The 72,089-nt window shown below is 36.3% G+C and overlaps 1 protein-coding gene and 1 pseudogene across 1 annotated transcript; both read left to right on the top strand.

The window, feature by feature from the left end:
* The first annotated feature begins 22,769 nt into the window (after positions 1-22,769).
* LOC100966410 (cytochrome P450 1A4-like) lies at positions 22,770-41,142 on the top strand. The gene is made up of 7 exons (XM_012813682.2): positions 22,770-22,923; positions 26,258-27,096; positions 28,315-28,438; positions 33,875-33,964; positions 34,043-34,163; positions 38,114-38,200; positions 40,693-41,142. Exons 2-7 carry the CDS (start codon positions 26,275-26,277, stop codon positions 40,991-40,993), a joined length of 1,545 nt encoding a protein of 514 aa, XP_012669136.1. The 5' UTR covers positions 22,770-22,923; positions 26,258-26,274; the 3' UTR covers positions 40,994-41,142.
* Positions 41,143-71,797: 30,655 nt separating this feature from the next.
* The window catches only part of LOC100966087, a 522-nt pseudogene continuing 230 nt past the window's right edge, over positions 71,798-72,089 (top strand).

The following is a 72,089-nucleotide window of genomic DNA, read 5'->3' as shown; positions in this document are numbered from 1 at the left end:
GCCATATCTAAATTGATAGAATCACTAAACTTTCACTTTAAGCCCATTGTTAAATAAAATAGCACCAGAACTGTGATACTGCCACAGTCTGTCTGGTAACAGAGACAGCTACTAAGTGATGAGCAGCCAGTAGATGGCTACTAAGTGGTGAGCGGAGGCATAGATACAGTCCTGTATCTACAGGATCCACAATAGTGTATCCAGCCTGAGCAAAGGGGTGATTCACATTCTGGGTGGGGCACAGTGGGATGGCACAAAATTTCGAGATACTGAAAATGGCATGCAATTGAAAACTTGCAAATTTTTTTATTTCTAGAATTTTCCATAGAATATTTGCAGACCATGGTTGACCATGGATAATCTGCAGTCAAAGGGGGGAGACTATGGCATATACTCTGTAGTATTGTTCTTGCAATAATTTTCCTTTTCTTGTGTAGTGGGCTGACCCGGGAAACGTCTAGAAAGTTCTTTGCTTCCTCCTTCTCACTCCCCTTCTTCTTTTGGATTTCCTTTTTATCAGAGGCTACATTGCATGCCTACTGACCCTTTTTTTATTTAGGATATATGGAGGCATTATTTGATGTCTAAAAATCTCCCTATGCACCCATAAAATAGCAAAATGACTCCAATGTGTAAACAGAGCTGCAAATTTATGGTGTAAAGCAAGAAATTCAGTATAAAATTTTTAGGCAAAAGCATAAATACTACAGTTACCTTTTCCAATCCCCCTAGAAATATTTAGGGGCATGGAAGATAGAATTTTCCAGGGACAAAGAAAAGGATTAAAAGCAATCCTGAAAGCTAGAAAGCTCCTCTATTCCTGAGATGCTTTTAGGTCTGAGTGTTTTTTCCTCAGGATCTACATTTCAGATATCCTCTCTTCTAGGTAATGACACACGTGCTAATATTTGCACACCTGTAAAGAAGCTATAAATAATTGTTCAGTTAATACAATCTCATTACAAGTGTGTGGCACTTGAAATTTAAGGCTACTTACATTCAGCGCCACCTTCTGCAGGCAAGAGGCTCAGAGTTTTGCCTCTGCTCAGCCTTGACCTGGATACCAACCACTCCACATGCACAATCTCAGATAAGATCAAAACTCCTCTCCCAGAAATATGCACTGAACAGAGTCTTCCAGAAACCTTCATAACTTGCGCCTCACTGATCCCAGAGGGGTTTTGGTGAATCAGCAGTTGCTTTCCACTTCTAATAGTAAATGCAAGCTTTTGCAACTCCGGATCACTGATCCCATCTAATGTTAGTATGAAACCGCCAACCACGCATCTGATACAGATCTTTCCTTATCACAGTCCTCAGGCTGCAACTCATACTTCCCTTCCCCTCATAAACCCTTTTGTATGTCTCACCTGAGGCTACAGCCGATAACTGATGCTTGTGGATCTGCTTTTCTGAGATTCAGTTGTTTTTCTCCTTACACTGGTTAAGATATAAATAATCTCGGCAAAATTACTTCAGTGATTTTTTTTTTTTTACTACACTTGATGTTAGCCAAAAGGCCAAGAAGCAATTTAAATGATTTTTTTTGAAGATTATGCATTTGAGGGAGATTGTTGAGGGTAAAGACGCTTTCATTTCTTATCTGTGATTATAATGGTGAGCACAGTCCAAAGATGCCATGCATTCTTTTCAAAAAGCAAAGAATTGTATTTATCTGACTTTGTAACTGAATGTGACTTTTCAACTAGAACAAAAAAAAAAAATGATGAACAAAGTGATCATTCTTGGAATTCTGATGACATGTTGGCCAAAATTCTCCAGCCCAGACAGAGACACCAGGCGCAGAAACAGGCAAAAAGCCTCTGTGTGGACACCTTTACATGCACCTTCACTGGGAAGACTGAGTCTGAGAAATAGGGAAGCAACTTCTGAAAAGTCAGGAGACATTTGGCCCCTGTACGGCCTCGGTGCTGCAGAAGCATGGCCAGGGTATTCAGCTAGGGAGCATAACCAACATCAGAGAGTCCCAAAGCAAATGACTTCTATAACCAAGGAAAAACAAGACTCTTCTGTATTGATATCTTAATATACAAAAACAGGATATCATTCGAACCACAAAAGAGATCAAATGAGATGAGCACCATTGCCTTTTTAGTAATGACACCATCAGCTGTGTTCCATGCCTCCCTACTGACTAGAGAATCATAATTAAGTTGCCCTTTCAAAGAATTATCCTCACTTTCTGACAGAAGCAGTCGTCCAGAGCCAAAGCCCTGCTTCCTTGAACTTTCCCCCAAATTACAAAATATATGTCCAAGGTCTCTAAGTCCTTTTTTGCACTCTCTTGTACTCTGATGCTCCAATGGGTTCCACCTGTAGATGGCCTCCCTCACTGCAGTGAGTCAATAAAAGCAATTGTGTTCTACTACATGAGTGTTCCTTGTTTCTGGAGATCTTTGGCTTGAGAGACTTAACAGTGTAGGGCATGAGCATTTGGAATCCAAGGAAAAGCATGAAAACTGACCAGAAAAGACAGACATTGTAAAGGACAGATAGGTGAGTTAGATAACAGTAATCAAAATTCTTTCCAGCACACAAAGAAAACGGGATATGAAAAAAGGAAGAGAGAAACATTGTCAGAAACAATTTATAAACAGAAGACTTGGGAAAACAGTCATTGGTCACACAGATCACAATGGGATGTTGGGGGCTAGCGGAGGTGGGAGCAGGGATAATCACTCATGTATTCACTTATTCAATGTGTCAGTAAGATTTTACACGTTATTTTTGTTTGTTTGTTTTGTGACAGAATCTCTCTGTTGCCCAGACTAGAGTTCATGGCATCAGCCTCACTCACAGCAAGCTCAAACTCCTGTGCTTAAGCAATCCTCTTGCCTCAGCCTCCTCAGTAGCTGGGACTACAGGACCCCATCATACCACCTAGCTAATCTTTCTATTTTTCATACAGATGAGTTCTTGTTCATGCTCAGGCTAGTCTCCAACTCCTGAGCTTAAGCAATCCTCCCAACTCAGCCTCCCTGAGTGCTAGGATTATGGGCGTGAACCACCAAACCCAGCCAAATTGTATACATACTTTTTCTTCAGCAAGACTTTAGAATACCAACTATGTGCTGAGTCCTGGATCCTGAAGATCCAATGATAAACAAAAGACAAAAACTGTTCCTTCCTTCATGGAGCTACAGTTTCATGGTAAAAGCTGGAGGGAATGAACTTTAATCAAACAATTGCAAAGTTGAGAATTTAACTGTGACTGATGCGCTGAAGGAAATGTTCATGAGGGTATGAGGGAATGTACTAAGGAAGTAATGAGACAAAGGAAGAGCATCCCAGGTAGCAAGAAGGACATTTGTGAGACCCTATGGTGAGAAAGAATAAGATGAGGAGAAACGCATGAAGTAGGAGTCATAGGAATGGCAGTGGCAGTAGCAACGGGGATATTCTGTACAAGAGCATGAAAAGGTAAATAAGGCTATGATATGTAGAAAAATACAGGATAGAGGTCAGCAAACTGTTAGCCCATAAGTCAAAGCTGGCATGTCACGTGGACTTACATATAATGTTTTATTTGAACAGAGTCACCTGTTTGTTTATATGTTGCCTCTGGCTATGCTATAGCTCTGTTGAACAGTTGCATCAGAGACCATGTGGCTCATGAATATATAACTTAATTCTTTTGCATGTGGATATAATTTAATTAGTAATGAGCAGAAGAATATATATTAATAACCCAATTACATATTATATATATAATTGGGCCCCTTTCTATCTTCTTTGAAGAAATACATATAAAGTCTTCTGCTCATTATTAATTGGGTTATTTGGCATTTTATTATTTGTAGGAGCTTTTTATGTATTCTGGATATTAACCCTTTATCAAATGTACGATTGGCAAATACTTTCTCCTGTCTTGTAGCTTGCATTTGTACTCTGTTGATTATGTCCTTGGATGGATGCATAGTAGTTGTTAAGAGTGATGCAGTTCAATTTATCTGTGTTTTCCTTAGATTCCGAGATTTTGGTGTCATATGCAAGCAGTCTTTGTCAAATATAGTCTCAGGAAGTTTTCCCTCTATGTTTTCTTCTAAAATTTTTATAGTTTTAGCTCTATGTTTATTGATCCATTTTGAGTAATTTTTTTCTATATGATGTCCAACTTAACTCTTTTGCATGTGGATATCCAATTTTCCCAGCTCCATTTGTTGAAAAGACTATCCCTTCCTCATTAAATGATGTTGGCATGCTCACCTAAAGTCATTTGAATATATATGCAAGAATTTATTTCTGGAATCTCTATTCTACTCCGTTGGACTATATGTCTGTCTTATGCCAATACTACATTGTTTTGATTATAATTAGCTTTGTAATAGAGTTTGAGAGCACTTTATTTCCTTTTTTCAAGATTGCTTTATCAGTTTAGGTCCCTTCAAATCTCAAATAAATTTCAGAATGGATTTTTTTTTTATTTCTGTAAATACTACCTTTTGGATTTTGATAGAGATTGCATTAAATCTTCCAATCCATGAATATAGGCTGTCTTTCCGTTTACTTGTGTCCTCTTTAATTTTGTCAGCAATTTTTTTGTGGGTAAAAGCATACAAATTATTCACCTCATGGAATAGGATTTTTTCCTTAGTATTATGTTATTGTTATTTTTTGTGCTATTGTAAATGGAATTTTTAGAAAAAAATTCTTTTCAGATTGTTCCTTGTTAGTGTATAGGAATACAACTGATTTTGCTTATTTCATTCATAAGTTCTAATAGTTTTTGTTTGTTTCTATGTTTTTCTTTTTTTAGTGTGGAATCTCTGGTGTTTGATACTTACAATATCACATCATTTGTAAATGGAGATAATTTTACTTCTCCCTTCCTCATTTGTATATTTGCATGCCTTTTGTTTCTTCCCCCCCACCCTCCCCGAATTGCTCTGGCTAGAACTTCCCAATACTGTGCTAAGTAGAAATGTCACATGTGGGAATTCTTGCCTTGTTCTTGATCTTGGAGGAAAAGCCTTCAGTCTTTTCAACAGTGAGGATGGTAATAGCCAAGATTAACTTGAGGCAATTTCCTTCTACTTCTAGATTTTTGAGTGTGTTAAAAATTAAGGGTATTGAAACTTGTCAATTGCACTGTCTATATCAATGGAGATAATAATGTGATTTTTGTCCTTAATTCCATTAATATTGTGGATCACATTGATTAATTTTCATGTGGATAAATCCCCCAAGGTGGGGGGTCACATTGATTAATTTTTATCTTTTTATGTGTTGAATCACTCCAAGTATAAAACCTAATTGATCATAGTGTATAATCCTTTTAATGTGCCATTGAATTCAGTTTGCTAAAAATTTTGTTGAGGATTTCTGCATCAGTATTCATTAAAAATATTGGTCTGTAGTTTTCTTGTAGTGTCTCTGTTTGGCTTTGTTATCAGAATAATGCTGATCTCAGCAAAGGGTTAGAAGAGGTTCTTCCTCTTAAGTTTTTGGAAGAGTTTGAGGAGGATTGGTATTCACTCTTCTATAAATTTTTGGTAGAATGCACCTGTGAAGCTATCTATTCATGAGCTTTTCTTTGTTGGGAGATTTTCCCTACTCTTAATAGTTATAGGTCTATTCAGATTTTCTCTTTCTTCATGACTCAGTCTTCATAGATGTTATGTTCTGGGGAATTTATCCATTTTAAGTAGATTATATAAATTTCTGGCATACGAACCACATATATTCTTTTGCAGAACATTTTCTTTCCAAATTGCGACTTTTGTTTTTGAAATTCTGAAGGTCTTTGTCCAGTTTATTCTTGTGCATCATGGGCAGGCTAGTGGGTCTTTCCCTACCTGGTTTACAGAATCTACCCCAGCCACACCAACAATCTCACCACTGGAGCTACTGTGGCCACTTTCCTAAAAATATTTTAGAACAGTGTTTTGGTGGTAGTGTTTGGTGGAGAGAAGCGGCTGATAGGAGCTGTGTTTAGGAGTAACATTATTCATTGATGAATTGGGTATGTGAAATGAACAAGAAAAAAGGTCAGAAAATTTGTGGTTTCTGGCTTTTACAACTATCAAGAAAGTAATATCATTCCCTGAGGTGGGGGATGTTTGAAGGACAACTAGAACTTTGTTAATTGATTTTTACCCATGGGAGAAGATTATGAGACAAAGTTTGGGTGTCTCAGTTTTCAGGTCACTTTGAATTGCCTAAGTGAAGACTCAAATTAGACTGTAATTGTAATCAAACTGTACTTAGAAGTACAGTTCTGGAGCTTAAAGAATTCCAATTACATATACATTCTCTATAGGTTATGAAAAATAAAACCAATTCTAGAAAATAAAGAAAGATCAAAGTCCATAATCAATTATATTCTGAAAATGTTGGATTTGAGTTCCTAACACTGCCTCCTCTCACCAGGATTTGATGGCCTCAGCCCAAGCTGGACAGATTGGAGTACGGCAAATGTTCTCTACAGGCAGATACTACATGGACACAGAAGAACTAGAGGAGGAACGTGGTGTGCTCCACTTAAGGATAGACTACTCTAAGAGGAAAATAAATTGATAAAATGCTCGGCCATCCCAGAACAAGACCTTCAATACCATTTTTCTGACTCAATAGAGAAACATAGCACAAATGAATACCAGAATATCAAAGAACTTACTAATCAGGTAAGCTATTTTCTCATCCAAAGGAGAGATGAGGTGTTTTTTAAGTAATTCTCTGTGTTGGGGAGTTGACGTTAACATACAATTTCCTATGGTAATGTGAAACATGGGAGTAAGGTGGAGCGGAGTGGATCAAAGTTCTCCTTTAATAAAATACACCAAAATCACGTAAAGAACAAAGAACAGATATTTGTGTTCAAAATTATTTTGTTCTAGAGTGGTGCCTGTGGCTCAAGGAGTAGGGCGCTGGCCCCATATACTAGGGGTGGCAGGTTCAAGCCCAGCCCTGGCCAAAACTGCAAAAAAATAATTATTTTGTTCTATTCTAATTTTAGAAAAGAGCAACTATTTAAATAAAAGAAAATAATTACTACATTTTAATAAGCAAAGCTTGGGGGAATTAGTGTACATAAAAGAAGTTTATAGAATATGCCTAGAAATAGCTTCCCAGGACTTGGCCATTCTCATTCCTACTGTAGGTGGAAAGGGAAAAACTTCTGAACCTGAAATTTCTGAAGAACAATAGAAACCTAATGTCTTTATCTCTTCATGATAGTCAGTGTGATGAATAGAAGATTTGGTGTAATTGATGTCCTAGAAAGTACGTCATAAAAATTTTTTATTTATTCTTGTAAAATAAATCATCTTCTTTTAGCCATTATTTGGCACAAAACTATTATTAGGAAAAAAATTGAGCCTTCATTATGATGCCAGTTAATCACTGACTGATTTTCGGTGGAAAAATAGTGGATGTCTTTTTTGTTAGAAAGTTCAATATCCTGCCTAGACATGGTGTCTCACATCTATAATCCTAGCACTCTGAATGGCCAAGGTGGGAGGATCCCTTGAGCTCGGGAGTTTGAAACCAACTTGAGCAAGAGCAAGACCCCATCTTTACTACACATAGAAAAAATTGAAAAATTGGCCAGGAGTTGTGCTGGGTACCTCTAGTCCAATGGTTCTCAACCTTCCTAATGCCACAATGTATTTTCATTATTAAAAAGAGATCACAACCCACAGGTTGAGAACCACTGCTCTAGTGCCGGCTATCCAGGAGGTTGAGGCAGGAAGATCGCTTGAATCTAGGAGTTTGACATTCTGTGAGCTAGGCACTCTAGCCTAGGGCAACAGAATGAGACTCTGTCCCCTCCCTAAAAAAAAAGTTCAAATCCCATATAAATGTTAATGGAGAATTTCTTTTCTATAATTTTAATTTTTTGCCTACTGATTATAAACTTAAAAGTTATACATCTTAGCTGTTCAAACTCAAACACGGACGTAGGTGTAGCATCAAGAAAAAATCCCCCTAGAAAACACTTTTTTAGTTCTTTTCCCCCTCCCAGAGTATCACTGTTAACAATTCCCACCAAATAACTTACAGAGCTTTTTCCATGCATTTATACATATAGCTTTTGTCTTACATAAAAGGAAGTCTTACTATATAGGGTTATTATTGTTATTATTTCTATTGCTACTATTGTTGTATAACTTGCTTTTCCCCCTCAAACTGATGCTCTAAATCAGCACAGGGAGATCTGCTTGATTAACAACTGCATGGTAACATTTAGTGCTATTTGTTCACATATATTGTAGTATACAGAGTCCAAAGCATCATTTTTGTATTAATCCTTATCATAAAGTACACAGACTTATGAAAGAACTATTTTAGCTGCAGACTCGAACTACTGGCTAGTTTTTATATTAAAATATTAAGAGAGACAATACAGCTTAGTAGAAAGACCACTGGGCCAGATTGATCCCTGAACTAACTCAGCTGGTTATATGACCTCTCTGATTGAATGTCGTCATTTGGGAATGGAAGGTATTGGCTTAGATTCTTTCTATGTTCCTACTAACTCTAGGATTTGATCCATGTACAGCATTGGAACTCCTATTTTTTATTAAGAATATTTCCTATCTGGCACATACTGAAGATCTATGTGCACTCACACTAGAGACAAACTGAAGGACAAAAACAGAGTTCCCTCATGCCTGTCAGGTATTCTTTGAAAAATCATTTTTACCTTTTAATTACTATTTCTAATATTTAAAATTTTCCAAAAACATATGGGCACTATTTTATATATCTAATTCTTTAAAAAAAAATAAGAAGAAATCAAGAATCTGAGTAGAAATTAAACTCTTGGCAGTCAGAAGATGAAATCAAGCAAACTAAAATATAATTTTATTTTTAAAGTGAAGAAGGAATGTTTCTTTAGTTGTGAAAATACATTCAAAGGAATAGATAAAAACAGAAAAAAATTCTCGGAAACAAATATGGGCGAGAACAGAACAATGGGGGTAGCAACTATAGAAGAAAAATATGGCGTCAGGCTGGTTCTTGGAATAGAACTGCTGCTCCCTCTTGTGGCAAGTGTAGAAAGCTGACATCCTATTAAAGAAAAACATTTTATCCCAATCCAAAATGACACAAGACTTCTTTGGATTATGGAGGCACATTACTTTCCAGGGGGAAGAAAAGTCATATGTGGACAATTCTAGTAATGATTCTGTGCCAGGCATGGGATTAACTTCAGGAGGAGAAAAGGGCAGACGATGTTAGTTTGTGGCTAGTCAGAGCCACAAAAGCTGACTGTAGGTAACCCTCAAAATGGGTCAGTCAATGTAACTTAATAACCATGTTTGTGTGTCAGTCATTTTGAAAGGTTGAGTACAGTACTCAACCCACTGCAGTTACTCCTATCCCTAACTCCTAAGACAGGATATTTGATTTGATAAATAAATGATGAACATTTTGTAAATGTTTGTTGATGTTACCAGTAAATCTTTAGTGAAAGACAAGGAACTTGAGTCAAAGAGAGCGATTTAGTATATTACTTGTACTGTAAATACTGAAAAGTAATACAAGGCAATCATCTTTCAAAAGTGTACCACTCAGCTGGACAGAGACAATATACCCACAGGAAAAGGTAAAGTGTCAGGTAGTGGATTCTGTGGAGTCCTGGGTGACCTAGAGCAGGGAGTGTTGTGGTTAGAGGAGAAGACCCAAAGGACAGGGGCTTTGGCACTGGCACCTGAATGATAGGGGTGTTTCAGATAAGGGTGTAGAATCAATCACTCAAGTAGAAAAGCATTAAACAGGAAGATAATTAATATTGCTAGAGTTTTATAGTTATAGACCAAAGGCAAGAAAATATTACTTGGGGCCAGATTAAGTAACCATGCTCTGAGTACTTTAGATTTTATTCCATTTATCTCATAGATGAATAACTGTTGAATATGATTGCATACAGAAGTGGTACGAGTCACATGTTTCAGGCAGTTTAATCTAGGAAATCATTAATACATGCAATCAATTCTCCTTAGGAGCCTGTAAATGCAAATGTTAAAACAAGGTGCAACTATCAAAATAAAGCTGTACTTGTCTAATCTACTTCACTATTCTCTTATTCTGCTTTTTGCATATAATTTCTTACTAATATCATATTACTATGTTGTGTGTACTTGCTTGTATTATGCACTGGATATAAATTCCATGAGGGTAGAGACTTTGTGCCTTTTGTTACTGCTGTATCCCTAACTCCTAAGATAGGATAGTTGATAAATAAATGATGGTGGCCATTTTGTAAATATTTGTTGATGTTATCAGTGAATCTATAGTGACAGACAAGGAACTTGAGGCAGGGAGAGCAATTTAGTGTTTATCAAAATAATAGAAATTGACCTACAGCAGAGGAAAAAGAGAGTAAGAAAAGAGGCATTCAATAGTTGGGAAAAAAGAATAAACTAAACTTGAAAATTCACTGAACACGTCTGGTGAAAGAGAAAGAGGAATATAAAATTGCTGAGGCTTCAAAGTTATGTGCGTGGGAGGGTGGTGGCAGCATTAAAAAACATTGGGCAGTCAGTTGGAACGTATGTTTTGCTAGATAAGAGATTAGGCTTTTGACACCAACAGTGGAAGGACAGTTGTAAATACCTGATTAGAATCTAAGATACAGGGCAGGGTTGGATATTTTGCTTTATGATAGAGAAGGCAGCTAAATCCATGAGCTTAGATGAGATTTCTGTGTGACAAGCTCTAGCTACACACAGGAAGAGGACAGAGATTGGAACGCTCTAGTCCTTTAAACCTTCAAAACTGACCACAGGCCCTCTGGCCCGTTCATAATTTCTGTATTGAGAATATGGGTTGAGTCCTGACTAGAAAGGCAGATTATGAGGAATTCACAACCTAACAGGGATGACAAATAAAAAGTGAAGATTTGCACACATGACCCATCTCAATAAATGAGCCAATCTACCTCCAGCTAACTGTGGACTTGGTATTGCTTTTGCTTACTCATGACTGTTTATGGTAAGATTTATAGATACAACACACTGACTAAAATGTGTGGGCCAAACAAAACATATTTGCTGGGTAGATTTAAGGGGCAGCCAAGCCTATTGTAATTTCAATCAAGAAGAGATTCTTCTATCCTTCCCTGAAATGGTACCATCTCGGAGGTGGGGTGGATGCTTTTAATATGTGAGAATCATATTAATCCATATGTTAGCAAGAGATGTTTTAGGGAATTCATTTTATACTGGTAGATAGGATCACTCTTAGTAGTAAGGCCTCCTTGTTGTTCATTTATTTAACAAATAATTATAGAGGGGTACTATGGGGTGGGAACTCAGAGTATAATGGTGAGCGAATAAGACAAGCTGACATTTTGTTTCAGGAATTTTTATCAGGTAAGAAAGGACTTAGGATCATTATCAATGGAAGGAAGAATTCCAACAGCTAAAATAAATAACAGGCATATTGGCTGAAATTGTTTCAATATTAAAAATCTTGGGAGTGGGGGAGACTATTTTGAATGAAGCATTTATCTACGGGGAAGGGGAAGTAGAGGTGATGAAAATAATTCTAGAAATATCTAGTATGTACGGGCAGAAAAAAAAAGAAAGAAAGAATTAAATACTTCATGTTTGTTTCCTGTAGGAAATAACAGCATAGAATAAGATTAAAAAGACAACTGATTAAACCAGAGTCTTTCAAGCTTTCTTAATTATTCCATAGTAAATAAACTATGTTTCCTTATCATACGGTATGTTATAAACATACATGCATTTATGTGTACATAGACATGCACGCACAAACGTTTCTCATAGATATTTACATTTATTACATATGACACCTGGAGATATTCTTTATTATGTTTCCTTTTACTTTTTTAATTCACTGATCATGACCCACAAATGAGCCAAAACTTTATCTTTGAAATAGTGGACTTGGCCAGGCACAGTGGCTCACAGCTATAATCCTAGCTCTCTGGAAGGCTGAGGTAGAAAAGGATCGCTTGAGCTCAAGCCTTCCTGGGTGAAAGAACTTCCAGAAACATGACGACCAAGTGCTTTTCTAAGTGTTTTTCTCCTGATGCAAAGAGCATTATCAGGGAATCTGAAGAAAACAGTATTGTCTTGCTGAAGTTAATTTTCTGATTTAATATGCGATAATTTTATGAGAGAGTGTCTTTGTTTTTAGGAAATATACTCCAGCATATTTAGAGGCAACAATGTGGTGTGTCTGCAATTTACTCAGGAAAGCTTAGAGAAAGAGAATGAGAAAGGTGAGGAGAATGAACTGTTACCTTTTGGGGAAACTGAAGAATATATGGGAGTTCTTTGTACTATTCTTACAAAGTTACCCTCAGACCACAGTCAACTCTTCTAAAAAATGAGCATAATCATACTGAACTTAAAAAGCTTTAACCAGGGATGAAAAGAGATAATTTATGTAATGTTGAGTATCCTCTCCAAAAACTGGTAGGTGCTGGATGTTTTTGCTATAACACGACATATCTATTCCAGAACCACCTAAGTTTCTGCCCAAAGAGGTACCAACAGGGCTTATTGAAAAAGAAAAAAAAAAAAACAGACAGGGCTAAAGCCAGACCACTAAAAATCCATATTCTTCTTTGTAAGCAGAGCACTAACAAACATTCAAATCACAATAAAAATTTCAACACAGTGAACTCTCCGGTGGCAGTCCCACCTTGGAAGCCTTTTACCTTAGTTAGCTTCATGATTTCTCCAAAGAACGCCTTCATTATTAATACATAAGATTTTCATAAAAATAAGAATCTGATACAGGGTATAGACTTCTTCATTGCCATGTTTTAAATTTTTAAACCACAAGAATAAATGTTTGGAAATATTCTCTACATACCTTCTTCATTGACCAAGGAGCTAACTATGTGGGAAGCACAGCCACTCAGCCAGCCCCCATGGAAAGCTCTTTTAGGATTCAAGCTTTTCTTTCCCTCTAACTTTTCAATTTTTGGCAATGATTCTCTTGGAGAGAAAGTTTACCTCTGCTTACTTCAAACACATAATATGTTAGTGGAAATCACAAATAGAAAGAACTGGACTTCTTTTAAAAAGCACGATTCCTCTGACAGGTATGCGCAAATGTCTTTTACAAAAACATGCTTTAGAGGAACAGACTATATTATTCTGAAGAAGGCATAGATTTTATAAAGAGCAAATGGTTAAGCAGGGGGTACTTTCATCCAGGAATAGTATTATTAAGATACAGAACAGACTCTTTCTAATGAGAGTCTTAGTAAAGTGAATAAAATCATAAAGAGCCTCTCCCTGGAATAAGTGAGTCGTTCTTAGAGCAGACGAATTAGCTATCTCCTTGAGTTTCTTTCTCTAAACAGATTCACTGTATTTTCAGGTCAAATACAGCCTTTTTAGTATAGTCACAGTAATTACTCCTGGAGTCAAGTATTCTTTAAAATTGTTTTTCAAACAGAGTGGCTTTATACTCTTTTAAGAAAATTTCAAATATTCAAACACTGCAATTCTAAATAAAGGTTACAAAAGAGTTCCATTTTGAGTTCCATTGAACTCTACAATGTTTATCAGTAAATACATGAATAGAGGATTAAACTTAAAAGATCTTTTTGTAATCAATGAAAGGAAAGAGACACCTGGAAGAGAACTTTGACCAAATGTTCATTTTTTTCTAGTTACCCCACAGCATCACCTGAACGAGGAACTCATAGTAAATAAGTTGGAACAGTATTATGATGTCACGAATTGGAAAAGATGCCCAATATATTGAGAATTATAGTTCTTTAGTTGACAATTTCAGCCACATTTTTATTGTGGTAATGTTTATATAACATAAAATTAACTTTTATCCGAGCACTGAGGCTGAGGCAAAAGGATCACCTGAGCCCAAGAGATTGAGGTTGCTGTGAACTAGGCTGATTCTGCAGCACTCTGCTCAGGATGACAGAGCAAGACTCTGTCTCAAAAAGAGGAAAATTTACCATTTTAACCATGTTTATTTTCAGTTTGTATTTTTTTATTTCATATTAATATGAAGGTGCAAATAATTAAAATACATTGTTTGCATTTCTAAGGCAAAGTTCAAGTTGTAATTGAACCCTTCACCCAGGGATTTCCTCATACCCTTACATTGTGCACATCAAGTGAGAGATCATCCTATGCCCCCTCACTTCCCGTTTCCTCCCATCTTGCTGTTTTTTGGTTTGGGGGGGAGGTTGCAGTTTTTGGCTAGGGCTGGTTTTGAACCCACCACCTCCAGTATATGGGGCCAGCACCCTACTCCTTTGAGCCACAGACACCGCCCATGTCCTCCCACCTCTTAATGTGCTTGTGTTTTCCCTTCTATGGTTATATAGTTGTTTTTCTATTGGTCTCATATTAGTATTAAGTACGTTGGATACTTGTTTTTCCATTCTTGTGATACTTTACTGAGAATGAGCTTCAACTCCATCCAGGAAAATACAAAAGACATAAAGTCTCCATCTTTTTCATGGCCAAATAATATTCCATGGTACACGTATACCACAGGTTACTAATCCATTCTTGTGTTGATGGTCACTTGGATTGCTTCACACATGCAACCCATGTGTTGTATTCCCACATCTTGCCAATTCTGAATTGAGCTACAACAAACATTCTAGTGCAAATATCCTGGTGATAAAATGATTTATTTTCTTCTGGGTAGATATGTAATAATGGGATTGCAGGATCAAATAGAAGGTCTACCTTGTAACCATTTTTCTATATTGCACAACTATCACCACCACCCATTTCCAGAACCAGTTTTGTCTTTCACTTTAAACCAAAAGTTTAAACCCCTTAAAAAATAACTTCCCATCTTCCCTCACCCCCAGACCCTGGCAACTATCAATGTCATCCTTGTCTTTATCAATTTAACTTAATCTAGGTACCTCATATAAGCAGAATCCTATAGCATTTGTCCTTTTGTGACTGGCTTTTGACTTAGTGTAATGTTTTCAAGGTTCATTCAGCCTAGAGTATGTGTCAGAATTTCCTTCCTTTTGGAAAGCTGAATGCTATGTTATTATATATCAATACCATGTTTTGCTTATGGTTCAACCTTCCAGGGACATTCTGGTTGTTTCTACCTTTTGACTATTGTGGATAATTCTTCTGCGCACATCAGTGTGCTCATCTCTGTTTAAGTCGCACCTGCAGTTCCTTGAACTGATACCCAGAAGAGAAATTGCTGAACCATTTCAAAGAAAAAAATATTCTGACTTTTGTTAAAATGCTTAGGGAGAGTTTATTCAGGGCATCAAAATTATCATAGTAGAAGAGACAGAATACACCAAAAACAGCTGGGGATGTAGAGCCCATCTGCCCAGTGACAGAGTTAGTAATAGATGTAACATGACTAAGAGGGGTCTTCAAGTCTGGAAGCTTCTTGCTAAACTGACCCACAGGATTCTTGCTGAAGGCAGACCAGGGTGATCAGGTACCAAGGGTGGAAGGAAGATGAGCAACGTGATCAGATATCAAAAGTGATCAGATATCTAGGGTGAGGGATTCTCTAAGCTATTTAGCAGGATTCTTGCCACAACTGGGGCAGGCAGACCTAAGACAGGGCCCACAGATGATGTCCAGTTATAAAGAGGACTGAGAGTAGAGTGACAAAAATTTGGTCTGTCAATCATATAGTAATCCCAGGTGAAATTTTTTGAGGCACCACCACACAGCTTTCCACAGCAGCTGGGTCATGTTATATCCCCACCAGTAATTGCCTACAGGTCCCAGTTTCTCCATAGCCTTGCTAACATCTTTATTTCAGTTTTTTTGTTTTTGTTTGTTTTGATTTACAGTCATCCTAATTGGATATGACTATACATGCTCGTTGTCATTTTGATTTGCATTTCTCTGATGATTAATGATGTTGAGTATCTTTTCATTGCTTATTCCCCTTTGTATTGGCCATTCGTGTATCTTTTTTGGGAAAATGTCAATTCATGTCCTTTGTCCATATTTTGAACCAAGTTTTTGTTGTTGTGTTGTAGAAGTTATTTATATAATCTGAATATTCGTTTCTTTAAGATATGTAATTTGCAAATATTTTCTCCCATTACCGGGAGCTGCCTCTTCACTCTGTAGAGAATATCCTTTGATGTACAAAAGAGTTTTTTAAAATGTTGATGAAGTCCAACTGATCTCTTCTTCTTCCTTTTGTTCTCTATAGTTTTGGTGCCCTATAAAAGCTCACTTTATGAAGGTTTTCCCTTATATATCTCAAGAAAGTTTTATAGTTTTAGCTGTTCTGTTTAAGTCTTTGATCCATTTTGAGTTAGTTTTTGTATATGGTGTAAGGCAGGGCCCAAATTCATTCTTTTGCATGTGACTATCCAGTTTTCCCAGCACCATTTGTTAAGCAGATTCTCCTGTCTCTATTGAACAATCTCAGCACATTTGTTAAAATTTAATTGAGCACACACTTGAGAGTTTATTCTGGACAGTCTATTTCATTGATTTCATTGGTGTGCTTTAATGCCAGCATTCACTATTTTGGTAAGGGTAACTTTGTGAAAGTTGAAAGCTGAAAACAGCAAGTATGAGACTTCCACCCCTGCCCTTCTGTTTCAAGATTGTCTGGCGTGTTCAGAGTCCCCAGTGAATTATCTGAGGATTCCAAAGTCCATTTTAAGATGTATTTTCCTATTTCTTAAGATACCATTGGGATTTTCTTCTATGAACATGAGATATCTTTTCATCTATTTGTTTCTTATTTAATTTCTTTTAGTAATGTTTTATAGTCAATTACAGTCTTTCACCTCCTTGGTTAACTTTATTCCTAATCATTTTATTCTTTTTGATACTACTGTAAAAAAAATTGTTTTCTTTTCTATGAATCCATGAATTAGATATAAGCCATGTAATGTAATAAATAGTATCACAGGCCAACACATGATAGTGTAACTTATTTGACAAATCTGAACACATATACATGAGAAATTCATTAACCCTGTCTTCACTTTCTGTTTTCTAAGGGCATCTCATGTATGTTTTTCATTATTTAAAATGTAAATATACATTTAATTGAACTCACGGTTTTAAATTTTTCACAGTACTAATTTGAAGCTTATCAGAATGAATACTATAAAATACTTGAAAGAAAGTGTTTGTACTTTGTAGAAATTGAGATAGTAGAAAGTTTAGCATAGTGCAGAATATGCCACAGACCAAGTTTTGTTCATGTAAAGACAGTATTATTTGTGTGATTTCTGCAACAGAAAACTGGATTCTCTAGGAATGAAATAAGTTGCTGATGACAAATTAAAATTTACATTGCATTGCACTGATGTGATTTATAGAAGGAAAATGTTTTACTTTCAATCTGAATCCTTGTAAGTAAACATATCAAATTTGGTAACACTTTATATTCTGAAGAAAATTAAGAAATATCTTGTGATATGAAATAAGCATCCTTTTTTCCTTACATTAATAATATATTTTGAATAATACACTGATACAATTTACTATGTGATTTTCAATAAATTATATTTCTTGATATAACAATAGCAATAATAATATTGGTGATAATTGCAATCACAATTATCAGTAATTAAGAAACTACTCTAAGTCAGCATTTCCCATATATTCTTCTAGTCAACACAGTAAATTGTAAATAAGAAAATAAACAGAAGTTCAGAAAAAGACAGTTGATTTCCCCAAGTCACTCAAAAAAGACCATGTTATATTTCTCTTCTTTATCTTTTGGCTTTAGAAATTCCATACTTCCTCTGGCTACCAGGATGTCTATCACATAATCATGACCAGACAGCTTTGCTGGTCCCATTTGTATTTTCCCTGGTTGAAAGCTGGAGGTCAGGGACCCAACTTTCATCCTTGCCATAGGGGCTGGTCCTATCAGCACCTAGCATATGTGCATTGGTCCGATTTCATGAGGTTTGTATGTTCAAATAATGTTGAAAGTTATATCATTAACTAACAGAACAACACAAGCAATATTATAATAAGGAAAATTAGTAAAGAAATATAGTAATGATAGAAATGCACATACTGGGGTAAACTTTGACTTATGAAAGCATGATTTAAAAAGCAAAGTAGATTAACATGTTTTGTTAATGGCAACATAGATATGCCCATTGTAAAAACATTAATATAGAAAAGTATGAAGAAGAAGGTGAATATCTTCACAAATCCCTTCATAAAGAGATCAAAACATGCTTCCAGGTATTATCCCCTTAAGAATATATATATGTGTATGTGTTTGGTAGATGTACAATTTTATATAGATGATTTCTTCCTGTGGCATGCAATGTCTACTTTTTACTCAGCAATATGGCAGGGATATCATCCTGATTATAAATATTGAGTTATTATCATTTTTATGGATGCAAAATGTTCCTTATATAAAATATTATATTAAGAAAATTAGGTGGGTTCAAATTTCACTGCCATAACCAATGCTATGGTTAGCATGTTTGCGCATCTATTTTAATTTCCTTGGTTGATTATGTCTTTAAATTCCAAGATGTTGGCTGTTTGGGTCCAAAGTTAGAAGCACGATGTTGCAGTATAAAATTGTAAGCTACTCTGTTATAAAATTGAAACACATTATTAGCCAGCTGACTGCTGGAGGCAGTCAGTGTATAAAGATGTGAACCCTAATGGCCAGTACTGACAAAAAGATTATATTCACTTTATCACAGATACCAATATACACAAGCCTGATAGATCTGGAGTACAGAAGTCTACTTAATTACTCCCTATATCCAGTTTTTCCCCCTTTCTTACTAACCACACCCTCATTTCTTTACAGTGGCAGTATTGGGAGCCAAATGTTTTATCATTTTCTCTGATCTAGTAAAACTTAATCAGAAGCCTATTGTTAGCTTTTAGGAAAAAATTAAAATTTTTTAAATTATAAAATGGCACAGATATGGTCTTTTCCCCTTTTGTTTGGGACATGAATGTGATGGCTGGAGCTGCAGCAGCCATATGTAGCAACCCAAAGGAAAAGCCAAAGACTGACAGAGACTCACCACAGCCATGATGGAACTGCTGAACCAATGGAAGCAGTTACCTAATCTAGGCATTTTATTTCACAAGAAATGCAAATTTTATCTATTTAAGGCATTTTAATTTTGCTGTTCATACCAGCTCTTGAGTACAAACTTTACTAATACAGAAAGCTATTTTAAAAGTCCTAGAAAAAATTGATGGAGAACTAATCTAAGTAATGACAATTGGGAATAGAGAGGCCAGAACAGAGACATATATGTAGATAGCGAATACACAGGATCATGTCACTAAGCTGTGTGTTATAAGGGAGGTTGACGATTCAGGAATTATCCAGAGGATCTGGTTTAGAAAGATTTTTTTCAGGCTCACTCCTGCCAACTTGTATCTCCATTTTTTAACCAGTCCCAGCTCTTTAAAACCTCTTTACATTTTCAAATGCTTCTCTCTGTTCAGCATCTCTTCAGTCCTACTCCATCTAGTAAGCTGCTATTTACAAGGTTTGACCATTAAGTTCATAAACTTGTCCTAGAAAAAGTGCTACATACCTGATTGTTGAATATCATTTCAATCACCTTCAAAGTACTCCCCTTGGGAAGTTATGCACTGTGGCCAGCACCTAGTTCACCCTTCAAAGCAATCTTGGAACTCTTTTTCTGGAATGTCTATCAGAGCTGTCAACTTACCTACAAGGTCTAACAATTAAGTTTGCAAACTTATCCTAGAAAAAATCCTTTGAAGAGTGGACTAGGCGCTGGCATCAGTACACAGCTTCCCTAGGGGAGTAGACGAAAATGGCCATAATGATATTCAGCAATGAAGTATGTATAGGGTGACCAGATTTTAACATTTGTAAAGCGGGACAACATGGCGGGGGGTGAGGGCAGGGCCTGACAACAATGCAAACTTTGATAAGCAGTTCTCCATCATCACTTCTCAATAATTATTTGTTATTATTACAGTTTAACATTATAAAATTAACAAAAATAATATAAAACTCATATTCTGGAGAAATAGCCACATGGCAGCCAAAAACCGTATATTCCCTTCCTGTTCTCCCACCCATTCGTGCATTCTTTCCAAAAATCAGGACTTTTTTAAAATGCCGCAGGATGCGAGACAAATTGTTAAAAAGAGGGACTGTCCCGCCAAAAGCAGGATGTCTGGTCACCCTAACTATGTAGCACCTTTTCTAGGATAAGTTTGTGAACTTGTCTAACTTCATATACTTTAAATTTATTTCAAATATTACATTCTTGGCACCCTCCTTATCGCTTAAAAGTAGAATAGTCCTCTTCTATAGACAAATACTAGCCATATTTATAATGTGCCAGATATCATGTATTTTATAAATATTAAGTAACTTTTATTATTTTATCAATCTCTAAAGTAGGTACTGCTAAAAAGTCCTCATATTACTGATAAGGAGTACTCAGATAGAGAAATATTTATTTACCTTGAGTAATAATCTTCAAAATAACAGAATTCCCACTTGAATATACAAAATATGGCTTTAGAAATTTGGCTAAACTGCTTCACACAGGAGAAACAAAAGGAGAAATAAGCAATAAAATGAATGAATTTTCAGTCTCACTCCGGCCAACTTTTATCTCACTTTATTTCATCACTCCCAGATTTTTAAAACCTCTTTACATTTTCAAATGCTCCTCTCTGCCATAGGGCCATGGTTGCAATTATGCTATCCCACCTGTACTTGGTTGAATGGCAGCCTCCAGAAAGATAGGACCATACCCTAGTCCCAGTGAATGCAGCCTTATTTAAACAAAAGGGTCTTTACAGATGTAGTTATGTTAAGATCTTGAAATGATATCATACTGGATTATCAGGGTGGGCCCTAACCTAGTGAGAAAAGTACTTATAAGAGACAACACAGAGGAGAGACTGAGAGAAGAGAGAAAGACCATGTGAAGACTGAGCAGATACTGGAGTGATGCGGCCACAAGCCAAAATCACCTGGAGCCACTGGAAGCTGAAGGAGGCAAGGTAAAATCCATCCTTACCATCTGTGGAGGAAGTGGGCCCGGTTAATAACTCCTTGATTTCAGACTCCTGGCCCCCATAGAATAAGTTAATACATTTTTTGTTATAAGTCACTAGATTTGTAGTAATTGTTACAGCATCCCTAAAAAGCTACACCCATGGTCATTTAGAGCCCATGATCTAAAACCTAATTTGGAGGAGTGGTCCCACATATCTTATATGATCACTTCCTATGTCACAAAGTCTCATCAGTAAGGATGATCATTGTTAGTAGAAGCTTCAAATCTCTGCTGAAGAATTTTCTGCTAGAAGGTAATATAGTTAGAGGCTAAGAACACAGGCACTAAACTACTTGGGTTTTAAATCTTTTTCTACCATTTAAATGCTGTCAGCTGGAGGAAATTTTATAACTTCTATGGGCCTAAGAGTTTATCATACATAAAACAAAGAAAAATATAGAAATTCTTTCAAAGTTTGGCTTCAAGAAATAACCAAAATATAAAGGACATTAAAATGCCGAGTCCTAGTAAATACACAATCAATGTTAGTCAATCATTCCATGATTATGGATGAATTTTCCTCTTAACCAGTGGGAATGCAAGACAATTCTTATTACTCCCTCCTAACAAACTGTTCTAATAACACATTTCCAGGCAATTGTTTGTAATATAGGTACTTACAAAAATAATTGGATAGTGCTACTTAACATCAATATATTAATCCAACATGGCACTAGTCATATTAGAGGAGATGATACATCATGGAAAAACTTCAAGAGTAAAACATTTTTTTCATTAGATAAGTACGAAAAGATTAAATGCCAATTAGCAAGACTTCTACCAGTGGGCCAAACATTCCGACAATGTATATGTCTTTCTTAAATATTTTGGATGTATGCCTTCTAAAATTTAGATGTTTAGAAATCCATGATATTTTTAAACATGACATTGTAGCCCATGGCCTGAAGGAAACTCTTGAGGGTATATGTTAGGTTTAGCATACACTTCGGGAGTTTCATTTCTTCCCTATGTGAGAAGTACTGCCTCCAAATGGTCATTGTTGGGCAATCTCACTAAATCTAAAAACAAAACTATTATGTAACAAGTTGCAGACACTCTGCCAGGAAGATGGCTAAAATCCACAAGCCATTTACCTAGTTACACAGAAACACTCGTGTTAGGTAGAAAAATGGGCATTGATTCAGATTGGGCAAAAGGGCTTTGGTGCAGATAGAAGTATTTTCTCAAACCAAAGGTGTCTATGTTAGATTCAGAAATTAACTGCTCTGGATGTGAAAATCTGCCTGGTTGATAAAGACTCCCTGAGAAATTCACCAAACCCATCTGAGAAAGTGGAGCCCTTTATTTTTTGTTCCCTCCACCTTCCCACCCCTGCACTTGCTGAGAGCCCAGGAATAGCGCACACTCTCCGGGTGCCAAAGTTCCACAGCATTTTGGTGAGAGGGAATTTGAAACTCACAGAAAAGTAGCATCTCTGGAACGGACTCTCCCCTGTTTTCTTTCCCTGCTCCTTGATATATACTTTTTGACCTTACCTTCGTCTACAGCTGGCGATGTAAAAACAACTCTTGTCTTTCCAACTACTTTCTGCCCCGCTTTCTTCAAGGATCAATTTCCAGCCAACTCTCACTTCCAGAACGTCTTGCTTCAGACGTCATCCCTCTGGCTTCTCTCACCGTGGAATTTCCCAGCTTCCCAAACCCAATCCCGGCCGCAGAAACTTTTCCATCCCTCCCTCCAAACTCCTCCCCACAAGGTCCAAGGTCTACCCGCTCCTGTTTTCCAGGGCAGGATGTTCCCTCCAGGCTTTTTCGGCAGGTGAGGTTCCCAGACTTGCTGCTGCTATGGCAGAGACTGTGCCTGTTTCTGAGACACACCCAGATTTGCCAAGGATCTTGTCTGTTTTCTGATTCCTCTGCCAGATTCCTCACACTGATCCATAAGATTTCTGGGCGCAGGTAAGCCTTCCAAGTTTCACTGTAATTGGGCAGAGCAGATTTGTTGATACTGTTGTATATGATCACCCTGGCAAGTTATTTTCCCCTAAAAAAGGTCCTCAACTTGAAATGCTCCTTAGTCATACTGAGAAACTTAAAAAAAAAAAAAAATCCACCTTTAGAGATGTAATTGATCACTGTGGACACTGCTACTGCTTACAGTTCCTGAGGGAGGTCCAATGTGTGTAGGCTTGGAATCAATACAAAACCTTCAACTAATATACGGTTTTCTAACCAGTACAAAACCTTCAATCTATACCCACTTTTCTGATGGAGCTTTTTCTAAAGTGGTTACTGGTGTAGCATCCCACCCTTAGGAAAGCTCACCTCCTCTGTCCTCAGCCTGAGTTCACCCCCCAAAACACTAGGAACAGAATGTGCCCCAGAGCTGCCCAAGAAAGTTGCTGAGAAAGTTGGCCATGCATCTGAGCCTGGCAAACTGCCAACGAGAATTTAATAAAAAGAAACTAGAAGGGCCTAGGCTGAAAAATAATCCAGGGCAATGGCACAGTTACTTACATTTGTTGATGAAATATTAACTCTTCTGGTGACTGGCAAAATGGTACTGTTGGACAATTAAGTACGTACCTCACATGGGGCCTCTGCTCTGTTGTTTTCTTCTAGCTTTGATTATTGAAGGCTAGAGCTGGCCTTAGAAATCTACTCTGATATGACCATTTTACAGATGAGGAAACTGAGGACTAGGGAGATTGTATGTTAACAGAAGTCTCACAGCTCAGTGGAGGGGGAGGAAGGAAAGAGTCACCTTCCTGAGTCTTAGGTTCTTGTAGCCACCTGCACCTCTCACCTACTCACCACTTTGCTTTGGAAATGCCACTGATAATTGTCAGTGTGCAAGCTGGCAATTTTTAGTGTTTACCCAAGAAACACTAACACATAAAAAATAAAAAAAACAAGCACTAGAGGTAACTAATTGATGATTCATTATAAAGTTAAACAATACGGGAAACAAGAGGGGGGAGAAAATGACTTTATCTCTCTAAGCCTCTCCAGAGCGGCATGATGTGAGTTTTCCAAGACAGAGCAGATTTTGCTTAGTGTTGTATCTGGCACACGGTAGTAATTATTATTAATGGGAGGGATTTTATAAAGTCAGCACTCTGCAAGATGTGAAACCCACGGAAGTCCTCACTGCGTTTCTTTACTCAACAGAGAGAAATAGGAAGTTTTGCAAATTGTAGCTGCTGTACTGATGAGGTGTTCATTTTTTTTTCTTTTTACTTTAAATGCTTATTAGGGTTCTCCCACCTCCCCAAACAAATTTATCTCTCATTTCAACTCCAAAGTTTATTCCTTAGAAAACGGTGCCAACCAAGTTAGTGTAGTTATCTGTGAACTTTAGAAACAGTCAGATAAGGCTGGTGCCAAGGCGTTTGCTATTAACAGTGAGAGCTGTTTATGCTGAGTAAGAGCTTTAAGAGAAATAGTTCTCTGACTTTGGGTGTTTTTATGTGAAAACAAAGTGTAATGGCTTTTACCACCCTGTCAGTCTCCTTTGAACTGGAAAACTAACTCACTGCCTTTTGTGAGAATGATTTTGTTTATTAAGATACATTATTTTTAAAGCTTAGAAGAACTCGTGTGTTGTCTTTTCAAAAATGAAAACAGCTGGACATTGATTCTAGCCCATAGTATTCTGAGTATATCGCCGTTCCTGTTATTTGTCTCTGTAATTCGAGAAGTGTGAATAGTTTAACTGTGTTTTCTTTTAAAAGAGAAATTTTTAGGTCCCCTTAATAGTTGCCATAATGTGCAAAATCTAACAAAAATATTCTGTTTGTATATAAGCATTTCTTATTTTTTTATTTTTTTTTATTTTTTTTAGTTAGGACCTTCTTGGTTGTAAGTAACAAAATAAATATTAGCTAGTTTAAGCAAAAAGGAATTCAACCTAAGGACATGAGTGTACCTAGCTCTCCTGAAGGTACTAAGGTAGGGAATATAAGAGCATAAACTCTCCCTATATCTTTTTTTTTTTTTCCTTTCTACTTCATATATCTTTAAGACTTCGTCAGGTCCACCTGATAAGTGAAATTCCTCTAAATTATATCTTTAGAAATTCAGTTTTATGGATCTAGCCAACCAAAGAGAGGATGACCATTCACAATTTCATTTCCTGCTTCTAAGGAAGATTCATCTTGATCAAGTTGCTCATTCTTGGGTGACTTTCTAAGCTAAGCAGAAAGAGCTTAGGCTCGGCGCCCGTAACACAGTGGTTATAACACCAGCCACATACGCCAAGGTTGGAGGGTTGGAACCTGGCCAGGGCCAGCTAGACAACAATGACAACTGCAACAAGAAATAGCCAAGAAAAAGTTGTGGCGGGTGCCTGTAGTCTCAGCTACTTGGGAGGCTGAGGTAAGAGAATCGCTTAAGCCCAAGAGTTTGAGGTTGCTATAAACTGTGATACCATAGCACCCTACTGATGGTAACATAGTGAAATTCTGTCTCAAAAAAAGAAAAAGGAAAGATAGCTTAGCAAGTCACCCTAATAAACAGCCCGGAAAGTCCAAGACAGAGAGAGTAGGCTTGTCATTTACCAAGTACTCTTCTTAAATGATGGTCTAATGTGATCCTCCTGCAATGGCAGATGGCTCTGCACCCAATTCTCTTGTAGCACGCTTCACTTTGTAATCTGATTATCGTGTGTCTAGTTTCTTCCTTAGGCTGTGAATTTTTGTTTTGCATTTTTAGTGGTTAGCTTTGAGGAGTTCAGTAATTTTTTTTTTTTTTTTTTGCAGTTTTTGTTTTTTGGCTGGGGCTGGGTTTGAACCCGCAACCTCTGGCATACAGGGCTGGCGCCCTACTCCTTTGAGCCACAGGCGCTACCCTTCAGTAAATTTTTGTTGGAAGAAAGTGTGACTAATTCTGTGAGGTACATACTTAGATGAGAAAGCGAGGATGCACTGAGATGAAGTAGAAGCACTGAAGTCATCTGGCTGGTGAGTGTGAAGTCCGCCTTCGTGGCCTCACCCTCCTTCAAAATCCCTGCTGTCTACATCAAGGTGCCCTCACCTTCTGCCCATGGTCAGTGATTTCCACAGCAGGATTTAGGCCTGGTGATCAGAACTAAAAAAAGAACAGAATTAGGATAAAGATGCCATTCATTTTATAAAAATTTGATTTTTTTCCCTCAATGCATCAGTTAAGAATAGCTTTCAACCAGCCAACTATAGTCTCTACTTTGCTTCTAAATGTTTACAGGGAGAAAGAACATCTAGTTGATGCTGTGAATTACAAACATAGAGTTTACCTTTAATTTTTTCTGTTTTAGGTACTTTATTCCTGAAAATGATATCCCACCTGGCAATTACTCCCAGAGAGGTGACCATTTCTCTTGTAATTTTGGTGATAGTTTTTGTGTTTCTAAGAGTGCTGAGGAGCAAGGGAAGAAAGCAGGTGTCTCCTCCTGGCCCGCTGTCCTTCCCCATCATAGGAAATCTTCTCCAGCTTGGAGAGCATCCTTACCTGACATTCATGGAGATGAGGAGGCAATATGGAGACATCTTTCTCCTCAGACTTGGCACCGTGCCTGTTGTGGTGGTGAATGGAGTGGAAATGGTCAAGCAAGTGCTACTCAAGGATGGAGAATATTTTGCAGGCAGACCTAACATGCACACGTTTTCTTTCCTGGCAGAAGGAAAGAGTCTTACATTTTCAGTGAACTATGGAGAGAGCTGGAAGCTTCATAAAAAAATCGCCTCGAATGCTTTACGAACTTTTTCTAAAGCAGAAGCAAAATCCTCCACTTGCTCTTGCTTACTTGAGGAACATGTCACCGAGGAAGCTTCTGAGCTGGTGAAAGTCTTTGTAGAGTTGACTTCCAAGAATGGCAGCTTTAACCCCAGAAGTGCTATAACCTGTGCGGTGGCCAATGTTGTCTGTGCCCTTTGCTTTGGCAAGAGATATGACCACGGTGATGAGGAGTTTCTCAGGATAGTTAAAACAAATGACGACTTACTCAAGGCGTCCAGTGCCGCTAACCCTGCCGATTTCATTCCATGCTTCCGCTACCTGCCTCTGCGAATTATAAATGCTCCCCGGGAGTTTTATCAGGCCCTGAATCGGTTTATTGCCCTACAGGTACAAGATCATCTTACTACATATGATAAGGTAAGGATTTAAATTTATACCAGGACGAGGGTTTTGGCAAGAAGCAAAAAATAATGATGAGATGCGTTGAATACTCAGTTCTCATGTAAAAAACCCTAAAAAGATCTCTGAATGCTTTGATTCTCCAAAAATTTCCCCAGAACAGGAAACTTCCTCAGTGTGTGGATAGGCACACCCTTGAATGATGAGCTATAATTACTTGGTAAAAAAATGACCAATCCATATGTGAGTTACTTGAAGAAATGAACAAATTATTTTGTCTTTTCCATTATACATCTGACACTTCAAAGTCTCAGACTGAAGAGTGTCAAAAATGTCAGCATACTTTTATCAGAAAGTGTTTTGATTAATTATGAAGAATAGTCAATAGGACGTTTCCAATTTTCCCTCATTTCCTACGTTAATTCCTTTGTTATACAGAAGTGGATTTGAGATCACAACACATGCGGTACCTTTTTCCACCTTTCTTGTTCAGCCATTGAATTGTTTTGGGCTCCCTTTGATGGTCTATGAAGGGTCGTAAACTTCTCTCTTTAGATATGTATGCACTATTAAGAATCTTAGTTCATGGCGTGGGGGCATTTCCTGAGATAAGAGCAACAGGAGAAAATAAATAAATAAAACAGGAAAAGGTGGATAATTGAGCAAATGAAGAAGTGTGACGAGTTAAGTCCCTCCAGTGATGAATAAGACATAGAAGATAAGCTCTTTCATGGTACCACATGGGGACTCTGGATCAGGCACAGTAAGCATTAGAATTCGTAAGAAAACTTCAGAAGCTTTTCTTCCCACTCCCTCAAACACACCAGCCTATCTCTTTCCCCATGGTGATCATGTAAAAGTAAATTTTTTCCAAAAGCTTTGGAAAATCATGTATTCATCTGATAATCTCTTTATAATAAGTTAATCTTTAGTTCTGATGTTTTAAAATTGTGCTTACAGACATGGATACTCTTTATTTATTGAGCAAAAGAAGTTCTAAGGAAAGAATTGAGTTTGGTAACTTGGTTTTTTTATACTACACTCTTATGATTAAATTTACCGTTGTCAAGCAGAAGCAGCTGTGAGGCTTAAAGTGATCTATTTATATTCTCTATATTGTTCAATTCCTGGGGCTCGTCTCAAGTTACGCAGGGATATGGCTCTCCCTGCACAGGACTTCTAGGGATGCAGGATTTACGCAGGAATGAATAATCATGCTAAGGTTTGTTTCCTCAGGACCATATCCGAGACATTACTGATGCTCTGATTAATACGTGCCACAACAAATATGCTGCTACCAAAACTGCCACCTTAAATGACAGTGAAATCATAAGCACTGTGAGTGACCTCTTTGGAGCTGGTATGTGAGTGTGTTTGTCAACATGTAAAGCTAACAAAGCTTAGTTGGGACTTTTTTTGTTGTTTTTGTTACCCACTATTTACAGCTTAGGGTATTGTCCTCTTTCCTTATCAGCCACTTTGTGTAGTCAATCTCACACTGTACACAAATAATTTGCTATTTTGCCATCTTCCCATGACATTTGGAAAGCTTTATTTTGATCTCAGGAGCAGAGACTTAAGAGCACCCCCAATTCAGGATGCATTACCATCACCACCAACACAACGACTGGCCTGGCATGTTTATTACATTTTATCCCTACTTGCAGGCCCTTCACCCAACCCATTGCCACTATCCTTAATCTATTAAAAATGTTCTTTTTATGTATTCTTATATACTGGATTTTTGTAGTCATATAGTACCATATATTTTTGTATCAAGGGCCTAAATTTCTGTAAACATCTAAATGTAAATGATTGTGTGCAACTCCAACCTTGTACAGCAAGTTCAGATATTGAATATTGTGCTAATGCTGAGATGACCATCTTTGCACATGAGATTTGCCTCTTTTGAATTACAACCTTTTGCTAAGAAGTAGAATTTGGGGGTCAACTAATAAAAGTATTCTGGAGTTTTGATATGCATTGCTGAATTCATTTTCAGAAAGACTGGAGCAGTATATCTGCTACCATATTACTTTAATTCCTAATTTTGGGGAAGTGTTTTTTAAAATCATTTTTACCCATTAAGTTTCTTATTGGTCCAATAAGATGCTAGACTACAGGAAACAAATGATCTTATTGTTAACATAAAATAAAATAGCAAACTTTGTTTTTAGCAGTTTCATTTTAGGTAAAATGTTCTTCAGATTCATTTTTTTCTCTTTCTCCTTTACACTCTCTTTATTAGTAATTGGGTTCACGTGTTCCGAGGATCTACGTATTTGTGTTCCTAAATTTTCTTTGCAAACAGAAGCCTTCGTTTTGATTTGTATTAATTTTCCTTGTCAATGCATTCTCCCCCATGCATTTTACACGTGCTCATAAATATCCCCCCATGTATGTGAATATGAGGGTGTGTGTATAAATATATGTATGATTTTGACCATGAAATATTATTATCTCATCAGGTGATTTATCATAAAAATGTGATCTTTTTGTACTTAGCTTTTTCGTTTGCCAGCTATGTGATGTTAAGTACTAATGTTAGAATTCATGAGGACACTTTTTAAAAGCCTAAACATCACTGAACACTAAAGGTGGGTCTGTGAGGCAATGATGAAAACATCAAGTGAGCTTTATTTTCTTGTTTATTTATTTTGTAATTGACATGAAGTTGTATATATTTATTGAGTATGACATACAACACAGTGTTGTGAAATGTGTATACATCAGGGAAAGTCTATATCTAGCTAATTAACATATGCATCACCACAGATAGTCATCAATTTTGTGGTGAGAACATTTTAACATCTACTCTCTTAGCATTTTCAAAGACTGCAGTATATCATCTTTAACTATAGTTGCCATGCTATGCAATTTTTATGACCCATGAAATTATTCTTCCTGACAATACTTCACTGTCATAGGATAATATCTAAGTATATTTCAGAACTATGTAATACTACCAAGATAATTAAGTAATTAATAATTTTTTTTAAGAGACAGAGTCTCACATCATTGCCCTCAGTAGAGTGCTGTGGTGTTACAGCTCACAGCAACCTCCAACTCCTGAGCTTAGGTGATTCTCTTGCCTCAGTCTCCCGAGTAGCTGGGACTATAGGCGCCTGTCACAATGCCCGGCTATTTTTTTGTTGTTTCAGTTCAGCCAGGGCTGGGTTTGAACCTGCTATCCACAGTATACGGGGCCGGCGCCCTACTCACTAAGCCACAGGCACTGCCCAGTAACCAACACTTATAAAATTATGGCAGAAAGCATAAATGACTAAGATATAGAACAGAGCCACCAGACATGTATGACATAGTTTGAAAGGTGTATAAAACAAATTCTATTCAGTAAAATGCATTACTGTATAATGTATTTATTTACTAAGCAACATATCTGATAGAATTTGTATTTTAATCTAATGTTGGAGCTTTTTCTAAATTGGTTAGTGGTGTAGCATCCCACCCTTAGGAAAGCTCACCTCCTCTCTCCTCAGCCTGAGTTCACCCCCAAAACACTGGAACAGAATGTGCCTTCAGAGCTTTCCAAGAAAGTTAGGAGAATAACCAATTTGTGCCTTCAGAGCTTTCCAAGAAATTTAGGAGAATAACCAATTTAGAAAAAGCTCCGTCAGAAAAGTGGGTATAAAAAAACCCTAAATTTCTACATGTGCCTCCTATCACATTAACGAGCTGTAACAGAATACATTAATAAGCTATAAAACACATTTTTCTTTTCATTCACCAACAGTCAGAAGGCAAAATCCACATATTTTAGTGGATAAAATCTATAAACATTCTGTTTCATCAGTTCTACTATGCTATTATGATTTGTGTTTTTATATTTGACTTTCGTTATTGACTATAGAAACAATTTAGTTTTTCCATTGGATAGGGTCAACTTGTCTCAGAATCTTTTATGTGTAAACTCAATGCTTAAGTAACCTACCAAGATGTATAACAGCATTATTTTATATTAATACGTAAGTGTTAATATAAAAAGAAAATTTGTAATGATCAAAATATGAATCCTGATATTTTCCAGAGAGATCCAGGATGGAAGGTCCATGGCTCTGCAATGTGCAAAATCTGTATTTTGCATGCAATGTTGAGAGCCTGTTCTGTGTACTTTTGTTAGAGTATACAGTTGATAGGTTCTGCATACAAGTCCACATTTTCACATAGCATCCTACTGTAGAGCTCCAATCAGCAACTTCATCCAGATGGCTTACTTTCATGATAATTTCTTGAGGTAACAAGTCATATTAGAAATGTTGTGAGTTTAGAACAAACTGACACCACACTGGCTCACTATGAGAGATTGCCATCTTCAAAAGATGTGAAAACTGGGTGTGAGCAGAGATGTTTGGATAGGAGTTTATTCTGCAATTACACCAGGTTGTATAAGTACACGTTTTGTGATATGAGTTATTTAGATGTGAGTAAATGCAAGTAGTTAAGTTTCTCTGCTGTGGAACCATAACTCAAGTTCAGGTACTACTTTGTCCTTTATGTGATCCCGGTGAAATAGTTTAGCATTTTTATGATGCAAGTTTCTCATCTATAAAGTGAGTCTCACTGCAGCCCCCATTTCAGATGACTATGCAATTAGGTGGTAAATACATTCATCATTGCCTATGCTATCATCACATGAAAATCTGGAAATTAAAAATTTGCTTTTAAAACTAATTTTTGCTTACTAGAAAACACAGATAACATTAGTTTTGGCCATAGCCCACCATAAAAGTGAATTTATAATTAAAACAGTCTAGAAGACGGTTCTGGTGGGGCATTTCTGAGTTTTAGGTTTTCAAGAATTGATCAAATTCTTTGATGTAGGCATCTTAAAGTAGCCCTGGAGAAGAAGATCATGTGTGGCATGCCAAGTTCCTTGCTTTTATTTTCAATAATGGGAACCACTTATCCAATGATAATCTAAAAAAGGAAGATGTCCTGTTTAAGGAGTGCATTTTAAACCATAAGATGTACATCAAAACTTATAAATTAGAAAAAATGGAATCTGGTCAGCCCTCTAACATGTGCTCACACAAACTCAAGGTCAGATGTTCAAGCTTAAGTCTTGGCTCTGCCTTTTATGAAGTTCATTCATCTTGAGCAAAGCCCATAATGTTCTCGAAGACCAGTAAAAAGAGTGTATTTACAATTTATGCATTGCATATCTGTATTATGATTTATAAAATATTTGTGTATATATTGTATATACACACAGAGAGAGAGAGAGAACACCAGGAACAGAGTAAGTTCTTAGTAGCTTATTAAAATTGTTATTACAAATCATAGGTATTAGTATTATCTCATAATACTGTTATGATGAAGTGCAATGTTTACAATGTTTTCATTTGTCTTAAAAAGTGCACCTACGTATTTTTTAAATTTTACTTTCAATTGTGTTTGCAAATTTGTAACATTAAATTTACCGTTTTCAGCATGTTTAACTAGACTGTTCGGTACTGTTGAGTATATTCACCTTGTTTTGAAAACATCTCTAGATGTTTTTCATCTTGCAAAGCTAAAATGATATGTCCCTTAAACATTGATTTCCCCCATCCCTCTCAGCCTTTGGCAACCTCCTTTCTCTAATACAGCGTGTCCCAAAAGTTGCCCCAATTTTACAAAATATTCTCTATGTGTTATCCCTCTTTTTGTAAAATTGTATGATAGATATTTTGTAAATAAAGGTACATTTAGCTGTAATTTCCCATTTTCCCTATGTATGGTGACTTTAGGGACAACTTTTCGGATATCCTGTACTATCTGTTTGGGTGATTCTGACTACTTTAGAAACCGCACATGAGTGGAATCATATAGTATTTGTCCTTTAGGACTACCTTATTTCACTCAACCTAATATCCTCAAGCCTTATCCAGGTTGTATCACATAACAAGATCCATTTTTTAAAGACTGAAAAATATGCAATGATGTATATCCATAGCAATTTCTTTATCCACGTATCCATCAATGAATATTTGGGTTGCTTTCACCTCTTGGCAATCATAAATAAAGTTGCAATGACCATAAATATGCAATATCTTTTCTTTCTTTCTTTCTTTCTTTTCTTTTCTTTCTTTCTTTCTTTTTTTTTTTTTTTTTTTTTTGAGACAGAGCTTCAAGCTGTCACCCTGGGTAGAGTGCAGTAGGGTCACAGCTCACAGCAACCTCCAACTCCTGGGCTTAAGCAGTTCTCCTGCCCTCAACCTCCCAAGTAGCTGAGACCACAGGCACCTGCCACAACTCCCAGCTATTTTTTGGTTGTAGTTGTCATTGTTGTTTAGCAGGCCCAGGCTGGATTCGAACCCACCAGCTCTGGTGTATGGCTGGTGCCTTAGCCACTTGAGCTATAGGTGCCGAGCCAGCACATATCTTTTCAAGATCATGTTTTGAATCTTTTTGGAAATATACCCAGGTATAGGATTGCTGTATAATATAAACATGCTATTTTTAAGTTTTAAGGAAGTTCCAAATTGTTTTCTATAGTAGTGCCACCATTTTACATTCCCACCAACACTTCCAATTTCTCCTCAACCTCATCAACATTTCTAGTTTTTCATTCTTTGAATAGTGATATCCTAAAGAGTGAGAGGTTACAACTATATTTTGAAATCAACCCTAATAAATAATTATTATTTCAATTGTGATTCTATTAATTTTTGATTATACTACATATTTAGATGGCTTTTCCCTAAATCTTAGCACTCAGATATGAAATAAATTGAGCAGACCAATATTGCTAATACATTTTTCCTATGACATTTGGTCTCTTGTTTCTTTTCAGGGTTTGAAACGGTATCAACATGTCTGTATTGGAGCTTTCTTTATTTGATACGCTACCCAGATATTCAAGCCAAGATTCAGGAAGAAATTGGTAACATACTTTCAAATGAAAACTGTAATTTGTATAACTATCATTATTCTCATTAATTAAAAAATACTTTTCCTTAAGGTAGAAACATTGGGCTGAAATCCCCCAGATTTGAAGACAGGAAAATTTTACCATACACAGAAGCTTTCATAAATGAAATATTCAGACATACTTCCTTCCTTCCTTTTACTATTCCACACTGGTAAGCATATGATTCTCCTTCAAAAAAACAACCAATGAGGGTTTGGGGGCAGTGAAGAATCTTAGACATTGGAATACTTAAAGTGCTTTAAAATCTATTATACACTATTATTTTAATATTTTTTATTTTGAAACCATCTAATCAATTTTTGTGTATAGAGAAAGCATACTTTGTGAGTCCTTTTCATTGCTAAACTATGATCCCATTGACTTTCACCTTGTATGTACTAATCAAAAGAGTGGAGGCTATGGACATTCCAAACAAATAGATAACTCAACTGTAGTGTAATTTTGCTGTGACATGTTTTTTTATTCCTTTATTAAATCACTACTGTGTACATTAATGCATTTATGGGGTGCAATGTGCTGATTTGCTAGCCAATGTGAAATTCTTACATCTAACTGATTAACATAACCATCTTCTTGCTTAGTTATTTGTTGTGGTAAGACATTAATACTCTATTCTTAATAGTTCTGAAATGTACTTTTGCATTATGCACCTTAGGTGAGGTCCCACCAAATACCCTCCCTCCTTCCCCCCACCCTCCACCCCTGCTCTCTCCCTCCTCTTCCCTTCATGTTTCTGGACTATAGTTATGTTTTACCATTTCTATGAATGTGTAGATGATTATATATTGATTTCATAGTAGTATTGAGTACATTTGGATACTTTTTTCCCTATTCTCGAGATGCTTTACCAAGAAGAATATGTTCCAACTCCATCCAAGTAAACAAAAAGATGAGAAGTCTCCTTTTTATGGCTGCCTAGTATTCCATAGTATACATATACCACAACTTGTTAATCCATTCATGGGTCAATGATCACTTGGGCTGCTTCCATGACTTGGCAACTATGAATTAGGCTGCAATAAACATTCTGGTGTGAATGTCTTTGTTGCAGAATGATTTTTGATCACATGGGTGATCCTAATAGAGGAATTGTAGGATTGAATGGTAGGTCTACTTTCAGTTACTTGAGTATTCTCCAAACTTCTTTTCAAAAAGACCATATGAGCTTGCATTCCCACCAGCAGTGTAGAAGTGTTCCCTTCTCTCTGCATTCATGCCAACATCTGTAGTTCTGAGATTTTGTGATGTGGGCTAATCTTACAGGAGTTAACATGTTGTAAAAGCTCACTTAGCATCATCTGATGAGCAGCTTAGCTTCCTGATGTTGTGGCTTCATTTTCAGTAAGCCTAGAATTTTGCTGGGAAATAAACTAAGGAAGATAGTGTTGTTACACATAGATGAAAGAGAGCACTCATTAAAGACATTTGAAAATTTACTGAAGTTTATGTCATAATCTCCAGCACACCAGTGCATGCCAGCAGAGATTAAGAAGTAGGCTTTATTAAATATGCATAAGGAGAACAAAAGTTCTGGTGCTTTGATCTGTTTTTATTTACAACAATTAAAACCTTTAAAAAAAATAGATTCTCAAGTGTTTTTTTCTCTCTCCTCCCTTTAAATGGTCAAGGAGTGGAAATGCCTCTTGCCCCCAACCTTGGAGAAATTGATGTCATTACCTAGTAATGAACACAATAGCATGCAGTGCCCTCATCTGAAGTGTCCCCCAAACCAGGTCACTGACTGAGCAGAGAAAGGCTGGACAGCCAGTGACGCAGTTCCCTTTATTTTCTTCCCTTTAGCTAGTTTTCTTTTAACACAGGATGCCTGTCTTTTCATTGTGATCCCCTTTTTCTCCCTGTTGTGTCAGATCTTCCTTCAGTTAAAGCAAATTTCATCTTCAACTTAAGTTTTTTTAAAGAAATCCTACATTTAAAGAAGCAACTCTTCTGTCCCAATGATTTTTATAAGGTAACTTTAGGTACTTCATAAAAGACTATTTTCTACACCTCTGTCAAGTACTCAGACACACTGGAGCTCTGCCAAGTTTATGGTCCTCATTTGGAATAAAAGCACATATGGAAATTATGGCCCTGGATACTCATCTGAGGGTCTAATTGATAGTGAGAAATATATATTCTATTAGGACAGAGATATTTGTTATGTTATTAAAAGTAAAGAAATAAATTAATATGTCAATAGCAGCGTAATATAAGTCAAGAAATTTTTTGCACACAAAAAAGCTTTTCTACTATACCTACAAGTTTATTATTCACCATTTTAAAAAAATAGATAAAAATGAACAAAATGTGTTAAAATAAAATAAATGAAATAATCTTAGATAAAAGCAGCAAAAGTTTGATATTTCATGTAACATATATATACACACACAGAGGAAAGCCCAGATTGTACCCTAATAAATTTTATTGCATATATGTTGCTTAATAATTGTGTAGAAATCCACTTTTCTACACAAAGTTTTAGGAACATGTAAATAGGTAAAGAATCCTTACTATTTATGCTTTTATTTCAATACTTGGGAAGTAAAGTTATCCATTTGATGCTTCTATGAAATAACAGCATGTAACTTCCTATGTGAGTAGAATCTGAACAGCTGAATGTACAGAAGAGTATGGACAGGAATGTGTTGAGAAAGGCAAGTGGCTATGCATGAGAGGATGTAATCCTTCCAGAAAATAGGCCTGTTGCTTGTGTGGCCTTCCCCCATGTTGGGTTTTGAGAATGCTTGATGATTAAATCCATATTATTTGCCAAAGGTCAGTACCTCTGGGTACTTTTGAAGACACCATGAATAAAATCCATACTATTTGCCAAAGGTACAATGGATATCACTTGCCAAAATGGACGTAGATCAGATAGAGATTGGAATATTCATCCAAATGGACATCTACAAAATGGATGTAGATCAGATAGAAAACCACATCAGATTGTATTTTAAAAAAAAAACCAACACATTGTACCCCACATATGCATAAATGTATTCATAATCTATGTGTATTTGACTTAATTTTTTAAAATTTCAATTAAAAAAAGAGATTTGGAATATTCATTTTTTAAATGATCAAAGCTAGTTTACATGATATGGTTTAGATCTAGATTGAGTTGACTTTCTAATAATTCTCACTTGAATTAACCATACTTCTCCACCTAGTTTCGGGATAGATTGGACATCTTCAGTCTCTCCTCGAAGGATAAAATCTGCTCCTGACTGCAGATGGGATATATCTTTATTATAGACTGGCTAATGTGAAGAGAGCACCCAGAAGTAGCTAAGAAAAATGTGTCCAGGGCCTTGTCTCAAACTTCTCAAATGGAAATGCTGTGCTTCTCCCATTATAGAGAAGTGCGCGTGTGAGGGCAATCTAGTGAGAAAGGGAGTGTTACATGGAAACATAACGTGATTTTTTCTCACCCATGCATAATTAGAGAGATATAAAGGGGAAAGAAGAACAGTTTTCAGAAAGGAGTTTGAATATGAGACCAGAAAAATGAAACATTAGCTCTAGAACTAAGTTAGAGATCACCCAACATAACCAACACCATCATTTCACAGCAAGAAAACAGTCATAGAGGAGATGTAAGATTTGCCTAACGTCTCACTGAAAACAACATTCAGAGTTCAGATTTCCTTGTTTCAATTCCATTTTCTTTGTACCAATTACTAAAAGACATGACATTTGTTTTCCTAATCTATTGAAAATAGACATATCCCCATAGGCGATGTAGAAAGTACTTCAGAATTCCCTGAATAGTTTTCCAATGTAATCTGCTCCGCCTATTCACTTTGTCCTAAAAATATTGAGATAATTTTCTAGTAAACATTTTATTTCATAGAAAGGCCTTGAATGTATTAAACGTACAATCTTTTTAACACATACTAAAAAAAAATGTTAAATTATTAATTTGACAAGAAGTGAAAACTGTTCTAATTATTGAAAGAATAAGGATTTACAATGATATATTATAGTAAAAAGGACCTAAATAAATGTCGTGTGTGAAGTGTGGGGGCAGTTTGGGGATGGGTTATTTGAACTCACCAATGTCCTGTAATGCTATATTTTATCTGTATTTTGCTCTCCCAGCACCACAGCAGACACCACTCTGAATGGCTATTTCATTCCCAAGAAAATTTGTGTCTTTATTAACATGTACCAAGTAAACCATGATGAGTAAGTCACTAAAATTCATCCTGAGATAAAATTTGCTTGCTTGGTTGTTTATTTATTAATCTGGAAAAGATTTATATTCTTTTTAACCAAACTCAGTCCTCTTTCTCTTGGAAAAAAGTTAGAAAGAAATGCCATTTTCATTCCTTGTCTATATTGAGAAAGGCAATATCTTAATACAAATTCAGAAAAAAATCCAATTCAAAGCAAATCCAATGTCATAAGTGGCTCATTAGGGGAGATGTGTGTCAAAACCTATGGGCCTATCCTTTGCATGGCTAGGAGTGGTTGATATTTGAAATGTAGTCTGGAAGTCCCCAGTGAAATGTAAGCCACCAAGCAAGGATTTATTATTGTTTTTTTTAATTCTTTATTCAATCATAACTTTGTACATTGATGCATTTATGGGGTTCAGGGTACTGCTTTGATATACAATGTGAAATGCTTACATTGAACTAAGTAACACATCCATCACAATTATACTCGTTCTTAATAGTTTTGAAATGCACCATTGCATCATGCACATTAGGTGAGGTCCCCCCAAATGCCCTCCCTCCTCCCATATCCCCCTTCCCCTCCCCTCTCTCTCCTCTTGTTGTTCTTCTTTCTTTTGTCTATTTGTTTTTTTCCTCTACCCCAGCACCTAAATCATTGCTTGGCACATAGTTTGGCCCTCAATAAATATTTGTTGCATAAAATGAAGTTATAAGCTCACCCATATCAGCTATAAGAGGAAGTGCTGAGATGAAGGTACCTTATGCAATGAAAGTGAAGATATTGCCAGTGGTGATGGTGAAGGGAAAGCCATCTGGGTCCAACACCTGCTGATTGTACTGACTAAAACTAAGCATTTTTAAAGCCACTATCGAAAGAAATACAATCAGTGTAAATTCAATGGTAATTATTCTCATTTAATATAGTGCTAAGTATTCTAGTCTCCTCAGAGCTTGTGATCATATGGAATATTGAGTAATGTTCTAACAAAGTTAACACAGGTGCTGCTAAACAAATACTATTGCTATGGAGACACTTGTTTCAGCTAAATGAGTAAGTAACTCAAGACTTTATATTATGGGGAATTATTCATGGTTAATCTAAAGCAGAGGTCACAAACTCAAGCACCTACTAAGTGAAGGAGAATACTAAAAAGGAGTGAGTCGCACTTTGTGACGCATTTACGAGGGGGTCATACACTACATCTAACTCAGCCCCATGAACTGCTGGCAATCAGGACATTGTTGCCAACATTGTTGGCCCTTACAGTTATAAAGTGGAACTTGGAAATTCAGATTTTCACATAACATCTGATTGTGAAGGTTAGCAACAATGACTGATATTTAAAAGATTATAGGAGCCAAGCAAAATGCATTGGAGGACATAGTTCTTGAGGTCTGTGACTTCTGGTGGAGACAAAAACCAGTTTCACCTTTATAAAGAGGGTGATGTCTACATATAAAGTGACCCAGTTATTCGTGATGGTATGTGAACCGCATGTGTGGTTTAGGGTGTGTAAGGAAACATGCTAGCATTAGTGGTCACAGACAAAACAAATACAGTGGCTGTCACAAAAGATGGAGATGGACGAGAGCAGCAGATGCTCAGTGATTCGGGAACTATGGACGGCCCCTCCATCTGAGCAGCTCTTCGGAGACCTGGCTCCTCCCGGGGATGTTGTACACAGACCATCTCTTGTACATGTTTGTACCAGAGTGAGAGATGGGGCTCAGTCTCATCATTCTCAGTTTATTTTGCTTTAAAGAAAAACACGTCAAATATTTATTAATTTTTATTTATCTCACAGCTTCAGAATATTCTTATGAGAATGTTGTGAAGCTCTTCATTTAAAATAATTAAAAATAGAAATAAATTTGCAAGTGTTTTATTCACTATTTAATGAATCCCAACCCGTTTTAGTGAAAATTAAGTATAATTATATTAGATTGTTATGATAGGTAAGTTTGCCAGATATTAAAAGGAAAGTGGCGTGTATATATCCATAATAATTGTATATAAAAAATCATATGTCACCATAATTATATACACATACTTTACATATACCTACCATATATATATATATATATATATATATAAAAGCCTTTATAGGGTGGCACCTATGGCTCAGGGGGTAGAGGGCCGGCCCCATATACGAGGGTGGTAGGTTTAAACCTAGCCCCGGCCAAACTGCAACAAAAAAATAGCCAGGTGTTGTGGCAGTCACCTGTAGTCTCAAGTACTTGGGAGGCTGAAACAAGAGAATCACCTAAGCCCAGGAGTTGGAGGTTACTGTGAGCTGTGTGACACCACAGCACTCTACCGAGGGCAGTAAAGTAAGACCCTGTCTCTACAAAAAAAAAAGCCTTTATAAAGGCTATTTCAAACTTAAAATATTTTAAATTTTGTTGAAAATTATTAAATTATTGTCAAAAAGTTGGCAACAAGAGCAAAAATGATAAAATTATTTTTTTTTAAATGTTACTTTTGTTTATTTTATGCAGAACAATTTGGGATACTCCGAACTTATTCAGACCTGAGAGATTTCTAAACAAAAAGAGAGAACTGAATAAAACTCTTGTTGAGAAAGTTATGATATTTGGAATGGGAATCCGGAAGTGTCTGGGAGAAGATGTCGCACGAAACGAGACATTCATTTTCATCACCACTGTCCTGCAACAGCTCAAGCTGAGAAAGTGCCCCGGAGCCGAGCTTGACCTGACACCTATGTATGGGTTAACTATGAAGCCAAAACCATACCAACTCCAGGCAGAACTTCACTCCACAGGGAGTCTGTCTACTTAGATAACAGTGAGAGGGGGGTTTCTTATTTCATTCAAACTCAGTTCCAGTACGACACTGTCTCATGAGAATATCTTATGATGATAATTAAGTGTGATGTAAATTGGGGTTAAATCCTAATCTCTCAATAGATCACAGTATCAGAATCGTAAGAGTTGAGTGTTTGTAATCTATTTTCACCAGTGTACATATGGTGAGTTTTGAAACTCTTTATTCAGACTATGTGTGAAATTCATTCATTTTAATAAATAAAGCTGAATGGTTTTTAGTGTATTAAAAAGAAACTCAAGAAGGGGTGTCTAGGTGTCAATGTGGGTGTGAGTGGAAAAGCCAGATGAGAGGTGGATGGAGTGAGCCAGAAAGGGGGGTCTGCCTTCCCCTTATACCAGCTTCAAATAGGTGGATGTATCCATTTTTTTGTTTTAAATATAGAGCTCAGCATAAGAATGAGGTTCTGATGTCAAATATATTATTTTCAACCATCTAGAGGGCCAGAGAAGGGGTTCGGATTGCCTAGAGCAGCAGAGAGCATTGCATGGTGGCAATGGATGTGCTGAGCTAAATTAAGAGGAAAAGAGGCCAGGAGGGGACATTTCTTCAAAGTCCCTTTGTGTATACACTCTGAAATTTTCTGTAGATATAATTTACAAGTTATAAATTTACAAATTAGCATGTTTACAATATTGCCAATTTCCTTTGATACTTACTAAATACATGTGTATTAGTTTTTAGGACTGCCGTAGTAACAAAGTACCAGAGGCTAGGTGGCTTAAACAACAGAAATTTATTTTCTTGCAGTTCTGGAGGCTGGAATTCCAAGATCGGGTGCTAGTAAGCTGGATTTCTCCTGAAGCGTCTGTGCTTGGCTTGCAGGTGGCCCTTTCTCTGTTCACACACATCCCTGTCTCTCCCATTTCTTATCAGGACACCAGTGATGTTGCATTAGGGTCCCAGCCTGAGGACTTCATGTGAACTTAATCATCTCTTAAAAGAAATGTCTCCAAATAAATCACATTCTGAAATACTGGCAGCTGGGTTGTCAACATATAAATTTGAGAGGAAGGAAGAAAAAATTCAGTCCATAGAACATGTTCTGAGGAAGAAAAAATAGGTTCTGATTATTTAAAAGTATTTTTAAATGTAGTACCCAGCACTAAGTATGTGCTGCTTTAATTGAATTTGTGAATGACCTAAGGCACATAAATGAACTTAGAAAAGACAGTGAAAACACTAGTTTATCAATTTAGAGCCCAGATACCACAATTGCTCCAGAGGTAAACTAGAACAGAGAGGTCCTACTCAACAGTGAAAAGAAATACACACCAGTTATCAATTCTTTCAATAGATGCGAATGGGTTGACCTCCCCTCTCAGAAGACATAGGCTGGCTGAATGGATAAAAAACACAAGTTGGGTATCTGCTGTCTCAAGGAAATTTACCAACCCATAAAGATTCCTTCAGATTCAAGGTGAAGGAATGGAAAACAATATTCCATCCAAATGCAAGCCACAAATTAAAAAAAAAAAAAAAAGACTGGAGTAGCCATTCTCACAGCAAATAATTACAGACTTCAAAACAGCAAAAGTAAGTAAAGAAAAAGATAGCCATTGTATAATGATAAAGGGAACAGTTCATCAAGATGACATAATAATTCTAAACATTTATGCACCTAACACCAGGGCACCTAGATTTATAAACCCTACTAAATCTAAACAAATCTTAATTTATTCTGATTTGTCATTATCCTGTTCTACTAAAATTAAATAAACATTCATCTTGATTTGTTCTCGTTCCCTCAAGCTATTGCTATTTCCTTTCATGACCAAAGATAAAGTTTATAACCATTTTTGAGTATACTCTATATGTCAAGCAACACAGAAAATGTTTCTAAATTATTAATTTTGATACAAGTTATGGAATAGATATTAATAGTAACTTTTGCAGAAAAATAGACTCAAAAAGATTAAGTAATATTCAAGATCACACTTCTGATAAAGGTTTAACACAGAATTAAAATTTTGTCAAATTCGATTCTTACGTAGTTTCCGTAACAGCAATGGTTTCAAGAGTATACGCTTTAATTCAAAAGAAAATTTGGCACATCTTTTTAGATATATTTCTACATACTTTTCTAGTTGACATAAAATTAAAGAGCCTAGAATTGACATATGTACCAAAGTTATGTCATTCAGTCAATTTCAGGTAGATTACAACCTTAAGAAGATAAGGAAAATTTTAAATGTTTAGAAGAGTGCATATTTAAAGGAGTAAAGAATAATTCCTTAAGATACAGAAAATACAACCCATAATAAAATGATAAGTTGCTACATTGAAATTTTAAATTTCTGCACAAGAAAAGGCATAACAAACAAAAGCGGAAACAAGCCACAGAGTGAGAAAAGATACTTGCAACTCTCGGAACGCAAGAGTACCATCCAGAATTAAAAATGATTTATTCAAATTAATAAGACAGGATAAATTTCCAAGCACTCTTCTTGCAATAAATGGAAAAAAATTATGAATAGGCCAAGATATGAAGGGCCAACACAAATGAAAAGGTACCCAGCTCAGGAATAATCGCACACATACTAAAACGACATAAAATACCATTTATACTTGGCACGGTGGCAACAATATACAGGTAGGACAATACAAAAAGTGATGAGGATTGAGGAAAAAGAGAACTTGCATTCACTTTTGCTGGGGGTGTAAATGGTACAACCAATACGAAGAGCAATTTGGAAGTTTTTAATAAACTTGAAGATGCCCTTGCTCGTGATGCAGCAATTCCATTAGAGAAAGTCTCACACACATGCGAAAGAAGGCAGGCATCACCCATTAAAGCTTTTTTTTTTCTTGTAATAATGGAACACTGAGAACAACCTGAGGCTCATAAATTAGGTACTAGATACCCATAATTATGTTATATTGTCATATAATACACAGTAGAATGCCGTTGTGGAAACAGTTACTAGGGTTACATGATCAACATAGATGCATCTCTAAAACACTCAGTTAGAAAAATAGTAAATTGGGGCGGTGCCTATGGCTCAAAGGAGTGGGGTGCTGGCCCCATGTACCTGAGGTGGTGGGTTCAAACCTAGCCCCAGCCAAAAACTGCAAAAAAAAAAAAAAGAAAGAAAGAAAAATAGTAAATTGTAGAAGTACACAAGACATAAATATTTTTAATACCTGAACAATTATGTTGTAAATCGTGCTCAGATATATACAAGTATTTATACTGTAAGGATTCAAAAAGGGGAAAATATCCTTGGGGTTCAATAGTATAATATTTTATTTCACAGAACCTGCTGAGTTGAAGGGTGTTTATGTCATTCACTCTAGTTTTCTGTACGTTTGAAATATTTCAAACTAAGATGGAAAATTAAAGTGTGATATGTGCATGCGAATAATGTTTCTGTTTATTTGTTTTGCAGATAATACATTTATTGGCAAGAAGGGAAGCTGTATTCAAAGTAGCAAGTGTGAAAGAGCGCATATACATAGATTGATTTTGCTGAAAAGAAGGGGTAAAACGTGATAATGTATTGGAAATAGAATGCTGGCAAACTGAATGTTTTCTATTCCCGTTTAAACTTACGCTCTAAATATAATATTGTGTTTTGAGTTTATAAATTCCCTTCACATCTGTGACTGCACATAAGGGGTGAAGAAAAGTTTAAGGATGGCAAGTAACTGTCATAAAATGTATACATTTGGCCCAGAGAAAAGATGAATCCTCAGACTCTCAGACTAAACAACTGAATTGTGTGAGTTTAAACTCCAGGTTATAGAAGTTTTGCATTAATTAAAACAAAATCTGGCAACGGAAAATAAAGCAAGACCATAAAAAAGGGGGGGGATATAAAATCTTAGCTATGTGGGATTATTCATTGATCAGTAGAGAAACTCTGTATCACTACAAAACACTTTATCTAGTGTCAGTAAGTATTTTTAGGCACTTTAGGTGCAAAAGATGCCTAAAGCATGATGCTTAATTTCAGACGCTCTATACAAGCAAATAGGCTGGGCGCAGTGGTTCACACCTATAATCCGAGCACTCTGCAAGGCCCACAGGGGAGGAGTGCTTGAGCTTAGAGTTCAGAATCTCTAGCCTGAACAAGAGTGAGACCCCATCTCTAAAAAATAACGAGGCATTGTGGTGGGCACCTGTGGTCCCAGCTACTTGAGAGGCTGAGGCAAGATCACTTGAGGAGAATCACTTGAGCCCAAGAGTTTGGTTGCTGTGAGATATGATGCCTCGGCACTCTACCAAGGGTGACAAAGTGAAACTGTCTCAAAAAATAGAAAAAAGATACAGGCAAATAATGATAATCCATCTATACACACATATACCATGTACATGTGTATGAATATGCATATATATACACACATATACAACATGTATGCATATGGGTATGAAATATTTTAAGTGTTCTTTCTAAGACTGGTCATAAAAATTCAAGTTCCTCCTATCCTCTTCACACATGTGAGAAGGATATGCATAGAAAATTCCTTCGCAATGTTTTCTTTTTGTTAAAAAAAGAACTTGACAAGCTGAATGCCCTGTGTTGGTCGACCATTTTTATTTAATTTTACCAATTTACCTCTTTACACAGCTGGACATTCTTCTAAAGAGTCTTCGTTCTTTGATTTCACTGTGCCAACTTAGCCACAGCACTAACTTAGTTTTAGCCTAAGCCTTCTATGATAGTATATTAGCAATCTACTTCACCATTAGTGGCCATTGTGGTGTATAGAATCATATGATAGGGAAAGGCTTTACAAAATTAAAATTGCTATGGGCAATGAAGTGATTTGCAAGATGACATCTCTTGATTTAACAATATTCTTACTTTACATATTTCAGAGCTTGAAAAATGGAGTCAAATGTATGAAAACTGTTCTCTGGATCAGGGGGAATATAAGGCTTTAGTTTTGAGATAAGAATCATAGATGTTGTTTTCCCAGGCCCAGGCCATTGGACGAGATAGATACAAATCCCATTATCTCATAAATGGAAAGTTGCTTTTTCGGTTGAAATTTTCAATAAATGATTCCCATCACTTAAAGAAAGTCAACTTACCTCTCCTCCCCCATTGCACCCTGCTGTTTTACAAACTCACCTTTGTTGGGAATCTTTTTATCAAAATATAACATACAAACAGAAAAAATGAACAAAATGTGAATTTAAAGCTTGATGAATTTTTACAAGCTGAGAACCACCAGCATCCCAGAATCCTCTGCCATTTCATGCCCCTTCCAGTCTCCACTTTTTGTGCCCCAAAGATATCATTCACCTGACTTGCAATGCCACCTCTCAGTTTGTCTGTTCAATTGTACAAAAAGGGAATCAAATGGCATATGCTCTTAGCGCCTGACCTCTTCTGTACCACTCTGTGTTTGCAAGATTTATCCATGTCGTCGTGTTTCTGAGATTTCTCCCATGTTGTACGTAGCTATATTTCATCGTCATTGCTGTAGAGCGTCCCTTGTGGTGAATACACCACATTTTATGAACTTATTCTGCACTTGAAGCCACGTGAGCAGTTCCTAGTTTGCATCTATTGTGAATAGTGCTGCTGTGAGCATTCCTGTGTGCATTCTTTGGGGAACATATGTACACATTTCTGTTGACCGCATAAACCCAGGAGTGGAATTGCTGAATTGCAAACATTTATTTGTTCAACTTCTGAGCTGCTAGCTAGATTTTCAGCATGGTTGGACTAATTTATACTCCCACCAGCATCAGCAACATAAAAGGGATCTCTGGTGGTTTCACATCTTCCTTAACATTTGGCATTTTCTGTCTGTTTTCATTTTAGCTACTTTAGTTGCAAACATACCCCTATTATAAAGAGACAGAGCATGAGAAACTGCTCCCCCAACCTGTTACCTTAGGTGAACTTGATTGGGGGCAACGTTAGCTAGTTCATTCTCTCTTAATGAAGTGCATCTGGGACAGATGGAGTGCATTCATCCACCAAAGTCCTTCAAATGTGAATGATCTACTATTCTCCTCCATCTCCAATTGAATACAAATGATCTCAGCTCACAGTTACCAAGGCCTCAGGAGAAAGCCATTTGCCAAGACTTTCTTTCTTTCATTTTCTTTGGTAGTGATGCTACAGGATTTTCCCCATTAATCAGAACAAACTCTACTTTTAAAATACATTTCAGTTATTCCCATGTCTGCATTTTGTTTATAATATAGGAGCAGTCTAAAAGAGTCTGTTTGTCTATTTATATGTGTTTATCTTGTGGCATGCCTGTATCGCATTTTTCAGAATTTTATTTTTTGTTGCTATGGCTGAAACTGAAAAACAGGATGTTTTCTCTATTGAGTCACATTTTTAAAATTCCTTCTTGGTCAATAGTGTGAGTCTGTTGATCCTTACAAATTTTTGTGTTGTAACAAGAGAATAAATTCCAGAAAGAGACACTTTGAGATCTCATTAATTATTTTCTATTACCTTTGTGTTTTCTTCGTTTTATTAAACTCTTTACCTTTTATAACTAATAACATTCTGCTTATTATTCACTTATTTTTAAAATAAAGAATTGGAATGATTTCTTGGGTTTTTCTAGAAGTATCATTTTAGAAAGACATTTCTGGGTAATACAAGCTTAAATTTTAACTTTGAAATGCTTCTAATAGTTTGATCCATATAGTCTGAGATTTCTCTTTGTTTATACAATTAGGGTATCCTTTGAATTCCATGAAGGACTTTATATACAATGATCCTTCAATAACTAGTATCTAAGAAAAATGAAACCTCAACCCTTAATTTATAGATATACTTTTCAATGCATTTCTTAATTTTGTTTATGGTAATATCCTCTGCCATGCAATACACGCTATGTAATTTTTAAATAGCAAAATATATCTAACTTTTTCTTTATGGTTTCCATGATTTCTGTTATACTTAGGAAGATCTTCTTCTCAAATTCATATATAAAAAAAAAATCCTAGCATTTCTTCCAATATTGTTCTTAAAAAAAAAAAATTAAAAAGTGAGGATCCAATTCCCTTTCCTTCTACTTGGATAATCAGTTATATAAGAACTATCTGTCAAATTATCTACTCTTACTAAGTTAGATAAAAACCCAATAAATACTGGATCTTTCCTTGATGTTCAACCATATATAGCTAACATATATTCCTGTGCTAATATCATAAACCTTTTATTACAGTGACTTTATAAGTCTCTTTATATCTAGGAGTCTTCCACTTTGCTGTTATTCAGCATTGGTAAGTTTCTTGGGCGGACTTACAGATTTATTCTCCCATATCCATTCTAAAATCATTTTACACAGTTAAATACAAAAGTCCGTTAAGATTATAATATGAGTTGCATAACATTTATGTATTAATTTTGGAAGTACTAACATTTCTATTAATTGTTCTCATCATTAAGGTTATTTACATACTTCAGAGTTTGTAAATTGCCTTTGATATAAATCTTATACTACTCTTGCTATCATCAGGTCAAAGAAAATTTATATTTTATCTCTAATATGAAAGGATACATGCATTTTGACTTTGTTTGACCTTGTGATTACCAATTCAGAGAAAAAGGTTTACACTGTATTTCAGTTTTTTCTCATAGACAAACTTTGAAGGGATGGCTATATTTTTCTCTATTTTTCAGAAAGGACACTAAGAAAGGAGCTTCAAGAAGGGTAGAAGGATTAACTTGAGTTCTCTATAGATCCTAGTTATTAAGCTTTAGTCCAATCATAATATGCAAATATCTTTTCTCATTCTGAAGGTTGTCTATTAGCTTTTAGAACCTACATTCATTTTTCTCCTTGTGTCTTATCAAAATGACAATCATAAAAGGCACAGCTCTGCAACCATAAATGTCTGCATCTACAGAAGACTTACACTGCTTATTACATATGTAAATACATCCAAGCCCACCCCTCTATCACCACACAGAGAAATGCTTCCCATGTAGACACAAAGCAGTGTTCCTGACAATGAGTAAGAGACACTAATAAAATCTCAAACATGAAACACTCACAATTGCCCCTCGTAGAAAAGCAGCTTAAATCTCTTTTGCTAGATATGCATAAAGAGTAAAACTAATTCTCTGCCCACTTTAATAAATGAAATAAGAGTTTAGAACTTCAAGGTAAACATATGGGAATGAAGTTTGACACGTGTTGGCTGTCTTTTTTTCTTTATCTATACTAGAACCAATTATTTTTTCACTGTTAAAAATTAGCGTAAGAAGTGAAAAAAGATTAATTACATGACAACTATCTGGGCATTACCAGTTATAAGAAAATTAGTAAAAGATGAGTTTTATGCTACTCTTTTGATGCTTTGGTGAGACCCCTTGGAGGGATGTGCCAAGGCCTTCCATCAATGCAGACCTCCTCTAGAAGACCTTTCCATCTGGCTGTCTATGTCTGGGATCAGGAACTGAGTCTGTGAATCATGTTTTTGCCCTGCCATTCTGTTAGTATCTGAGATGTCTGAATTGAACACATATGGAATTTATAGTGTGTTGGTCCATTACTATGACTCCTATTGGGGAACTCTGAAAACAACAACTATTGTTCTGTAATTATGGCAGTTACAGTTGATGCCTGTGTTGGACAATGGCATGTCAGCAATAAAAAAGACCACAAAGCCTGAGGAGAATTTTATTCTGTTCATTAAAACTCAACACTTATTCAATAATATGTCACAGAAAAATAAACAATAGACTTGTAAATTTCATGTTACAGTTAAACTCTAATTATTGGCTAATAATATGCTTCCATTTTGTAACAGAGTAGCTTACAATTTTATACCACAGCATTGTGCTTCTAACCTTGAACCCAAAGAGCAAACATCTTGGAATTTATCTTAAAGACATAATTAGCCAAGGGAAGTAAAATAGATGCACGAAGATGCTAACCATAGCATTGTTTTGTCAGTGAAATTTGAAACCACCTATTTTTCCTATATATAACATTTTGTGTAATGAACACATTTGCATCCATAAAAATGGCATCGGTAACTCAATAACTGTTAAGATATTCCTGCCATACTACTGAGTAAAACATGGAAAACACATACCACAGGGAGAAATAGTCTATATAGAAATAGTCTATATAAAATTGAACACGTACACATACATATGTTCCTAAAGAGATGGTATCTGTAAGGATGCTTTCGTCCCTTTGTGAAGGGATTTGTGAAGATACTTGTTTCTTCGTACTGTGCTGCATCAATTAAATTTTTTACAATGAGAGTATACATCATTCCATTAATACAACTTGTTAATCTACTTTGATTTTTAAATCCTTCTTTCATAAGTCAAAGTTTATCAGTATATTCATTTCTATACTTTGTTTACTCATTTTTCCTTATTTATACTTATTTCCTTATCTATACTTTATTTACTCATTTTTCTTATTACAATATTGCTTGTGTCATTCTGTAAGTTAATAATACAACTCTCAACATTTTTTGAAGACACAAAGTTAGTGAGATGCAAATCATGAAATGGGACCAATGCACATATGATGGACCCTGGGATAAAAGTTGGGTCCCTGAACTCCACATTTCAACCAGGGAAAATACAAATGGGGTTAACAAGACTGTTTGGTCATGCTGATGTGGTAGGCTGCTGTCAAGAGGAAATATGGGATTCTAATGCCAAAGGATAGCATAAGAAGCGAAAGAAGTGAGGTCCAGCTGATGGTCTTTGGGGAAATCACTTGTCTTTTCCATTCTTTCCTTATTTGCAATTAGTTGTGATGACTACAAAGTATATGTGAAATTCTGAATTATAGTAGGTTCTCAGCTATTGATAGTTGTGACTGCTATTATTATTGTTAATTGCTACTGATATATTAGTAAATACAATATTGAAAACCACATAGTAAATTTTATAAATGTATTCATTGTAAATACAAAATTCATATAATGAAAAAAGTATTCTTCTTTCACAACATGAGAAATTTTTTACTTTTTTAAACAATGTACTATCAAATTTTTAGATGTTTTCTTCACTCACAAGGATTCAGCCTGAAAGTAAGAACTTTTCTTTGTATATATCACTTAAATATAATGCAATAAAAATTTTAATTTAACAGTAGCTACTTACTTCATTCTGAGAGAATCCAATTTTCTATTGTAGAAATTTTGCTTTCACATAGACAACATTCAGTCTGGGGCATAGTCTCCACTGTTCTAAATATTTTACTCTCAATTTGTACAAAACACAAAAGTTTTTTTAATTACTGTATATTTATCATTCTAAAAAGTTTCATGTTTGTAGTGTGAAAAATTACTACTGAACATTGCACATATTGAAAATGAAGGCAGAAAAAAAACAGTGAGTTTCATTGAATATTAATTTACATTTTATATAATAAGCAACATACATGAGCTGACTTTAGAAAACATGTGTGTTCAGGTTTGTCAAATAAGTCATAATCACATGTGTTGGTCTGCAATGCAGTTTATTAGATTAGTATGCCCTATACCTAATATAGGGGTCCATAGCAAAGAAAACAACAATTCTATTTATAATAGTATGAAATAATGAATTAAATGTATGAATTAAATAGTTATTTAATTAAATAGTTATTAAATAGTATGAATTAAATGGTCAGGAATAAAGAATCAAGAAAGTGAAAGACTTGTATATTGACTTTAGAAAAGAAATTGTATAAAAAACAAAGAAATGGAAAGACATCTCATGTTAATGAATGAAAATCCAAATAGTGGGGTTTTTTTTAATAGAAATAGAAAAGTCTATGCTAAAAATCGTATGGAATCCAAAGGGTCTCCAAAGAGCCAAAACAATCTAGAAACTGAAGGACAAAGTTGGAAGTCTTATACCTTCTGCTGTCAAAGCTTACCCAAATTTACACTAATCAAAATGGTGACATAAACCAACAGAATAGAGTCCAGAAATAAACCTTCACTTATATGGTCAAATGATTTTTTAATAAGATGCCAAGATCATTCAATGGAGAAAGGAGAATCTATTTAATAAATGGTTCTGGGAAATCTGGATATCCATAGGCAAAAGAATTAATTTGCACCCTTACCTTATACCATATACAAAAATAAACTGAAAGTGGATCAAAGACATAAAACGAATAGCTAAAAGCATAAAACTTTCATAAACTGCATAAGGGAAAACCTTCATAACGTTGGGTTTCATAATCAATTTTGGATATTACACCAAGGACAAGGAATAAAAGAACAAAGTAAAGCAACTGGACTCCATCAACATTTTATTTTAATGTATATTCATTCTTTGCAGAGTGAAAGGCAATTCACGTAACAGGAGAAAATATGTGAAAACTACATATCTTGTACGAAATGATAAACACACACCTAAATAACTCTTACAACTCAACAACAACAAAAACTTGGCCATAAAAATGGACAAAGTATATAAATTGACAAATGGCCAATAAATGCATGAAAAGATGCCCAGCATCATTAATCATCAGGGAAATGCAAGGCAAAATTGAAACAATGCAATACTGCTTTATACCCGTTAGAATGACTGTGAGAAATCAAAGCCAGACCAAAAAGAAAAACCAAAATAAAAGATGTCAGCACAGATATGGAGAAACTGGAACCTGCAAGCATTACTGGTTGGGACGTAAAATAGTACAACTGCCGTGGAAAACTGTATGGCACTTTCTCAAAAAATTAAACCTTGAACTACCATATAATTGACAGACTCTCCCTCTGAGCAAATTTTAGTCACTCTACTCTCTTTATAATGAGACCTCATCCATGGGCCCTGTCTTACGCTGGCCTGCCCCCGTTGTAGCAAGAATCTTCCTAAGTAGGTGAGAGAGAATCTCTTACCCTATGTCTGATCACTTTTGATATCTGATCCAGTTCTTCATCCTCCACCCTTCATACCTGATCACCCTGGTCCGCCTTCAGCAAGAATCCTGGAGTCAGATTGGCAAGAATCCCCCAACCTTGGTGTCTGGTTTTAGTCATGTTAGGATGTTACAGCTGCTGACTCAGTCAGGGCTATAAATCCCCAGCTGTGTTTCGTGTATTCTTCCTTTTCTCTCACTACAATCTTTAAACCTTGAATAAACTCTCCCTTACCATTTTAACAAGTGTCAGAATACTTTTTCCTTTGAAATGATTCAGTGATTCAACTAGTTATCAGCCTAAAGAACTGCAGTTGTGATTTAAACAGAGACAACGACACTGATGTATATAGAAGCATTAGCCCCAATAGCCCAAAAGTAGAAGCAACCAGGACGTCCCCTGAAGGATGAACCATAAGCCAAACATGGTATTTATATACAGTAACATAGCATTCAGCTTCCAAAAGGAAGGAAATTCTGACATATGCTATAAGCTGAACGAACTTTGTAAACATTAAGCTAAGTGAAAATTCAATTACAAAAGAACAATTGTATGATCCTTCTTATATGAGCAACTTAGAGTAGTTAAGTTCATAAAAACAAAAACAAAAATAATGGTTGCCAGGGTCTAGGGGCAAGGCAGAAAGTGAAGTTATTGTTTAATGGATACAGAGTTTTAGTTTGAGAAGATGAAAATAGTTGTGGAAATGGCTGGTAGTTATAGTTACACAATATGAATTTACCCAATGTCAATAACCTGTAACTTAAAAATGGTTAAAATGGCACATCTTATGCTACGTGTACATAATCTCAATAAAACACGGCTGAAATTGTCAACTAAAAATACTATAATTCTCAGTATACTGAGCTTGGTTTTGCTTCATGGTATCATAATACAGTTTCAATTTACTTCTTGTGTATTCCTCATTGAGGTGATGCTGTGGGGTAACTAGAAAAAAATGAACATTTGGTCAAAGTTCTCTTCCATGCCTCTTTTTCCTCTTGTTGATTGCAAAAAAATTTTTCTATTTAGTTTAATTCTTTATTCATGTATTACAGCTAAAAATTTTAGACCTGATTAAACTGGGACTCTTTTGTAACCTTTATTTAAAGTTCCAGTGATTGAATATTTGAAGACCACTCTGATATAAAAATAGTTTTAGAGAATATCTGACCTCAGGAGTAATTACTATGATGGTACTAACAGGTCTCGATTTGATCTGAAAATACCGTGAATCTGCTTAGAGGACTGGAAACAAACTCAAAGAGATAGCTAATTCATCTGTTCTAAGAAGGACTCATTTATTCCACGGAGAGGTTCTTTATGATTTTATTCACCTTACTAAGACTCTCATTAGAAAAAGTCTATTCTGTGTCTTAATAATAATATTCCTGGCCCAAATTGCCCCTGCTTACCCATTTGCTCTTATAAAAATCTATGCCCTCTCATCCTTCCTACTTGGGAAATAATATAGTTTTATTCCTATAAAGTGTGTTTTCATAAAAGATATTTGTTCACATATATGTGATGGGAATCATGTGTTTTAAAGGAAGAAGTCAATTTCTTTCTATTTGTGATTTCCACTAACATATTAAATTTTTGAAGTAAACAGAGGTAAACTTTTTCTAAGAGACTTATTGCCAATATTTGCAAACTTAGAGGGAAAGAAAAGTTTGAATCCTGAGAGACATCCTTGGGGGCTGGCTGAGTGGCTATGCTTCAAGAGGGCACATGAGAATATTCCCAAACATTTATTCTTGCAGTTGAAAAATTTTAGATGTGAAAAAAAATTAAATGCGGCAATAACTATGCCCTGCATCAGATTCTTATTTTGGTGAAATCATCTGTATTAAAAATGAAGGGCCTCTTTGGAGGAGAAATCATGAACCCAGGGTACAAGGCTGCAAAGGTGGGACTGCCACTGGAGAGCTCCCTGAATTGAAATTTTTATTGTTATTTTAATATTTATCATCAGTGATCTGCTTAAAAGAAAGAGTATGTTTTAAGTGGTCTAGTCCTGTTTTTTCTCCCCAGTAAGCCCTGTTGGCACGTCTTTTGCCAGAAATGTATGTATTTACAGAACAGATATATTGTGTTATAGTAGAAACATCTAGCACCTACAGGATTTTGGAGAGGATTCTCAGCCTTACAAAAATTATTTCTTTTCATCCCTAGTTAAAGATTTTTGAGTTCAGTATGATTATGCCCATTTTTTAGAAGAGTTGACTGTGGTCCGAGGGTAACTTTGTAAGAATAGTACAAAGAACTCCCATATATTCTTCAGTTTCCCCAAGAGGTAACAGTTCATTCTCCTCACCTTTCTCATTCTCTTTCTCTAAGCTTTTCTGAGTAAGTTGCAGACATATCACTCTGTTACCTCTAAATATGTCAGAATATATTTCCTAAAAAGTATACACTCTCTTATAAAATTATAGTATAATTATTAATTCATAAAATTAAGTTCAGCAAGACAACACTGTTTTCTTCAGATTTCCTGATAACGTCCTTTGCACCAGGAGAAAAGCACTTTGCACTTGGCCATCACGTTTCTGTAAGTTCCTTCACCCAGGACAAGGTCTGCAGCTTACCCTTGTCTTTCACAACCTTCACACTTCAGGTGGGTAGGGGCAGTTCTTTGTTAGACGGCCATGAAATGTGGGTTGGACTGATGTTTCTTTATGATTAGGATCAGGTGGTGCATTTTTGTCAAGAAAGTCCAAAGTTAGTGTGATATAGCCCTAACAAAGTCAAAGACTAAAGTTTCAACCTCCATTTATAACATCACAAACAATTACAAATCTCTCCGACATTATCTTTAACAAAGGTTGATAATTTCTGTATCACTGAAGATTCTTTCTGACCTCTGCTACATAATAGAATCCATTGGCTCAAAAATCCATTGGCTCAAAATGCCGTTCTTTAATATGTCTGTTATAGAACGTGCACATAGATTGTCTATTATGTGGGAAATGAAATTAAACATTTTGGATTAAGGAGAATCTATGTGAAAATCTATTTTGTGTGTTTTGGATTATCAACTTTATGCTTCTTCACTTCCTCACTTTACTTGCTTCTATCTCTTCTGTCTTGTATTTTGCCCTAAAAATACGCCATGTAACATGAAAATACCAATTTTATTCTATAGTACTTAAAATTATTGTTTTCTAAAAAAACAATATAAACCTTCTAATGAACCCTTATAATAAAATCAAATTCCAGAAATTCTACTCCTAAAAACTTTGTCATAGGTGAGAATTTCTATATAATGCCATATCCTCCTAATTATTTCAAAATTCAAGAGATTAACAGCATAGACTGAGAAAAATATTAGCATGAATCAATGTTAATAATAAGAAATTTTCATGTTTTCCAACTCTGTACAACTCGTTCTGATTTTTCTAATGTGAGCTGAGTGTTGTGGCTGGCACCTGTAGTCCCAGCTACTTGGGAGGCTGAGGCAAAAGAATTGCCTAAGCCCCAGAGTTGGAGGTTGCTGTGACCTGTGAAGGGTGATAAAGTGAGACTCTGTCTCAAAAAAAAAAAAAAAATTCACATGTACCCTTATAAGATGCACCATAGGTGTGGTCCCACCCATTACTCTCCCTCCACCCATCCTCCTTTCTCCCCTCCCCTCCCTCTCCCCTTTCCCTTTCTTCTTGGGCTATAATTGGGTTATAGCTTTCATAAGAAAGCTACAAATTGGTTTCATAGTAAGACTGAGTACATTGGATATTTAGGTGTAGACTATAAATGTCTTAAGACAATAACTAAGAAAATGCTGTGAAGACTATGTTGACCAGTTTGATGAAAGCATTTCAAATTGTATGTAAAACCGGCACATTGTACCCCATGATTGCATTAATGTACACAGCTATGATTTAATTTAAAAAATAGTAAAATTAAAAAAAAAAAAAAGCATGATTTTTCTAATGTGATCATCACCATGTAAGTTGAAACTTAATATTCAAAATACTTAAAGATCTCATTGATGTTTTGGTCAAAGTCACTATCCTTAAATAAATTCCATCCATCATTAATTCCACAAATAGAAATATAAATTTCCACTGGATACACTTTAATTTTAAATTTTTAGATGTATACTCTTTTTTAAAACGGTAGTCGTTTCTTGCTTTCATACAATTCTAGGAGCGAGCTTGCACCCACAGCCAAGCCGTCCTTCTCTCCCCATGAGAAATTACCACCCCAAAATTGGCACAGTTGGCAGGATGCGTGGAGATGTCAGACGAGGACTTCGAGACCCTCAGGTCGGAGAGGGCCTCCCTTCCCCAGGAGTGTCGCTTGGTTCTTGGCTTGAAGCTGCCTGAGATAGGCTCTCGCACTCCAGAACCAGATGGTACAGTTTTTCATGCAGTAAATACACGAGACATCTGACAAATAACTTAAAACTTTAATATGAATAATAATTTAAGTTTTCATCAAAATGTCACTCTAAAGAATCAATATGTTACTTTGTTATAGCATAGACATACCATAAAATACTGTAAAAATAACTGTGTCCAATTGTACTCAGAGTGGTCATTCATCATTGCCAATGATTCTCGTCAGACAAAAAGGTAAAATTGACACTAAGTTTAGAAAAAAGTTGGTAGGACACTTCGGAGAACTCACCAAACAGGAAATTTTATACATAAGTACGTTTGGACAGCTTATAATTTAATTTTTAGAACGTTACAGCCTTTTCGGCCCTGCTCTGACACCTCTGCTTCTGAAGCTGAAGCGTTTCTTCCAAAGCCACTGTCCTTGATAAACAAAAATGGAGAAGGTGCGGCAGGAATGGCTGAAGGTGCAGCTGAGACAGCTGAAGCTTGGAAACCAATAAATGATAGTGTCCACTCATCTCTTAAGAAAGAGAAGTTCTCTGAAAAAGAGCAATCTTATGCAACAGGACAGGTTTCATCTTCTGAAGAGGAGCAGTCTTCCAATAAGGAAGTACCTCCTAAACCACTAAAGAAATTATCAGAAGATGATTTCATTCATTTTGATCCCTTGAGTAAAGATACCAGGTCAGAAACAGAAGATAAGTTTGAAACCTTACATAAATTAATAGAAGAAGGATTACAGACAGTGAATAAAAATTTTCATAGTGTAAATCAGAGAATAACTAATATAGAAACGAAGGGAGCTGAATTATTGTCATCTCGTGCTAGCTCTAGAGCTGGGTCAGTCAAATCGGTTGCTCCTCCATACAAACCTCCATCACCTACAGACCCACCTCCAGATGGGCCATGGAGAGATGAATTTTGGCATCATAATGCCGCCCCCCCAGAATTTATCCAGTCTGGAATACTCCTGGTAATTCTAAATTCATGGCCAAATATCACTTTCCTATAGAAATCTCTGAAGTAGAGATTTTTTAATGAACCAGCAATAACTATCACTGAACGGCCTACAGCTGCTGCTTCAACTGTGGCTCCTGCTGCTTTTCCAGTCCTTAGAGAGATATGGCCTGATGGAAGTCAAGGCCCACTGTCTCACGTTCAAATTGAATTAAGATTTCTTAAGACCATGAAAGAGGCAGTTCATACTTATGGCCCCACATCTCCTAATGTGCTTGGAATTCTAACTGCTTTTTGTGCCGATCACCATTTCTTACCAATTGATTGGGAAACTTTGGCCAGAACCGCTTTAAGTCCAGGACAATTGTTATGATTTAAATCCTGGTGGGAGAAGGATGCTAAAATTCAGGCTCCGGAAATAGAAGCCACTGTTAATCAATTAACAGGCTCTGATCTGTATGAAACTGCTCGTGCCCAGTTGGCGCTCCCTCAAGAAATTTTAATCCAAGTTAAAGATATTTGTTTAAGAGCTTGGCAAAGATTAGATAAAAAGAATGAAATTAAACAATTTTTTACTAAAATAATGCAAGGAAATAATGAGCCATTTGCTGAATTTATTGCTAGATTGCAGACGGCCATAGAATGTTCTGTTCCTGGCCCTGAGGCACAATGTATGCTCCTCACGAAACTGGCATTTAATAACGCCAACGCAGATTGCAAACAGGCCTTAGTAGATGTAAAAAACCAGGAAGATACAACCATAGAACAATACCTGCGTTACTTGGAGGGAGGTCGGTTCTGGTACCTTTCAAGCCAATTTATAAGCCAAAGCAACTACAAACACCATAACTACGGCCTTGTAGGTGGTTTAGAATAAACCCAAGTGCTTTAATTATGGAAAATTGGGACATACTAAAAAAAAAAAAAAATGCCACAAAAACAATAGCAATGGCGGCAATAGTAATATGATTAAAGAAGAGAGCAATACAGTGAGACTCTGTCTCTAAAAAAATAAAATAAAAATTGCAAAAAATAAAATAAAACAAAAATTACAAAAAAGAAAAAGAGAGAAACATGGATGTTTTGGACAGCGCCTATGGCTAAGTAGGGTGCTGACCCCTTATGCTGAAGATGGTGGGTTCAAACCCAGCCCCAGCCATTAAAAAAAAAAAAAATTGCAAAATCAAACTTTAAAAAAAATACTCTTAAAATTAAAAAGAAAAAGGGGGGAAGGACAGCATAATAATACCCGTAGAAATAGAATATCATCTACTTTATTTACTTTAATTTTTGTTAAATTTTTTTTATTTTTTAATTTTTTTTAATTTTTTAATTCAAATTGTGAAGGAGAAACTCCGACATTTAGACACTGGGTCACTATAACCACATCTATATTAGATCAACCAGTTTATTATAAAAATGTAATTAAGAATATATGAATGTCAGCCCCATATGACACCAGAGGCCCTTTTAAACCTGAAGAAGAAGAAATTACTCTTAATAATTATACTACCAGAGTCACTTGGCCTCCGATTTGTTTTGGGCAGAAGCCTCAACAAACATGATATCAAAAGAACTCCAGCTAGTGTTGGTATAATTTGAGAATTATATATGTTAAGTACTAATTCTTTAAAAAAGAATGTTACTGTTAAAGCTCCAGCTGATATAGAAATGCCTACTTACAATATGTATGCCTTTTTAAAAATTAAGAATTGGATACATTGGTCAAGGTATAAAGGAAATAAACAATTTATGTTGTTTAATATGTCTTTTGAAAAAGTGTGTGTTTGGACACCACAAACTGATTTACAAAACACTTCCGATGCCCATTTTCCATTTAATCTTCCTATAGATCAATTTATGTATCCTTTAAGTAAGAGCAAAATGAGTGTTGCTACTTCTAAAACTACTCGATGAGTGAATGGGGGATTTTCACCCCCTACACCTAACACAATTGAACAAAATCATTTATAGAAACTAGCTGCAGCTTTGCAGATTCTTAAGGCTTGAACAGAAGGATTGTTTCAACATGCTAGTAAAATGAAATTTGCCGTATTTAAAATGAAATTTGAAGCACAGGATGTAAAATATGTCCAGGCATGTCTTAAGTTACCTTTTATATAGTTGAAAATAATTAATTAAAATAAAATTAATGGAGAATTGTTTTGTCAGAAATATCAATTGTTCACATACATTAACAGGTCTGTAAGTTTTGATCCTGCCGACTATGCCAATTGTTGGGTGGTACTTTGTCACACGGAAAGGACAGCTTGGCCGAGGGTGCAAGCTTGCTCCTAGAATTGTATGAAAGCAAGAAACGAATACTGCCACCCTGAATAGTAGTCGTGCTTTCATGCTATTCTAGGAGTGAGCTTGCACCCGAGGCCAAGCCATCCTTCTCTCCCCACGAGAAAATACCACCCAACAGAAAATCATGATACACTTGATTTGATTGGTAAAAGTAAGAAGTCTCTGAAAATAAGCAGAGCTTCTCTGTACATAGTATAAATTGATACTGCATCAAAACAAGTACATTGTGAGGTTATTCAATTCTAACCATAAACTTTATAGTAGGCGTGGATGTGGAGAAAAGGGAACACTCCTACACTGCTGGTGGGAATGTAAACTAATACGTTCCTTTTGGAAAGACATCTGGAGAACACTTAGAGAACTAAAAATAGACCTGCCGTTTGACCCTGCAATTCCTTTATTAGGTATATTCCCAGATGACCAAAAATCACATTACAACAAAGATATTTATATCAGAATGTTTATTGCAGCCCAGTTCATAATTGCCAGGTCATGGAAGAAGCCTAAGTGCCCATCAATCCACGAAACTGTGGTATATGTACACCATGGAATACTACGCAGCCATAAAGAAAGATGGAGACTTTACGTCTTTCATGTTCACATGGATGGAGCTGGAAAATGTTCTTAGCAAAGCATCACAGGAATGGAAGAAAAAGTATCCAATGTACACACCCCTATTATGAAATTAATTTAAACCTTTTATATGAAATCTATAACCTAATAATAGCCTAATAATACAAGAAGGGGGGAGGGAGAGGGGAGGGGGGAATGGGTGGAGGGAGGGGGATTGGAGGGATCACTTCTGTGGTTTATCTTACAAGGGTACAAGTGAATCTTTCTAAGAGTAGAATATGAACATTTTAACACAATAACTAAGAAAATGACATGAAGGCTATGTCAACCAGTTTGATGGAAGTGTTTCGGATTGTGTGTGAAAACACCACACTGTACCCCAGAAGTGCATTAATGTACATAGTTACCATTCAATAAAAAATAAAATAAAATAAAAAAATAAAAAAATAAAAAAATAAAAAAGAATAGTACCAACTCTCAGATTCTACTGTACATGTTCAGAATCAAGTCCTAGAGAATTTGTGGGGCCCATTGAGAAGGATGGACTACTATTAAAAAAAAAAAGTCTATTTTATTTAATCCACTGCTTTCAAAGATGAAGTTTTGGCTCATTTGTAGGTCATGATCTGTGAATTTAAAAACTGAACTAAACTCAGCAGTATCTCAAAGCATCATATACAATAAATGTAAATATTAATGTGACATTTTGTGTATGTGTACAAATAAGTGTCTATTCTATGTACATTATGTAAAGGAAAAAAATAGTTTATTTACAATGACATGATCAAGAAAGCTCAAATACAACTGGTTTAATCTGTTTTAGTTTCAATCTTATTCTTTGCTATTATTTCTTACAGGGAAGAAATGGGATATATTTTATTCCCCATTAATTTTGTTTATCTTCTTCGAGTACATATTATAACAGATATTTCTAGGACCTGTTTTCACCATTTCTATTCCCCTTCTCACCACAGATAAATATTTTATTTGAAATAATCTCCCTCACCCCTAACATTCTCATTACCATTGAAGCAATTTCAACCAATATGCTAGTAATTTATTCTAGCTCTTAGGATTCTTCCTTCCATTGGTAATGATCCTAACTTCTGTCTTACCTGATGAAATTTCCCAAAACAAAATGTTGATAATTCACTCACCATTATATACTGAGTTACCACCCCATAGTGTATACACATAACCTCTATAATGATTTGTTAAATAAATGAGAAGGAGGATCTACTACCAAGAATGAATCTATCTATCAGTATCAATGACTTTCCTAAAACATCCCTTACTAACACATGGTTTAATATGATCTTCATAGAACTGTAAGCATCCCCCTCCCCCAGAGATGTAACAATTTAAGGGTTAAGAGGGATATAAGAATCTTTTCTTGACTAAAATAATAGGTCTGGCTATCCATTAAATCTGCCCAGCAAATATGTTTTCTTCAGCCTACACATTTTAAGCAATGTGTTATATTTAGAAATCTCTCATAAACAGTCATGAAAGATCATAAAATCTGGCAATACCAGATCCACAGTTGGCTGGAGGTAGAGTGGCTCATTTATTGAGACGGGTCATGTGGGTAATTCTTCTCTTTTCACTTGTTAACTCCTATTAGGTTGTGAGTTCCCCAGGATCCACATATCATGCTTTATATTCAGGACTCAACATAGTGTGGGATGAATACAAAAATTATGAATGGGCCAGAGTCCTGTGGGCAGTTTTGAAGATGGCTTGAATAGCTAGACTGTTCAGGTCTCTGCCCTCTTCCTGTGTGCAGCTAGTTTGTCACACAGAAATCTTATCTAAGCTCATGGCTTTAGCTATTTTCTCTATCATAAAGAAAATATCCAACTCTGCCCTGTGTCATAGATTCTAATCAGATATCTCTAACTGTCTCTCACCTCTGACTCTTTGTGTCAAAAGCCTAATCTGTTATCTAACCAAAACATACTTTCCAACTGACTGCCCAATTTTTTTTTAATGCTGCCACCACCCTCCCATGCACATAATCTTGAAGCCTCAGCAATTTTATATTCCTCTTTCTCTTTCACCAGACACGTTCGGCGAGTTATCAAGTTTACAATAGTTAATTCATTTTTAAACATAGTGAAAGTCTTTTTTTAATGCTCTTGTCCTTCCTCTGTGCAATGTCAAGTTCTATCATCTTGATAAACACTAAATTACTCTCCTTGCCTCAACTTCCTGGTCTTTCAGCATAGATTAACATTAAAAATGTTTCAGCATAGATACTATTTCAGCATAGATATAACATTAAAAAATATTTACAAAGTGTCCATCATTTATTTATCAAATATCCTATCTTAGGAGTGAAGGATACAGCAGTAACAAAAGCAACAATATCCCTACCCTCATAGAATTTGTAGCAAATGTGTGGCACAAGCAAATGAGCACACACATATATAATAATGTAATGTCAGGTAATAATAAATTACATCTAAAAAGCAGCATAACAGAAAAGGTAATGATGCATTAGAGAGGTATAGGGTTTATTTTTTACATAATTCTACCTCTTTCAACATTTAAATTTACATGCACTTAAGCTTATCATTTCCCAGGTTATACTTCCTGAAATATTTGACTGCATGCCACTTCTCTATTCAAACACATCCAACTATTTATTCATCTATAAATAAATGGAATAAAAACCAAAACATTCACCTCAGGGTTGCTTAATCTGACCCCAAGTATTCTTTCCTTGCCCTTAGTTTATAAACATAGAACTCCAGCAATATCGCATATCTTCTTGTTTTTATGCTTTTCTATTTGAGTGATTGATTCTTCACTTTTTATCTGAAACAGCCCTACCATTCAGGTGCCAGCGCCAGAGCCCCTGTCCTTTGGGGCTTCTCCTCTAACCACAGTACTGCCTTGCTCTAGGTCATCCAGTACTGCACGGATTCCACTACCTTGCAATTAACCCTCTCCTGTGGGTACATTTTATCTTTGCAGTTGACTGGTACACTTTTGAGAGAGGTCTGTCTTATATTACTTGTTACTCTTCTTAGTACTCATTCTGCTCAACCTTACCATGTAATTGAGCAATTTTGGGGATTAACCACAATCAGCCTCTGCAGTTCTGCCTAGCCACAAACTAACATCATCTGCCCTTTCTTTTGGTGACATTAAGCCTATGCCTAGCACAGACCATCAGTGGAATTGTCCCCATGTGCCTTATATTTCCTCCTTGAAAGCAGTCTGTCACCATAACCTGAACAGGTCTTAAATCATTTTGTGTTAAGATAACATGCTTTTCTTTAAAAAGAATGTCAGCTTTCCACACTTGCCACAAGGGGGAGCAGCAGCTCTTTTCCAGGAACCAGACTGACTCCATAGTTTTCTTCAATTGCTACCCCATCGTTCTGTTCTCTCCCATATTTGTTTCCAAGATTTTTCCTATTTTTATCTTTTCTTCTGTATGTATTTTCCACAACTAAAGGTACATTTATTCTTCATTTAAAAATAAAATCATATATTTCCTCCTCTAACCAGTAAGAGTTTAATTTCTACTCAGATTCTTAATTTCCTTTGGTTTTTTTTTTTTAAAGAAGAAAAAGAAGAAGTGGATATCTCAAGAGGCAACAGTACTTTTTAAAAAATACTTATTATTCAAAATAATAATTAAAAAGGAAACTAAAAGGTTGATCTTTCAATAGTATCTGACAGGCACAGCAGGTATTGTATGTTTTTGTCCTATAGTGTTAAGTGCACAGGGGTATTCAGCACTTGCCAAATAGGAAACGTTCTTAATCAAAAGTGTGACCTGCAAAGCTATGCGCAGATATAATTTGACAGCTAGCAAGATTATAGAAATAATTTGGACCAGTATCTTCCAGTTTACAAGGACACTAAATCAGAGAGGTCAAATGACCAGCTGCATTAGTTCAAAGTCTCATTCTGATCCAATGGGCTTGCTATAAGGCTATATTGTCTCTCTTCTGATCTTAATGTATAAAGTAGCCAGTAGTTCAAGAACTATCGCTAAAATAGTTCTTTGACAAGTCTGCCAATATTATGCCAAGGATCAATACAATAATGGTGCATTGGGTTCTGGACATTACAAAATACTTTATGTCCACACAAAGTACTAAATGTTGCCTTGCAGTGGTTAATCAGTTAGAGCAATCTGTACTGATTTACAGTCCCAGTTTAAGAGAGGAAAGCAAAATAAATAAAAATAGCAACATAAAACAATAACTATTAATACTATATAGTATGATTTCCTTTTATGTAAAACAAAAGTAATATGTAAAAATACATAGAAAATTCTGTAAAGATGTTCAATGGGAATAATTAATCATAATACTCTGGTGAGAGAGGGAGAAAGGAACAGATAAAGTGCTTTCACCTCATGCTCTGTCTACTCCTGTTGTTTGAGTGTTAACAATAAACATACATAACTTTTAAGTACACAAAGAATTAAAAGCCAAAAAATTAAAATTATAAAAGGAAATTTTCCATTAGCACTAATATGGGGGAAAATATTACTTTTTGGAAGAATGTGGAACTTTCTCACAGCAAAGACATCATTATTTTTCCACTGAAAATACAGTCAATCTGTGATTAACCAGCATAGTAATAAAATCTCAAAATGTAGTTCTAAATGGTAGTTCTGTACCAAATAATGGCTAACAAAGAATGGACCTATTTAGGGGAATAAACAAAAAATTTTCATGAGGACAAGACTCAGTGGCTCACACTTGTACCTTGGACTCTGGGAGGCCAAGGTGGCAGGATCCCTTGAGATCAGGAGTTTAGGACCAGCCAGACCAAGTACAAGACCCCTTCTCTACTAGAAATAGAAAAATTAGCCAGGCATTGTATTGGATCCCTATAGTTCTTGCTACTTAAGAGGCTGAAGCTGGAAGATCACTTGAACCCAGGAATTTGTGGTTGCTATGTATTAGGCTGATGCCATGGCAGTCTAACTTAGGCAGAAAATGAAAACAAAAATTCTCATGACATACTTCCCAGTACATCAATTACATAAAGTTTTATAGTCACCACAGTGAATATCTTGAAGAGATAAAGGCATTTTGGCTTTATTGTTGTTCAGGAAGTTCAGATTCAAAAGATTTTCTGTTCCTCTAACACTAGGCCATTCAATGGGGAAGGAACAGTCTTTTCAAAATGATGCTGGGAAAACTGGAGATCTACATGCAAAAGAATTAAGTTGGCCCCTACCCTATACCATATGCCAAAAAAAAAAAAAAAAAACTTAACTGGGAGAACTAAAGCAATAAAATTCTTAGATGAAAATACAGAGAGAAAACTTCATGAGAGTAGGTTTGGCAAGGCAATGATTTCTTGTGTAGGAACCCAAAATCTCAGAATACAAAAGAAAACATAGATATATAAATGCCCAATAAGCATGTGAAAAAATGTTCGATATTAATCATTATACAAATGCAGATCAAAGTCTCAACAAGATACCATCTGAAACATATCATCTCTCATCTGAACTATTGCTTTATTGACTTATTGGTCTACTCCTATATTTTCTGGACTCTGTTCTACGAGTTCACCATATTATAGTCAAAGGTATATTTTTCACACCAGGGATGGCACGCCATAACTGTTCCAATAAAGACAAACTTCCTAAGACAGCCTATGTTAATACACATATTCTCTGAAGATGTTAAATATATTAAGCTTTGAGAGTCATATGGTCTCTGCTTTAACTGTTCAACAGATCTATGACCATAAAAAGGCAGCCAGAGGCAATATTAAACAAATCGGTGGCTCTGTTCAAAGAAAATTTTATATATAAATACATGTGGTGGGGAAGATTTGACTTATGGGCTACAGTTTATTGACCTCTGTCCTACCTTATTCCGCACACCAAAGGCTTACGTACCTTTCCTAGAATATCCCCACTGCTGCTTCCACTGCCATTGCTACAACTCCTTCCTACTTGATGCTTTTCTACTCATTCTTTCTCACCATAGGGTCTCACAAGTGTCCTCTCTACCTGGGATGCTCTTCCTTTGTCTCATTACTTCCTTAGTACATTCCTTCATACCCTCAGGGACATTTCCTGCAGAGCATAAGTCACAGTGGAAATTCTTAACTCTGCCTTTATTTCATTAAGGTTCATTCCCTCTACCTGCTACCATTAAACTATAGCTCCATGAAGGAAGAAACAGTATTTTTCCTTTGTTTAACATTGCATCCCTAGGACCTAGGACACAGCATAAAGTTGGCACCCTAAAATCTTGTTGAAACACAGAGTGAGTGAATTATCCCTGCTCCCACCACCACTAGCCCCCAACATTCCATTGTGACAGTGTGACTTGTTTTATCTAAGTCCTCTCTTTATAAATTGTTTCTGACAATGTTTTTCTCTTCCTCTTTTCATATCCCTCTTTCTTTGTGTGCTTGAGAGATTTTTGATTACTGGTATCTAACTCATCTATCTGTCCTTTACAATGTCTGTCTTTTCTGGTCAGTTTTCGTGCTTCCCCTTGGATTCCAAATGCTTATGCCCTATACTGTTAAGTCTCTCAAGCCAAAGATCTCTAGGAACAAGGAACACTCATGTAGTAGAACACAATTGCTCTTACTGGCTCACTGCAATGAGGAAGCCATCTATAGGGGGAACCCATCAGGGTATCAGAGTAGAAGAGAGTGCAAAAAAGGATTTAGAGGACTTGGACTTCTATTGGGTAATTTTTGGGAAAGTTCAAAGAAGCAGGGCTTTTGCTCTGGATGACTGCTTCTGTCAGAAAGTGAGGATAATTCTTTGGGCAACTTAATTATGATTCTCTAGTCAGTAGGGAGAGTAGAACACAGCTGAAGGTGTAATTACTAAAAAGCCAATGGTCCTCATCTCATTTGGTCTTCTTTTGTGCTTCGGATGATATCCCTGTTTTTGTATATTAAGACATAAATATAGAATATTCTTGTTTCTGCCATGGTCTGTCAAAGTCACAAAGTGATATTGGTTTTTTTTTTTTTTTTTTGGCATTCTCTGAAGTAGGTGATGACCTCATTATGAATGGCAGGCCAGCTTCTAGCAGCACCAAAGCCTTGTAGGGGGCAAATAGCTCCTGAATTTCAGAAACCACTGTCCTGTTTCTCAGACTGAGTCTTCTTAGTAAAGAGATGGTATCTAGAGATGGTACCTAGAGTTGGTGTCCACACAAAGGCTCTCTGCCTATTTCTGTACTTGGTAGTCTGTGTCTGGGGAGGGAAAATTTTGGCCAACATGTAATAAAATTTCAAGAGTGATCACTGTGTTCATAATTATTTATTTTGTTCTAGTTGAAAAGTTACATTAAGTTATGAAGTTAGGTAAATATAGTTCCTTACTTGTTGAAAAAATACATGGCATTCTTTGGCCTGTGGTTACAATTATAATCACAGAGATGAATTGGAAAGCACCTGCACCCTCAGAAATCTCTCACAAATGCACAACCTCTAAATAATCAACTGAGTAATTTTGCCAAGATTGTCCGTATCTTATCAGCTAAAAAGAAAAACAACAGAATCTTGGAAAAGCCAACCCCAAGCATCCATTAATGGCTGTAGAATTCTCCTTGGGTGAGACAAGTGAAAAGGGTTTATGAGAGGAAGGGAGGTATGAGTTGCAGCCTGAGAACTGTGATAAGGAAAGATCTGTATCAGATGCGTGGTTGGCGGTTTCATACTAACATTAGATGGGGTCAGTGATCCAGGAGTTGCAGAAGCTTGCATTTGCTATTAGAAGCAGAAAGCAACTGATTCACCAAAACCCCTCTGGGACCAGCGAGGTGCAAGTTATGAAGGTTTCTGGAAGACTCTGTTCAGTGCATCTTTCTGGGAGAAGAGTTTTGATCCGATCTGAGGCTGTGTACATGGAGTGATTGATATCCAGGTCAAGGCTGAGCAGAGGCAAAACTCTAAGCTGCTGATTGGACACACAGCCTCTTGGCTGCAGAAGGTGGCATTGAATGGAAGTAGCCTTAAATTTCAAGTACCACACACTTATAATGAGTTTGTATTAATATGACAACTATTTATAGCTTATGTACAGGTGCGTAAATATTAGCATGTGTGTCATTACCTGGAAGAGAGAACATCTGAAGTGTGAATTCTGAGGGAACAGCACTCAGACATAAAAGCACCACAGGAATAGAGGGGCTTTCTAGCCTTCAGCACCTCTTCTAAACCTTTTCTTGTCTGTAGCAAATTTCTTATTGCCTTCCCTCAAATTGGCAAAGTCAATTATAGTATCATGGTCTTGCCTCAAATTTTTACACTGAATTGATTGCTTTGTACCACGTTTGCAGCTCTTTTTACACACTGGGGTCATTTGATTAATTAAACATGCCTGGGAAGTTCTTAATATATCAAAAAAATGCCTCTATAAATCCTTACAGTCACTATAAAGTAGCCTCTGCTAAAATGAAGTCAGGATGAGGAAGGGATTAAAAAGAGGGAGGAAGCAACCTTTTAGATGCTCATAGGATAAGCCCACTACACAAGAAAAAGGAAATTATTGCGGGGACAGTCATAAACAGCATGAACCATAGTCCCCTGTGTCTGCAGCTCCAGTTCCTAGGGATGCAGCTGGAGACGCTGGAGATACTGCCCACCGGCTCATCACTCAGTAACCATCTCCGTGATCAGATCAACCACCACAATAGAACAGCTCTGAGGCTCATGTCACCCCTATTTGACTTAGTGATGGCCCCACTCTTAGTGAAGAGTAGTGATGCTGGCAATTCAGATATGCCAAAAAGAGACATAAAGTGTTTCCTTTAAGGGAAAAGTTGAAAGTTCTTAGCAAGGTAAAAAATTGCATGATGAGGTTGCTAAGGACCATGCTAAGAATGATTCTTCTATCCATGATATCATCAAGAAGGAAGTAGATATTTATGCATAGTCATAGAGGGTTTGAACAGCCCATGCTTTTAAGCATCTGCTGGAGGTGGGGGACCTCATCTGCCTTGAATAAAGGAATAGGGCTATGGTATAAAAAAATCACATCTGTACATTTAAATCCAATGATATGGACCAGAAGTTTTAGTAATTTTCATGGGAATGAGTCTCTTTCCAGAAGAGCATAAATGGAGAGACATATGACAAAGATTTAATATAATTTAAACAACTAAAGCAAATAAGGAAAAATTTATGGAATATTGGTAGGGGATAACCCATAGCCCAATAATATCTGGTTTTCTTCCTTTTTTCCCCTCTCTCTCCACCCCAATTTCACCAGGCTCCTCTTGGCTCCAAATTCAGCTAGACTGGAGACAGTAAACCACTTATTTATCTGGAGTCCTGAGTAGCACTTCAAATCTCCCGGGTGAGCCATAAACATTTGTAAATGGATGAATGAACACTGAAGATTGGAGTGGTTGTTTCCATGTTGAGAAGCCAGGATAAAGGTCTCGGTCATTTGGGGTTTCTCTTTAATTATCATGCCTCGCTCCCTATCTAGAATAGACTCTAAATATATGTCCTTAACTGTATCTGCAAGATAAGAACTGTTAGTGAATACTGTAACTTATCATTTTCAACTTATTTTACTGTAAAGATAACTTTAACTTAGAGTCTACACAATACATGAGAAATGGCAACATGCTACAGTCAAATAGCTGGAGGCTGGAGGGCAGGAGTTCCAGGTTCTCAGCTGTGCCTGCCACCAAATAATCGGCGTGAATGTTAAATCATTCAGCTTAGCAATACTTTGCTTTCTTAAATAGTATAAATATGTCTAAGGTAAAAACACAAACAAATCGTGAGTTTATTGGAATAAAGATAAAGTATGCAGTGAAATCTAACTAATCAATTGATTAATCATGTATGGCTGACTTGAAATTTAAGATGGTTACAAAAAATTAGAGCACGTTTTCTAGTTCTTCCGGAGATAAAACTGATAGCAGCACTGGCTACTTAAGATTTTCTTAGATGTAAAAAAATATTTCACAAGAACTTAGCTATAAAGTGAAATTTTCTTTAAAGATGTGTAATGCTATGAACAGAACCCAGGATGAAAGATATACACACCACTTGAATAAAGCCAACATTTTCATTCTGGTTTTTCTTGGCAAATGTAACTTTCTATCTCAAGGATATAGTGTTGACAAAAGATTATTTAAAAAAGAAAATCCTAAGAGTACCTTAAATGTCAAACGTCTCTTATAAAACATTTTAGGTACTAAAGGGTAAATTGACTAGACACCCTAACAGAGGATTTCTCTTTTGAAAATATATAAATAGTCTGAAAAATGAAGACCTGAACTCAACAGGTAAAAGATAAAAGGAGCAATGCAGACGGGCATAGTGCTGTGTTGTAGTTTATTCTGCCTGGGGCCTTTCCGTCTCCTCTGTTCTTCTGAAGAACACTTGTGACCATGTTCCACCAGGATGCTGGCGTGAGGATTCCCCCTCAGGCTCTCTGCACTGCCTGCGGGGGCAGCTGGATCTCACCTGAGCCTCGGTTCAGTCTGGCCTGTGCACACACAGCTCAGAGATCGGCCAGGGACTGCTGCTGAGTTGACATTCAGAATTTGGGGCTCTTCTCCTCTGGCCCTTTCTCTGGCATCCCCTTCTCTCTCTGGCAGCCCTGGCTGACCTGGTCCCCTTGTTGCTCTGGGAGGGAAATGGCAGCTTCCTATGGGTGTGGGAGCTGTTCCTGCATCCACTGCTGTGACGGAGGCCACATAAAATGTGGGGAGCTGACACTAATGGCTTTGGTGGTGACTGGATTAACTTTACAAAAGAAAAGCTATTTTGTGACAGTCCTCTCTGCTAGAAATGGCCATTGTGCTCTGTATAGTTTTGCTCTATGGAGCCAAACTGGCTTCCTTTCTTCCAGGGTTTTGCTCTTTAGTTAAAAGGGTTGTCAATCCCAAAGCCTTTCCAACTTTGCAATCCTCCGGTTCTGATGAGTCTCATGTGGCCCCTGCACCACCAGATACATGCTCTCGAATGGTATAGCCCGATGAAACTATGGGACCATTTGGACCTCAGGATCATTTCCAGCTTCCTGAGAATATAGGTTTTGATTGTCACCTCAATGGGACAGTTTCACAGAAGAGAAGCCGGT

This window comes from Otolemur garnettii, unplaced genomic scaffold (assembly GCF_000181295.1).
Source record: "Otolemur garnettii isolate 467f Iridium unplaced genomic scaffold, OtoGar3 scaffold00006, whole genome shotgun sequence".
Lineage (NCBI taxonomy): Eukaryota > Metazoa > Chordata > Mammalia > Primates > Galagidae > Otolemur > Otolemur garnettii.
The sequence above is the reverse complement of the archived record's forward strand: the minus strand, read 5'-3'. Positions and strand labels throughout refer to the sequence as shown.

Bases quoted from the DNA above. Each gene is read 5' to 3' on its own strand.
- LOC100966410 (XM_012813682.2), top strand. From the start codon at position 26,275: ATGATATCCCACCTGGCAATTACTCCCAGAGAGGTGACCATTTCTCTT. The intron at 27,097-28,314 runs GTAAGGATTTAA...TTGTTTCCTCAG, and splicing joins ATCTTACTACATATGATAAG to GACCATATCCGAGACATTAC. The intron at 33,965-34,042 runs GTAACATACTTT...CTTTTCCTTAAG, and splicing joins CAAGATTCAGGAAGAAATTG to GTAGAAACATTGGGCTGAAA.